At 37.8% G+C, this 64,875-nt stretch overlaps 8 protein-coding genes across 13 annotated transcripts; 4 read left to right on the top strand and 4 right to left on the bottom strand.

The window, feature by feature from the left end:
* Window positions 1-28,342: 28,342 nt before the first annotated feature.
* LOC128860449 (zinc finger protein 678-like) lies at window positions 28,343-31,997 on the bottom strand. Of its 3 annotated transcripts, none has more exons than XM_054097985.1 (3): window positions 31,781-31,987; window positions 31,354-31,723; window positions 28,343-31,287 (listed from the first exon to the last, which is right to left on the bottom strand). In XM_054097985.1, the coding sequence occupies exon 3, from the start codon at window positions 31,261-31,263 to the stop codon at window positions 30,589-30,591; it is 675 nt and encodes a 224-aa protein (XP_053953960.1). In that variant the 5' UTR covers window positions 31,264-31,287; window positions 31,354-31,723; window positions 31,781-31,987; the 3' UTR covers window positions 28,343-30,588. The 3 variants fall into 3 exon arrangements, with proteins under 3 accessions (XP_053953960.1, XP_053953961.1, XP_053953959.1); XM_054097986.1 differs by having other exon boundaries at window positions 31,354-31,597; XM_054097984.1 differs by lacking the exon at window positions 31,354-31,723 and having other exon boundaries at window positions 31,781-31,997.
* A 56-nt stretch (window positions 31,998-32,053) lies between these two features.
* On the top strand, window positions 32,054-33,608 carry LOC128860448 (PR domain zinc finger protein 5-like). The gene is made up of 2 exons (XM_054097983.1): window positions 32,054-32,267; window positions 32,322-33,608. Exons 1-2 carry the CDS (start codon window positions 32,139-32,141, stop codon window positions 33,063-33,065), a joined length of 873 nt encoding a protein of 290 aa, XP_053953958.1. The 5' UTR covers window positions 32,054-32,138; the 3' UTR covers window positions 33,066-33,608.
* Window positions 33,609-38,378: 4,770 nt separating this feature from the next.
* On the top strand, window positions 38,379-40,632 carry LOC128860446 (zinc finger X-chromosomal protein). Its single transcript, XM_054097979.1, has 2 exons — window positions 38,379-38,595; window positions 38,650-40,632. The coding sequence occupies exons 1-2, from the start codon at window positions 38,485-38,487 to the stop codon at window positions 40,294-40,296; spliced, it is 1,758 nt and encodes a 585-aa protein (XP_053953954.1). The 5' UTR covers window positions 38,379-38,484; the 3' UTR covers window positions 40,297-40,632.
* Window positions 40,633-40,758: 126 nt separating this feature from the next.
* LOC128860447 (porphobilinogen deaminase) lies at window positions 40,759-52,769 on the bottom strand. 2 transcript variants are annotated; one of them, XM_054097981.1, is made up of 5 exons: window positions 52,607-52,769; window positions 52,362-52,551; window positions 51,197-51,269; window positions 42,922-43,191; window positions 40,759-42,780 (listed from the first exon to the last, which is right to left on the bottom strand). In XM_054097981.1, exons 2-5 carry the CDS (start codon window positions 52,410-52,412, stop codon window positions 41,420-41,422), a joined length of 1,755 nt encoding a protein of 584 aa, XP_053953956.1. In that variant the 5' UTR covers window positions 52,413-52,551; window positions 52,607-52,769; the 3' UTR covers window positions 40,759-41,419. The 2 variants fall into 2 exon arrangements, with proteins under 2 accessions (XP_053953956.1, XP_053953957.1); XM_054097982.1 differs by having other exon boundaries at window positions 52,362-52,535.
* A 753-nt stretch (window positions 52,770-53,522) lies between these two features.
* On the top strand, window positions 53,523-55,081 carry LOC128862205 (uncharacterized). Its single transcript, XM_054100697.1, has 5 exons — window positions 53,523-53,740; window positions 53,796-54,145; window positions 54,204-54,627; window positions 54,686-54,815; window positions 54,883-55,081. The coding sequence occupies exons 1-5, from the start codon at window positions 53,732-53,734 to the stop codon at window positions 54,969-54,971; spliced, it is 1,002 nt and encodes a 333-aa protein (XP_053956672.1). The 5' UTR covers window positions 53,523-53,731; the 3' UTR covers window positions 54,972-55,081.
* Window positions 55,082-56,652: 1,571 nt separating this feature from the next.
* Window positions 56,653-57,543, top strand: LOC128862203 (augmin complex subunit msd5). Its single transcript, XM_054100695.1, has one exon. It carries the CDS (start codon window positions 56,719-56,721, stop codon window positions 57,469-57,471), a length of 753 nt encoding a protein of 250 aa, XP_053956670.1. The 5' UTR covers window positions 56,653-56,718; the 3' UTR covers window positions 57,472-57,543.
* On the bottom strand, window positions 57,414-58,154 carry LOC128862204 (uncharacterized). The gene is made up of 2 exons (XM_054100696.1): window positions 58,044-58,154; window positions 57,414-57,977 (listed from the first exon to the last, which is right to left on the bottom strand). Exons 1-2 carry the CDS (start codon window positions 58,093-58,095, stop codon window positions 57,550-57,552), a joined length of 480 nt encoding a protein of 159 aa, XP_053956671.1. The 5' UTR covers window positions 58,096-58,154; the 3' UTR covers window positions 57,414-57,549.
* A 1,184-nt stretch (window positions 58,155-59,338) lies between these two features.
* LOC128862202 (acyl carrier protein, mitochondrial) lies at window positions 59,339-60,948 on the bottom strand. 3 transcript variants are annotated; one of them, XM_054100694.1, is made up of 5 exons: window positions 60,863-60,948; window positions 60,595-60,770; window positions 60,073-60,180; window positions 59,864-59,989; window positions 59,339-59,666 (listed from the first exon to the last, which is right to left on the bottom strand). In XM_054100694.1, exons 2-5 carry the CDS (start codon window positions 60,751-60,753, stop codon window positions 59,487-59,489), a joined length of 573 nt encoding a protein of 190 aa, XP_053956669.1. In that variant the 5' UTR covers window positions 60,754-60,770; window positions 60,863-60,948; the 3' UTR covers window positions 59,339-59,486. The 3 variants fall into 3 exon arrangements, with proteins under 3 accessions (XP_053956669.1, XP_053956668.1, XP_053956667.1); XM_054100693.1 differs by lacking the exon at window positions 59,864-59,989 and having other exon boundaries at window positions 60,058-60,180; XM_054100692.1 differs by lacking the exon at window positions 60,073-60,180.
* Window positions 60,949-64,875: the final 3,927 nt, after the last annotated feature.

The raw sequence follows: 64,875 nt of genomic DNA, 5'->3' as shown, positions 1-64,875 counted from the left end.
GGTGTAAAAGAGATAGCAACTAGTGGGTCGAGAAAAACTGGAATTATCGTACGTTGTTTCTTTTTCTCTAATGGTATGAAGTAGGCAACAAACGACTAGTCAACCATCTCTTGCCTCTGCCTCTATGTTTCGAACACTTCTTTTTTCTTTCTACTTCATCTGCCGCACTTTCCAATGACTTGACTGTGGCCGCACTTGCTTACCTAAATCACATTCCGTGCATTAATTGCCGCCCGGGTACTGGTGGTTGAATGCTTCAATGCCTGTAGTGGGCAGTGCCGTGCACTCATGCTCGCGTTATTGAATACCAACAATGCCATCCGTCTATTGTGATCAGCTCTCTCGTTTACGCTACCAGTACTTCGACTTGTACGGTTGGGATGAGCTGTTCTTTCCAGTTAGTCTGTATTTATGGAATTTGTTGGTGTGTTTGGCTGTATATATATTTGTTGAAGCAAAAGTTTTACAATTACCTTACCTCCTCATTCGCGCTTCTTACCCTGCCTTGCTCTTTACCCATCAACGCACACCCATTACATTCCAGCCTTATCTGTTTATTTTTTCCTCCCGTTTTGGTCGTTAATATAATCGCTTGGTTTTGTGAAAATTGGGCGCGCACACAAAGCGTAACTCGCTCATTCGATATGGAAATCGTAGCTCTACTTTCATAAATATTTATCTTTTTTATCATTAAACCGGACCAGCACATACCGCCCTTGAGTGCACCCCCTTTTGGGGTATACAAGGGATAACTAAGTGCATATGTGTATATACATACATATGTACATATACACATATTTTGTGGTTTTTGCTAGTGATAAATGCCTAGTTTGTAAAATAACAACGATTCACAATAACAGTGCAGTAACTTTAACGGAAATACTCGTACTTTTTTATGTGAAAACTTTGAAAGTATAATTTGCACAAAATATGGGATGGAAATACTTAGTTTTTATTATTCTCGATTCAAATAAAATTGTGAGCCAGCTTTGAGTGCAAATTTAAGTGCGGTTTATTTTTAAAGCTTAGTTCAGAAAAGCTTGAGTTTTGCTGGTAAACAAGGTTGAAATTGCCCTTAAATCGAATATTTTTCAATTTTGTCACATCGCTTAGATTTACAATAAAAAAATTATTATATCTTTCAAATCAAAAATCTAATTTTGGTCGGCCATTTAACTTTTTCGAATTTCAAAAATCAGAATATTTTTATGTTCTGGCAAATGTATGGCAATAACCGCACCCGAATGGGTTTGTGCACGAATAGCTTCTGGTAGGGATCGGGTTTAAACCTATGATAGGCTTGAAGCACCAAATGAGAGAACAGTCGTCTAGCATAAGTTCTACAATAAAAAGCAAAGACATGGAAAATTCTCAATTCTTAACCTTAAAAAGTAAGAAATATAATATTTTCAATGAAAGTCCATAAAAAAGTAAAAGTTGTGTCGGCTAGCGTAAGTTTTAGGTACAAATAAATATCAGAAACAAAATTTTTAAATGCACTGGCCACTCGGCAGACAATGTGAAACCCCCGAGGGTATTTCTGCCTTGAAAAAGCTCCTCATAAAAAACCATCTGCCGCTCGGAGGTGAATAAAGCTGTAGGTCTCTCCTTTTGCGGGACAAAATCAAGGCGCACAACGCAAATTGAAGGAAGAGCTCGGCCAGACTCTCAACAGAGAATATTATAAAAAAGTTTCCGAAAAATCGCTATTTGACGCTATAAGTCAACTAATTTGAGTTCTGTTTTTTTTTTGCTAGGTTGCCACATCTGTGATTAACATTTCCTACAAAATTTTGTCGCCATTACTTGACATTTGTAAAAGCTACACCGTCTTGAATAAATCTACCTCTGCTCGTGTTTTCGATTTTGTACTCCTTTAAAAATGCATTTGAAAATGCAACAACGAGTTTATATTAAATTTTGCGTTAAAAAGAGATTCAATGTTGCGAAAACCTTAAAAATGTTGGAAAATTGTTTCAGTAATGATACTCTAAAGAAAACAGCAGCTTACGACTGGCTTGAACTTTTCAGAAGAGATCGTAAACCCATCGAGGGTTGCGAACGTAGTGGCAGGCCGTCGACATCGAAAAGAGATGAAAGCATCAAGAAAGTGAAAGAAAAGTTTATCAATAACCACAAATTAACCATCAGAGATCTGGCAGAGGATTTGAACATAGCTTATGGATCTGTTCAAGACATTTTATTTAATGATTCGGATTTGCGCGGTGTAGATGGGTATTAAGAATGGAAATCAACAAAGAGAAAATTCGGTACATTTCACAGTTTTTCTTTGATAAAGGCGAAAATGCAAGCCGCGCCACTGAAATTTTGAACGTTGTTTATAGTGCCGATACTGTAACAGCTAATTACGTGCAATTTTGGTTACGTCGATTTCGTTCAGACATTTTTGATATTAAAGATTCTCCTCGCCTCGTCGCAATTGTTAATGAAATCTCAGAAATAATCGAAGTTGACCGGCGTATTACTAGTCGTCGCATCGCCCAGGAGGTAAAGATCGGCCATAAAAAGTTTCAAACCAGATACGCAAACATTTTACGCAAAAATAATGGATTTCTTTTTCTCCAAACTATATTATATACTTGGTTTTATTTTATTTACTGACCCATTTGAAATTACTTTTCACTCTCTCGGTCGGTTTAAACTCGAATATGATGTCTATATCTGGGAGCCATATTATAATTTTTGTATTTAAAGAGACAACCGCACCCTGATCTGAGATCTTGTGCTTCTTTGTTGCCCTCTTGTTTTCGTCTTGCGAACGGTTTCGTTTTTTGGCTTCTGTCATTCAGACGGTTTGGAATGCCAGGTATTCGACCACCACCTTTTGACGTCTTGCTTTGTCAGCCTCATCTTTAGGATGAGTTTTACCTTCGGTTTCGTTCTTACGAATCCTGCCAAGGATAGCGAGAGACCTCTGGTAGAGCTCATACCCCATGGCTTAACCGGATGTTGTCGCTTCATTAACAGTTGTTGGCGTTCTGTGACCCACAGCTTTACCCTCAACGGTTTCCTGGCTAGAGGCCAAAAGCTCATCCTCCGAAGAAGACTCGATCCCCAGTTTGTAATGGATGACCGATTGCTTGTCTTGTCGCTTAGTATGTGTGTCCATTTGTCTGTCCTGTGCTGTAAATGCGTTTCGTCTGCCTTTACGTCACTTTGACCGTCTGTTTTTCGCCGCTATCCGAGATGTCTTTTTTGTTTGTTTTCATTATCTGGCTCGTACAATAACCTGCCCCGCCCAGGGAGCTGGCATGTCGGGGCTAAAGAGGAATAAGGGAAAATTATCTGTCGACCATGGCAGCGCATACCATGGCAAGGCCACCATTACAACCTCCTGATTTCAGGGAGGCTCCGTTAGAAGATCGCCTTATTTAGTCCCCGGCTGCCAATACCACCCAATAGGCGCTGGTCGCACCAACATATTTGTTTTACTTCATGCACAAAAGGGAATACAAGTCGAAAATTATTATTCCCACGCCACTCTCCAAATCACCGATGAGTTCTCTTTCGCATAAGGTGGCATTACATTTTGACGTATCTGAACGTACTTGACCGCATCCATATTACCTTCAATGCAAAAAATTGGCTTGACACCGATCCATTAAAAGCAATCGCACACCATTATTGAGCGTCCCCGTGCTTTATGATTGGTGAGAGGAACTTGGGGTCGAATGCTTCACATTTTGGTCGGCGCACGCACTTCCTACCATATGGACCAACTGTATTTATTCTCGTTTCATAGCTGAGTAAAATATAACGCCACTGCTTTCGAGTCCAGGTGTTGTGCGATGCTGTTACCCATGGCTTATTACGTGCCAGTTGACCGTGAAGCCCTGAATTCTGCCAATCAAAGGGCAAATCTTCTTTTCGTTATTAAATTTTCCAGGTGCACAACATTTTTTTTATGGATGTCAGCAGCATTCTTTTTGGGATCCTGTTTTGGCAATCTAATGGATCTTTTTGCGCTTTTTTTTCTGGGAACGTTTTCTGCTGTTTTATACACAGAAAAATATTTCAAAGCATTATCAATCATCGTTTTTGAAACGTTTAGTTTTGGCCCGCGGCCGCCGTAGCCGAGTGGATGAGTGCATGACTACGATTCAGGAGTACATAGGTTCGAACCTCCGTGCATGAACATCAAATAGTAGAAAAAGTTTTTTCTAGTATCGTTCACCCCTCGGCAAGTAATAGCAAACCCACGAGTATATCTCTGCTTTGAAAAAGCTCCTCATAAAAACCATTTGCCGTTCGGAGTCAACTTAAAAGTATAGGTCCCTCCATTTGTGGAACAACAACAAGACGTACCCCACAAATAGGAGGAGAAGCTCGGCCAAACACCTAAGAGAAGAGCTGGGGTGCAATTTCTCCCTTTCGGCGCTACTGAATCGCTTCCGCTAAAGTAATGGGCTAGGGGAATACTCCAGATACTTTATTTTTTCCTACTTACCAGTCACAATATGATACAGAAAACAATTCACAAAATTTTGGACGAAGACTGAATCGTTCTTAGGTAAATTAGGTTAGGTTTGGCAGCCGTATCGCACATAGGAACAGTGATGCCACCTACGCCAAGTAAGGGCTGGGCTACATTTCCCGTGTCAGATTGAACCACCCCGAGCTTTGGACAAAGCGTAAAAGGTTGTTGATACCTAAAGTGTATAGTTCATTCATATTCATTAACAAGTAGGATCTTAAATCTTGGTTACTGCTTCTGGCTAGAGCCGGGCATGTGCAAAAAAGGTGTTGAATTGTTTCCAACTCCTCCTCAGTCCTACAACTATGGCAGAAATCATGCATGTAAACGCCTAATCTCTTTGCGTGATTTCCTATAAGACAATGTCCTGTAGGGGCCCCTACTAAAGTCCTAATTTGATGTCTACTCAATTTTATAACATTCTTGGATAGACGTAAATTTAACCATGTTTGCCTAGCAATTTCACAGGTATTGGCACTAATCCATCTTAGATTTACAGAATTGACTGGTGCGTCCATAACAAGAGGCTTACAAGTTGCGAGCGATACCACCATACAATTATTTATGTTTGGCGTACAGGTATCTTCTCTTGGATGTTGGTCAGCTCTACAGTTCCCTGGTATATCTCTGTGGCCTGGAACCCAGCATAATACGATGCTGTTTAGCCATCTCATTAAGAGATTTGCAACAATGCAAGACACTCCTTAATGTTATTTGGAATATATCCAGAGCCCACAGGGATGATGGAATACAGATATCATTTGATGATATTCTGTTTATCTCCAATCATCTTAAGGATTCATAAACAGCGTTTATTTCCGCTTGAAAAACACTACAGCGGTCCGGTAGTTTGAAGGATTCGACCGCATTGATCTTAACGGGTGTTAATGTATCTTTTTCAAGCCATTCCAGTCTAGAAGGGATATTCACTGGTAAATTCCTTTCAAAGCAGAGAATGGGAGGGTGATAATCACAATCACTGGGTTTATCCGATTCTAAGAGGGTTGAATGTCCATGTGTGAGCGTTTTTCATTGTGAGCTCGCTCTGACCCTTAAAGCGGAACAGGCCACTGAGTATTTGCAGAAAAGATCAAGGGGAGGCAGATCTAAGATGGTGTCCAAAGCCCTCTTAGGTATATAGGTATATTTCTCACAAAAATACCTGTGCTTCCCTTCAAGACAAATAGATAAATAAACGCATTTTAATGAATGCATCACTGCAAATATATTCAAGCGCAAAAAAAACCGTTACGGCGCCGTACTCAACAAAACATGCGCATACTAGAATATGGTTTCCAACGCATCGTTCTTAAAGGATGCCGGAGGTCTAGAATTTTCAAAAAATTGATTTGTTTTTAATATTTCGAAAGTATAGGTTTTTAAGAATATACAGTCAAATTTTTGGAAGGATATTCCCAGTATTTTCGATTCTACAAGCATTTTAGCAGGTAGAGTCAGATTTGTCACGCGGCGGCATCAATGGGCGTATTTAAATGGTCAAAACTTTAAACTCAATTATCTCAAAACTACTTTTTTCGGTCTGGTGTTGTCGAAAACAAAAAAAAACTATTCAACCGAATCGTCTGAAATTTGAATATGTTGTTCACAACATCAATGGTTATCGCCCGTACTAGAATCATATTATAGTTCCAATTATTTCGTATGTTTCTTCGATTAAAAAACTGAAAAACCCCGATTTTTGTGTCAAATTCAAAACCGCACCATTTGATTCATATTTTTTTTGATTTTGTGTTTCAGATAATTAGAAGAGCCAAAATGTGCAACACCGTGCAGATCCAATTTTGCAAGAGGGTCAACTTCAACGCCATTTTTAAAATTATTAAAATTAAAAAAAACCTTTCATTTTTCTGCGTAAAAGAAGTTAAATAAATGGTCTAAAAATTTAAATGTCGGTTTTCATTTTTTTATTGTAAAGGTAAAAGTTCCTAAAAATACTCATAATTTTCGAGCTGAAGACCACCGTGACCCCCTAAGTATTTTTCAGCGGCTGTATATAGAGTAATTTACCCCAAGGCACTAGAATAAAATACTTTGCCTTGGCGACTGAGCAGCGCAAGTCGGGTATTTGCTGGTAATTTTTAAAAGAATCGTGGTTAACTTGCTCGCTAAATTCAAATCAGCAAAATAATATAAAATCCAAAAGTGAACTTTAGAAGCAACTTTGAAAGACGTAAACGAGCCCATTAAACGATTGCTTTCCACTCGTGCATTTAATCGTGCAAATGATTGATGTGCACAGACCGACATTTCGCCGGCACACAAGCACACGCGGATGCATGTGTGTATATATGCATGTACATTTGTGTGCATACAACCGACAATCCTGCATACAAATGCAAATATGTCCGGTTGTCATAGCAGAATAGTTAAGCGAAACAAGAAAACAACAACAACAACAAAAAACAATTACGAAGGCAAAAAATCGGAGAAAAAACGGGTGCAAGTGTAACACTGGTGCTTACACAGAAGCTTAATTTCATCAAGCACTCAAAGGAATTCAGCTATTAATCTGTCAAATACAACTTGGCATACAACAACTGCAACACAAGACGGCTATGCACGCAGCACAGTAAATGGAGGCGAACACGCACAACGACCAACTAAGCTGCTAGTAACAAAAACAAAACGAAATCCAAAGGCAAGAACAAAGTTGCCAGACAACAATCTGTGCTGAGGCCGAACAGAAACCAAAAACAATAACAAAAACAAAAATTCAGTTGCGATCAAGAGAGATGGCTAGTAGGAAAAATGCAAGAGTTACCACAAAAGTTGGGCCAAGCATAATTAATGAGCAACCTAAAAAAGACAAACGCGCATGCATAAACCTCCACACGTACAGGTACATATCCATACGTTACTAATGCCATTGCTGCAACCAACTGCATTGGGTGGCTACATACCATCACGCATAAATCACTCGGACGCTGAGCATCGCTGAAAACAAGGCAAACGCCGCTACTAACAAATTATTCTACGCTCATAGCGACGCATCCCTTTTGTGGTTGGCATTCGAAATATTCACGTCAAAAACTACTAAAAATGGAACAGTAGCTTGGCTTCATATTTTTATACAATTTGTATTTTATTTTTCGTACAGATATAATCTCTCTATAATTGATATGTGTACGTGTGTTCAATGTCCTTAAATGCAATGCAAGAAACTGCACCAGCAGCACGTCATCATCAGTGTCAATCGACCGGCGTGTAAGTGAGCGAGTGCGTGCAGAGAAGTGAAACTGGTCAAGTGTACGCATGCGCAGCATCCTCACATGCCAGTCGCTTGTGTCCATGCCATAGTCAGCCTTGTATGTAAATATAATATGGAGTGGGTATGGAGTTAGCTGGATACAATTACATACAGTAGCCATCGCAAAATTTATTCCGTGCTTAGTGGCAGCAGCAAACAGGATTTAACCGCCGTTGCTCATTATAATTTAATTTACCACAACGACTTTTTAATGAGATTTGATTTTATTTATGTATATATTTCCACAGCACTCACACCTATAAATTTACAATACAAGCACACAAAAACACAAAAAAATTAAGTGTAATTGTATAGTTTGCATATATAATACGAATGTCCGTTAGGGTGGCCCAATTTGTTCGCTATTCTGCTTAGGCAACTGAAGTATTTTACAGGCAATTCTGAGTAAAAAAGTTCACAAAATCATAGCTCTAAAATGAATTTTAAGCCGTCTTTCTTTAATTTTTGCCATTAATCCACAGAAACGACAAATTCATTTATGCTGCTCAAAACCCCCCATTAGCGAGCTTAGTATGGCAAAGATTACTCGGCCTTAACAACCGCGCTGTTAGTTCCGCCTTTTCCAAACTGAATAAATAAGCAAAGGGAATGGATTTGGTGGTGAACGAGAACAAAACGAAGTGCCTGCTGCGTTCAAACAAACAATGGGCGCACTCGCGTATCGGCACCCACGTCACTGTTGACAGTTATGATTTCGAGTTTGTAAAAGACTTCATTTATCTAGGAACCGGCACTAACACCGATAACAATGTCAGCCTAGAAATCCAATGCAGAATCTCTCTTGCCAACAAATGCTACTTTGGACTAAGTAGGCAATTGAGTAGTAAAGTCATCTCTCGACGAGCAAAACCAACACACAAGCTTGGACGATGGAATGTTTGAGACAAATATTCTGAAAAAGATTTTTAGACCTTTCCACGTTGGTGACGGCGAGTATTGGAGGCGGTGAAACAATGAGCTGTATGAGCTTTACGACTCTCGTTGGCTGGTTCTTGTCATCCGAATGGATCCAAACGCTCTGAAAGTAAGCGATGCGGCACTAGCTATTGGTAGCAGAGCAAAAGGAAGGCCTCCTCTGCGTTGGAAAGTTCAGGTGGAGAAGAACTTGGCTTCACTTAGCGCGTCGAACTGATGCCGAGTAGCAAGAGAAAGAAACGACTGGCGCGCTTTGTTAAACTCAGCCAAAATCGCGTAAGCGGCTGGCCAACACTTCGACCTAAAAAATCTTTTGTGTCCTACTACATGTTAACTAGTACTATTACTATTAAATGTACTACATCAGGTTCTATGCAGCTTAGATGCGCCCTGCCTCAGACTGCGAATCGGTTAAAAGCTTCTTTTTCTTTCCTTCATTAGAATGTCTTTCACTAAATTTTCCGCCTTGCGTACAAATTTCAAATACAGTGCACTCGCGGTAACTCGAATAGCCGCTAAGTCGAACGACGTGCTAACTCGAACACATTTTTTTCCCTATTGACTAGTTTGTAACTCGAACAATATTAAAGCGCTATAACTCGAACAAAAAAACAAATTTATTTGTACACACATTCTTTTCAAACATGTACATTTTGTACATACATACATATGTAATAGTATATGTATATAAATTATATGTATACTAGTGTATTGTCCATATGAATATTTCGACGTTAATATCCCGTTAGTTTTCTGGGAACAACATCTTGCATTGACCAAATTGCTTTAAATTTGTCATTTGTAGTGTATCAGTGCACGTGAGTAATGGATCGTAAAAGGTTGAAGTGTTTAACATTAAAAGAGAGGGCTGAAGTCCTTAACAAAATTAAACGTGGACGTAGTGTTACTTCTCTAGCGAGGGAATATGGGGTAGCCAAGTCCACCATAAGTCTTATAAAAAAGAAAGACAAGGCAATTTTAAAAGCAGTAAACAACACGTGTTTGGGTCCTGGGAAGAGGAGAACTTTAAAAGCTTCTGAGTTTCCTAAAATGAAAGCCGCTTTATACAAATGGTTTCTGTCCCAAAGAAAAAAGAATTACCCAATAAGTGGACTCATCTTGAAAGAACATAACATGAAAAACATAATTTACAGGTCGAATTTACGCTTTATGATGTTAACAAATGGAATGATGGTGCCGAATTTACCGACACAGAAGTAATAATTGAAACTAGTGATTCTGAGTCTGAGTTTAACAACACAACTGAGACATGTGAGCGGATATCATCTGAGGAGGCAGTTAGCTCTATCAATAAGGTAATTCAGTGTGCCACAACTGAACAAGTAAGCCCCGCAAAGGTTAACACTCTTCAATTGCTGCGTGAAAAAGTCATATTCAACATTGCTGCAGGCAAGAAAAGACAAACACACATTACAACTTTCTTTTCGGCCTAACTTTTCTGTTAAAGCTGACTTTTTTGTGTAACTGACACAAAGACTGCCAAATATTTGATGAAAAATATTGAAACGAATTAATTATTTTAAACATATTCATGTTCATATCCATATGTAAATAAATAAATAAATTTAATTGAAAAAAATCGATATCGATGACTGTTTTTTTAACATAGCACACTCAATTGATAAGTCGAACAAATTCGATAAATCGAACAGCGCCTGTTTTAATTAGTTCGAGTTATCGCGAGTGCACTGTATCTTCAACAGGAGCATTCTTGGTTGCATTCGGATCCTTTTGATTTCGATGAAAGATGTGCAGTCTTGACTTTGCCAAGGCAATAATGTTACACAAGTAATGCTCTGTGGTTTCATTATCTTCCAGACAGAGTCTAAGTGAATTTTTTTGAGAGATGATAATTTAAGTAATGTTCACCCGTCATAAAATCCGTCTTGGTGTCTACTTTACGCATGTTGTGCAATTCCATATTGTAGGTAAAGGGTCTTATAAGCCTTTTAGCTTGACGGGTATTTCTTTGGTTATTCTCCCAACTATTTACCCTCTATTTAGCTTCTGCTCAATTCTGTGATAGTATGGTTCTGGACCATGAAAATCTGCTGCCTACCCCGCCATAGCGAGCTCATTAGCAATTTCATTACCTTTTATTCCAGAGTGACCTGGAACCCAGTAAAATACAATTTTATTTGTTGGTGGTTAAGATTGCTAAGGCATTTGTACACTATTTCCAGCATTTGTTTTCGAACCTTCTGGCAACCCTTGGAGACTTCTGCAAAATTCAATATTTTCTTTATTTTTGTATTTTTTTAATCCTTGATAAATTACACAGTGCGACAATTTTCAGGTCATCGGCTCGGGCCAAAACCAAACCGATTGCAAATGAAAGTACTCATGTAGAATAGTAAAACCCCAATTGGGTTTTAGTCTACCGGGTGACAATTTTTTTTACAGTGTATTGAAGTTTTGCAATCTTGATCAAATGCCATATTAAATAATATAGTAAATCCAGTCCAAATATTGATTTTTCTTAAATTTCGTCTTAGAAGACTTTTAGTAAAATTCAATGATACATTTTTTTGTAGAACATTTTAACCCGTTGAATCCCTTTTTTTCAAAAATTGTTCAAAAGCCCTCTTAGTTCTTTAGATGTCTTTGTTCAACGTGTGACTTCCAAAGGAGTTTTGGAGAGAAGATTTTGGTAGTAAACATAGACTACCTGCTGAAGGAATATGACAGGATGGCATTACAACATCCTGAAGAATTTCGATAGCATAACTGTCCCAAAAGTTCCTCGAATGACTTTTTGTAGTTGGCATTGCTAGTTGGCGGGGTGGAGCTGCGGACGAAGCAATTGTTGGGGGATCAAAGCTCGAAATAAACACGTGGGAGTCGCCTGCGAGAAGTTGTTGATGCAGTGGCATACACCGAGTTAGGCCACAACCCGCTTATTATCTCTTCCTATTCTGTTTCTTCTTCTGATACCGCATCGAATATTTTCAAAGCCGGAGTGTTTGTATCCGTTCGGACGAGTTGACCCAGCCAACGAAGCCTCTGAATGTTTATTCGTCTATGGTGTCGTAAAGCTCATTGTTCTACCGCCAACGATACTCGCCATCGCCAACCTGCAAAGGTTCAAAAATTGTCCGCAGAATATTTCTCTTAAACACTCCAAGGGACGCCTCATTGGATATTAGCATCGTCCAAACTTCTGCGACATACGTTAGGACAGGTATGATGAGAGCCTTTTGGTTGGTTGGTTAGAGTGGTGATTCATCCAGAATCCAACTAGCGCTTCCGCACCATTTTGTTGCCACATCCTCATTACCAAATTGTTTAACAGTTATTTACAGCAGGACTATATCCAGTATGTGCGGTGTAGGAACCTTATTAGGTTGTTGACGTCTAAGCCAGACAGCTGCTCGAGACTCTCGAACAGCGGTTTGCCCAGGGTTAACATTCTGTCCTTCCATAGAGCAGGGCATTCACAGAGAAAATGGAAGATTGTTTCTTTTTTCTCCGGTTGTTTACAACTATGACAGTATGTGTTGTGAGGGATGCCCATTTTGACAGTTATGACTGCCGTAAGTCTACAGGTGTCCCGTCGTTTCATGTTTATTAATGTCGACGATTGCTTGAGGTTGTAGGTGGGCCATAACGTTCTGCTGATTTTGCATTTCGTCTGGTCTCTCCATCTACAATCTGCAATTCGGAGGTATTTTAGGGAAATTGCATTCTTGACCGCACCTAGTGGAGTGAATACTGGCAGATCCCCCTCTTGCCAGTTCATCAGCTTTTTCGTTACCTTCTATGTTCCGGTGTCCCGGGACCCAAATTAAGGTTACTCTATTGTTTTCACTCAAGTTGGTGAGGCTATTCCTACTTTGCTCCACCACTTTAGAGGTTGTTATAGTCGCGTCCAGCGCCTGGATTGCAGCTTGGCTATCCGAAAGAATAGCGATATTGCCCTTAAAAGAGAAATATGCGATTAGTAACCTACAGGCTTCCCCAATTGCTAGTACTTCCGCTTGGAAGACGCTACTAGTATTAGGGAGACGCACAGATTTTTCAATTCCAAGTCTATGAGAACATATACCAGCTCCAACACCACAATCCATTTTACTGCTATCTGTATAGACTGTGGTATCGAAGTTGTTTAGAGAGAATCCCTTATTCCATTCTTTTTTAGATGGAAAGGGTGTGGCAAAATTCCTATTGAACCATCGGGACGATGTAGTCAGTCCTCACCGAGGTAAACTGAGTTTGTCGCAATGATAGACTAGCGTGAGCATACGTTTTTTCTTTCCAGCGACCCGCTTCATTTAACCTAAATGCACTCATGGTTGCCGTCTTATAGAGAGTGAGTTTTGTTTGTCTAGAAAGGACTTTACTACTCAATTACCTACTTAGTCCAAAGTAAGAAAGATTGTCGAAGGTTTGACGAAGGTTGTAAACGAAACAAGATTAAACGTTCTTTCAGGTAAAAGAAGTCACACGACAGCAAAGCCACCTTGTCTGAAACCTAGTTTGGTATCAAACGACTCGGAGAAGTCCTTACCAATTCTGACGGCACTGCTGGAATTGAGCAACGTCTTTTGCATAGCCGTATTAGTTTTGCGGGGATAAAAAATTCAGGCGTCGTGGCATATATACAACTCCTTTTCGTGCTGCTGAATGTAGCTTTAAAATCAACAAACAGATCACGTGTGTCGATTCTTCTTTCATGGGTATTTTCCAAGATTTGGCGTATGGTGAATATGTGGCCTATTATGGATTATTATCTCCGAGCCAAAATGAGCATAGTAACGCTGCACAGCCGAGATCGGGCACCGACAGACTTCCTATTGTTTTCAAAGATCAAAAGAAACCATCAAAAAACGCAGCATAGGAAGGTAGAGAGTACTTTGAAAAGTTATGAAAAATTGTAAACATGGTTTGAATAAATTCTTAAAGGAACAGTCATTTCGGGTACTTTCGTTTGATTATCACAATTATTGCAAACAATTAATGTCGGTCAAGGCAACTTTCGAAACTGGATTGTCGAAAAAGTATACTAAAAAAGGAAAAAATTTGATTCAGTTGTCCTCAAAGTTTGGAGTTGGTCAGTACTCGAACACAGATATTGGTCTCGAAGCTTGACAGAAATCTGTCATATGTCTGCTCATCTAAGGCAGCATTATTCTCGAGATTGTGGAAAGTTTCAGTAATACTTCCAAGATTTTTTAAAGAATGAGGATTCTGCATAAAAAATAATAAATGAAAATAAGAAGGCGCTATGGTGAAATGGAAAAAATCAGCCAATAGCTGCTAATCTCCCCACAGACGAGAGTAGAAGTAAATGTTCAAAACCTAAACAGACTATCATTGATCAAAATTATATAAAGGGTATTTTAATAGTGACGCCTAGAAGTCAGTAGTAAATAATTCCTAGACGATATCTTTTTTTATGCCATCTTCGACAATTGTCAAGTAGGCATATGCACAATTTTGTACTATAGAACAACTTATTAAAACTATTGAAACTTATCATGAAATTGGTCGACCTTTAAGAGCAACATATAGCAAAAACGTGATTTTCTTGATGGAAATAATCGTCCGAGTGATGGCCAAAGCTTGGTGAAAAAATTTCAAGAAACTGGTTCTGTTCGACTGGCAGACCAAAAACTGAAACTGGACGTACTGTTGGGAATATAGCTGCTGTAACGCAAAATGTTGCTGAACAGCCTGTAAAATCGACAACTCAACATTTAAATTATGTCATTTTTCACATATAATTGTTTTGTATTGTATAAAAATAGTGAAACCTGAGGGAATCTCAATTTTTACGTTTTATTTAAAAAAAAACGAGACGAAAGAAAGACCCTTTATAAATAAATGGAGTAGTCCAGTCTTTACAAAAAATCTGTCTTTGAGGGCGAAAGCAAAACAAGCTCTTTTCATCAGACCTTGAATTTAGTAGAAATAAAGGGTGGTTAAATTTCAAGGGCCGATGTTGAATGTAAACCACACCTAAGCGTCAAGGTTTTTCTGCATTTCATTTGGCATTTTTCAATTTCAAACTAATTCAATTTGAACCATAGAAAGATACACAATCGAAAAACGCGTTAAAGTTATTCAGGCTTATTATGAAAACGGGCGTTCAAATCAAAATGCATATCGCGCACTTCATCTTCAGTGATGAGGCACATTTTCACCTCAGTGGATTCGCCAATAAGCAGAATTGCCGCATTTGGGCGAATGGCAATCCAAGAGTGATTGCCGAAAAACCAATGCACCCACAAAGAGTGACTGTTTGGTGCGGTTTATGGGCCGGCGGCATCATTGGGCCGTATTTTTTCTAAAATGAGGTCGGTCCGGCAGTTACAGAGAATAGTGTTCGCTAACGTGAGATTAGCAGCCAATGTCAATAGGCCGCCAACATCATGTGATTTGACACCGTTGGACTTCTTTCTTTGGGGTTATTTGAAAGAAAAGGTGTACGTCGATAAGCCAGCAACAATTCAAGAGCTAAAGGATGAGATAATTCGGCACATTAACGGCATAGAAAATTTGGACCATCGAATGGAGGTGTGCCATTTGGCCGATATTTTGTTTCATACGTAATTGAGCCATACCAGTATTATCATAATTAAAAGAAATGAGAATAATTTTTTATAAAAATTTTATTTTATTCAAAATCAACACCGGACCTTGAAACCTAACCACCCGTTACAATATTGACCATTAGAGGATTTGCATTTTATTTTTCGGTATTTTAATTGTAAAAGTAGCAGGCTACATAAATAGGGCACACATACACATCCATATACTCTCACACGCTCACATATCGATACATGTTCGCACGAGCGTACGTGAGTCAACTTGGCGCTATACCTCCAGCACAATTTTCCACCTGATAACGACTCACGATGCATTCAATAATTTACTAAACAAACATACTTCAAATGAACCACCACAGGCATAGTCTGAACCATAGCCACAACTAGCACGATCCGCTTCTACTTGAACACCATTAGCGCCTCTCTTATTATGGGCAGACATTATGATAAATAATCGCTGTAACAACAACATGACGAATAAAGCAATCAAAGGCGTCAATGTGCGTAGGCCTATAAGAGCTCAACGAAGTGGAATAAGGATTCATAACAAGTACGGAGAGAGTGGAGCATATTTCGTTGGCAGTCCAGCGTTCCCTGTCGTTCCGTGGAGCACGTGAAGTGATTTCAAGTGGCACTTCAACAATCAAGCATTCGGTTTCGTTTTCATGCAAAGTTATTTATTTACTTAATTCGATTACCGTATTGCTTTTGCTGTCACTTCACTGCCTCACCTTCGCAGGCCACCAGCTTTTACATGCGAGCACTTCATAGCTCGTTACCAACTCATGCTCTTAACTAAGTTTACAATAAAGTAACTGTTTATTATTGATGCTTAATTGTATATGTCTGCGACTACAAGCAATAACCGCCTACGTCGAGAATTGTGCTTTCGAGAAAAATCATTTCATATGCCTTTATACTCGTATGAGACGAAAGTCGAAAGGATATACAATTTCTTGTTAATTATTTTAACACACCGATAGGGAAGTCGGGATTTCAGATAAATATATACTTAGTTTTTTTTAGAGAATATGCTTACATTTATTACCCAATTATTTCTTGATTCGAATTAGGCGGTAATTGCTTGTGGCTATAGATTTGTCTTCTCAATGCAGGCCCTGCAGGGAAAACTTTAACAAATTAAATCTTGTGTACAGAAATTTGTAGTAAATTATTGATGGGATATTGGAGGGAGATGTAAACATCTTTTAAGTACTATTAAAGATCTAGTACTTAAACTGATTTCATTCTCAAATGTGGTATTTCTATGAACAGAAAACAAATTAATTTGTAAAAAGAGTTCCAGTCAACTGTAAAGTAAAATTAGGATGCAGTAATTCTATAACTTTTTTGAGTCTGAAATTCAACACTTCTTGTCGCTCTTAGAAAAGCATATTTTCTGGATAGCTTACTATTGGCCCCTTCCTCGGGCCTGAACCTTGACGTGGTGGTTGGACTTGCGCGCATCTGCGAAGGGCTGGGCTGTGCCAACGGAATACTTAGGTGCTCTAGAAGGGGCCCCCTTGGTTGAGAAGCTAACCTTGAAATACCAGACAAAAATCGGTACAAATAAGTCTGTTTTCTGATCCAAAAAATCCAGAAGCGTCAGTTTCATAGAGAGTCCCTGGTCTGCGTCTATTCCCAATGGGGCGGCAGTGTTCAAACCTGGCAGCAGATATAAAAACCTTCCTTCGATCTTCTAGCTTTTTTGTTTTAGTTTTGGCGATGATGTTGGGTTAAAAATGCCTTCGCACCATATAGTAACCGTCGCTATTACGTGTGTGGTGATGCCTCTACAGATATCCCTACTCTTCTGTTGGATTTTTCCCTCCACCCCGGGACTACTTCCGCATTGCTTCGAGGTAGAGGGCCAAGACGGCGTCCTAAGAAGGACATTTACTTACTCACCCCAGGGTCGCCTGTTTTAAGAAACCTATGCTTAATGCTCTTCAGTATACATAAGTCTCCATTTCAGGCTTCTTTTTTCGGATAATATCCTCCACGACCTAATTTATAAGTAACGACGGCATTCCATTTTTCTTCGTCTATCATCATTTTCTCGATTATCTCTTCAGTTGTAAATACACCAATAGCTCGTTGCAGGGCTGTATATGTTCCACCTCTCGCATTTAAAGAAGGTGTGCTCCACATCATCATACTCAGTATCTCCATATATGCAGTCTGGTAGGCTCTCTTTTCCCATTCCCCACAAATACTTGCGAAAGAACCCATGTCCAGACAAAAACTGTGTGAGGTAATAGTTAACTTTCCCGTGCTTTCTTTCTACCCACTTTTTTAGATCGGGTATTAGACTCGCTGTCGATCTTCCGTATCGTTCCATGATCGAAGCAAATCCTCAAAGACCTGCACGGTAAATTCAGATACGGGATAGTGGTCCTACGCGTAGGAACAGACAAGAGCAGCATGATAACCAATTTGTGCGTTAATCGCTTCAGGCTACTAATGAAATTCAGCAGGTATGTGATCCTTCCCACGACTGACGATTCTACGTTACCGGAATGACCTTCGGTCAAGAACTGTCACTCCAGCAGCATGCTGCTACAACAACAACAACCAGGTGGGTGATATTTGAGCCTGCGATATCCGCAGGTGTGGCAAAAAGTGAGAGCAAGAAGTCTGAATAATAGCCCGACGAGAGCAGGACAGCTGAGGAAAAGGTGCTTAGATGATTTCACCTTTTCCTCCAGACAGCTTCTGCATAGAGGAGTGAAAGCAATGCCAAGTCTCACCGCATGGATACGTAACGAGCAGCGCTCGATAAGGATGACTGCTGCTTTGTTAGAAGTTCCACAAGAATCTCACGACTTGTCTGATTTGCGCATTAGCCCAGCGCTCACTGAGCGAAGCCTATTTTTAAAGGAGCAGATCACAGATTCCCAGGAGCATCTGCTCACAGGTTCACGGGTTCCTCTCCTTTCGCGGAGAAACCATCTCGAGTGATCCGTGTCCAGCTATCTCATCAACCCAGCAGTTTCCCGCTATGCCAATATGACCTGGAATGGAAAATCAGGCATTCCACTACTAATTTCGGACGCACCCACAAAGAATTACGGAAGTAAGCAACCGATTCACTGCTTCTTTGATTGCGACTACCTCCACTTGGAAAACACTTACAGTGGTCCGGTATCCCAGAGTGAACAGGGTACTAGACCTATGTAATTTGTCGAGTGCTTGCGCTAATTCCTCCCTACCCAAAAAGGCAGGCAGAAACAGCACTATTGCCGCCACGCAAGTTAGAGTTTCTAACTCAACAGAAGCGCAAAGTAGATTTCTTAGCAGGAATAATTGTTCCTACGCAGTCTTAGTGCGCAAGTGTGTAGAAGTAAACCAGTACAAGTACCGACTGGGAATCTATGCATGGTCGGTAGTTTTAACCGAATACGGTTCAAAATTCGTAAGCGGTTTTGTTATGTTTATGAATGAAATACGTTGCTTACATTAGATCATCACTCCATACAAACATTCAACCATTCAGATATTCGGTCAATTGTTTGTTCAAAGGCTAAAGCAGTCAAACACACATGTATGTATATATGTATGTATATATGCGTGTATCTTTACAACCTGATGTGCAGTCAATTTTTGAATAAATAGCGCATTATTTATCATATGATTCAGTTTGTTTGGGATTATCCATTAAATTAATCTCAAGTACTTTGAAGAGAGGTTCATTTTATTTGCTCAGGTTAATTTATGCTGATGATTTATCGGCGCGCCATATCATGTTTTGCTAGTAATTTAGTAATAACAAACCAAACTATATTTCACCGTATGTAAAAATTCATATATACGTAAATAAAGGGGCTTTCAAAAGTGACACCTAGATGTCAGTAGTGCATAATTCCTAGACGATGCCTTTTCATGTCATCTTTGGCATTCGTTGAGTAGACAGATGTACAATTTTATTCGACAGAGCAACGCGTAAAATAATTGAAACTGGAATTTAACCCGAACTAAACCTCCTACCGTCAAATTACCGATACCCCCGTTACTACCGTCAACTATTTCGTCGGGAGACGGTTGGAGCATTACACTCAACGTCAGTTACTGTCCTGATCCAGCACCTCAGAAGTTAAATCTGTTACCACACACTGTAAAATCATTTCAGAGAGAGCCACCACTGTCGGATCTGTACGCCCGCTCCCACAATGGCTCTGTGTGCCAACCCTGTGTGAAAGACCCTTTACATGCGTAAGAATGTGCAAGAGTGGGAACGAGACAATGTAAGACAAGGCGAGTCCATCCATGCATACACAGATGGCTCAAAGCTCGAGGGTAAGATGGCCGGAGAATGTATATTCCGAACATCTGGTGATCCTCTTTAGTTTTCGGCCTCCCGACTACTGCAACATGTGACAGACTGAACTGATGGTAATAAAACCGTAGCACTGGTAAATCTGGTACACTGGTGTCTAAGTTTTCACTGATAGCCAGTCGGCGATAAAAGCCCTTACAGTCGACAACTTCTAAATCATGAAATGCCGCACATCTCTTAACGAGATGGCTGAGTCATTTCATCGAAAGCTATTATAGATTCCTGACCATTGTGACATTGAGGGTAACTGTAGGGCGGGACTTGGTACTAAGTTGACTGATGAATACACAGACAATGACATGGGCATACATTTACAGACTTGTAAGCTACTTCTTTGTAAGGAAGTTGTAACTGCAGCGAATGAAAGATGGCGTAATGAAATCATTTGCAGAATCGCCCGACAATTGTGGCGGGTTCTCAATGCAAACGCGAAGAATCTCTGATAACACTCCGATTTCCATTATAACGTGGCACTGCCTAGTAGGCAGGCCATGATGATGTGCGTACAAACACAGAGTTCTATGAAATAAGGAAGAAGAAGAGACGATTTCGCTCCTTCTGTGCCATTGTACCGTTCTATCCATTCGTAGATTCACAATTTTAGGTAGACAATTTGTTAACGAGCTTGAAGATCTCACAACTATGGAAATCAGGGATCTCCTAAAGTTGTTGAAAAGTTCACACTGGTGCTTAGGAGAGATAAGGGCTAGTTCCACATGCGGCATCCAATGGACTATTAGCCTCAGTGTGTCCCACAACCGCTTCAGCCTAACTTTACCTAACCTCACATATCACAAGTAACTGCTGTCTAATATCTGTCTCACCTTTGAATCACCCTATACTATGTGGCATTGACGAGGGAAATTTTTAACCACGACCACTTACATATGAGTGCTTGTGAGAGTGTAAGTATAGCACACGCCAGCCGAAGAAAAGAGAGCTGTGGATAACGACATTGTCATCGCACATGATTCAATTATTAAAGGTTTGCTCACTTGTGACATTAGAATTCTGACACTCCCTTACAAAAGGTCGCATTTAAGTAGGGCGAAGAAAAAGGAAAAATTAAATACCTTTTTCTTCTTAATTGGCGCTATAACCGCTTACGCGATTTTGGCCGAGTTTAGCAAAGCGCGCCAGTCGTTTCTTTCTCGTGCTAACCGGCGCCAGTTGGACACACCAAGTGAAGCCAAGTCCTTCTCCACCTGATCTTTCCAACGCAGAGGAGGCCGCCCCCTTCCTGTGCTACCACCAGCTGGTACCGCATCGAATACTTTCAAAGCCGGAGCGTTTGTATCCATTCGGACGACATGACCCAGCCAACGTAGCCGCTGGATCTTTATTCGCTGCGCTATGTCTATGTCGTCGTAAAGCTCATACAGCTCATCGTTCCATCGTCTGCGATATTCGCCATTGCCATACGTTAGGACGGGCATGATGAGAGTCTTGTAGAGTGTTAGTTTTGTTCGTCGAGAGAGGACTTTACTGCTCAGTTGCCTACTTAGTCCAAAGTAGCACTTGTTGGCAAGAGAGATTCTACGTTGGATTTCAAGGCTGACATTGTTATTGGTGTTAATGCTGGTTCCTAAATAGACGAAGTCTTTTGCAACCTCGAAATTATAACTGTCTACAGTGACGTGGCTGCCGATACGCGAGTGCGCCGACTGTTTGTTTGAAGACAGGAGGTACTTCGTTTTGTCCTCGTTCACCACCAAACCCATTCGCTTTGCCTCTTTGTCCAGTTTGGAGAAGGCAGAACTAACAGCGCGGCTGTTAAGGCCGATGATGTCAATATCATCGGCATACGCCAGCAATTGTACGCTCTTATAAAAAATTGTGCCTGAGCGATTAAGTTCTGCGGCTCGTACGATGCTCTCCAACATCAGGTTAAAGAAGTCACACGACAGCGAGTCACCCTGTCTGAAACCTCGTTTGGTATCAAACGGCTCGGAGAGGTCCTTCCCAATTCTGATGGCGCTGCTGGTGTTGAGCAACGTCATCTTACATAGCCGTATTAGTTTTGCGGGGATACCAAATTCAGACATCGCGGCATACAGGTAACTCCTTTCCGTACTGTCGAATGCAGCTTTGAAGTCGACGAAAAGATGGTGTGTGTCGATTCTCCTTTCATGAGTCTTTTCCAAGATTTGGCGTATTGAGAATATTTGGTCGATGGTAGACCTTCCAGGTCTGAAGCCACACTGATAAGGCCCAATCAGTTGGTTGACGGTGGGCTTCAGCCTTTCACACAATACGCTCGCTAGAACCTTATAGGCGATATTTAGAAGACTAATCCCGCGGTAATTGGCACAAATTGCAGGATCGCCCTTCTTATGGATTGGGCAGAGCACACTTAAATTCCAATCGGCAGGCATGCTTTCATCCGACCATATTTTGCATAGGAGCTGATGCATGCACCTTACCAGCTCCTCGCCGCCATGTTTGAATAGCTCAGCCGGCAGTCCGTCGGCGCCCGCGGCTTTGTTGTTCTTTAGCCGCGTTATCGCTATTCTCACCTCGTCATGATCGGGCAGCGGAACGACAATTCCGTCGTCAACGATTGGGGTATCGGGATCTTCACTTTCTCGGTGACATGCGCAGCTGTCAATGTATAATAAGTTCGAGAAGTGTTCCCTCCATAATTTAAGATTGCTCTGTACGTCAGTCACCAGTTCGCCATCTTTGTTCTTACAGGAAAACGCCCCGGTCTTAAAACCTTCTGTAAGCCGCCGAACTTTCTGGTAGAATTTTCGGGCGTTGTTCCTGTTGGCCAGCATCTCAAGCTCTTCGCACTCACGTATTTCGGCCTCTCGTTTCTTCTTTCGGATAATACGTCTCTCTTCCTTTTTCAGCTCTCTGTAGCGATCCCACATGGCTCGCGTTGCGCCCGATCGCAGCGTGGCTCTATAGGCGGCATCCTTTCTTTCTGCGGCAGCATGACATTCCTCGTCGTACCAATTGTTTTTTCGGGCTCGCCGGAATCCGATTTCTTCTTCGGCGGCGGTACGTAGAGAACGAGAAATGTTGCTCCATTGTTCGTGGATGCCGGTTTGTTGGGCAGTACTCTCTGAGAGCAGGAGTGAGAGTCGGGTGGCGAATCTTCTGGCTGTCTGTTGTGATTGCAGCTTTTCGATGTCGAACATTCTTTGCGTAGGTAGATGCACGTTTTTTGCTGCACAGAGGCGTGTGCGCAGTTTGGCTGCAACAAGGTAGTGATCCGAGTCGATGTTGGGTCCTCGGATCGTACGTACATCTAATACACTAGAAGCGTGTCTTCCATCTATCACAACATGATCGATCTGGTTTCGTGTTTTTCGATCAGGAGACAGCCAGGTGGCTTGGTGAATCTTCTTATGCTGGAATCTGGTGCTGCAGACTACCATGTTTCGGGCCCCGGCGAAGTCGATCAGCCTCTGTCCGTTACCGGATGTTTCGTTGTGCAGGCTGAATTTTCCGACCAAAAATTCCCTCCTTGCCCACCCTGGCGTTGAAGTCGCCAAGCACGATTTTTATGTCGTGGCGGGGGCAGTGCTCATAGGAGCGTTCCAGGCGCTCATAGAAAGAATCTTTGGTAGCATCGTCCTTCTCTTCCGTCGGGGCGTGGGCGCAAATTAGCGATATGTTAAAAAAACGGGCTTTGATGCGGATTGTTGCGAGACGCTCGTCCACCGGAGTGAACGACAGTACTTGGCGACGAAGTCTCTCTCCCACAACAAATCCGACACCGAATTTGCGCTCCTTTACATGGCAGCTGTAGTAGACGTCGCAAGGTCCTATGGTTTTCTTACCTTGCCCCGTCCATCGCATCTCTTGGATGGCAGTGATGTCAGCCTTTACTTTCACGAGGACATCAACCAGCCGGGCAGAGGCACCTTCCCCATTAAGGGACCGGACATTCCAGGTGCATGCCCTCAAATCATATTCCTTATTTCGTTTGCAGGGGTCGTCATCAGTATAGGGAGGTCTCATCCGAGGCTTTTTCAAACTTTTCATTGGGGGGGGATTTTTAAGTGGTGGGTCCCAAACCCAACGCACAACCAGCTATCCTGGAATGTTTCGCCTTCTCACGTTAGCTCACTCCCGAACGGGTGTTCGGAAGCTACCCAGAGGATACGTGGGCTAATCCCGGCCGTTGTGAGCTGCTTGAACCATATGCAGAAGAATCGTCCTGGCCATTCCCAAGTGAATGGCGATCAGTAACTTTCCCCACTTGCGTGGACTTCTACACATGGAACCATCCTCCAATATACCTTTTTGGTAAAAATTATTTTAATTTTAAATAAATATAGTCCCAGAATTACATTTTATGAATTAATTTTTTAGTCAAAACTAACCGCGAAGTTTCGCCAATATGGCGCTATTGTGTTACCTAAGCATTATGACCCTAAGTAATACTTTCATAGAGGAAATGGATTTATCATAAATTTAGTAGACTAAAAACAAACTTTCAAGATACTCATGTCTTATTTTACTATGCTCTGCCCACGTAAGTTTGGTGTCTTGACCGCCAAGTCATGATTATTCTTATATTTTAAGTACTCTTATATTCCTAATCGTTCTTATTCAAATGAATTATTACATCGGCGGTGGTCGCAGTAGCCGAATGGGTTGGTGCGTGACTACCATTCGGAAGTGCACGGGCTCGAAACCCCGGGCACGTAATGCCAAATGATAGAAAACATTGTTAGCGATCGCCCCTCGACAAACAATGGTAAGCCTCCGAGTGTATTTCTGCCATGAAAAAGCTCTTCATAATAAACCATATGCCGTTCAGAGGCTGCGAGTAATTATATATTACAAAATGAATTCTTGTTAATAAGTTATATATTTTTAAAACAATCTAGTGAGTACTTCCGCAACCTATATTTGAAAGGCATCGGGCTCAGATTGTGAAAATTACCATCTTTCACGCTCATTGCCCCATCTATGATATCCTGATATGTCCGGATGTACTCCATATCATGGTCCATATTGGTCCTGGACGTACCGAGCAAGTTCTTGCTCATAAGCACATTCTTCTGAAAGCGAAATTTTTTTCCTACATATTTTACTTTTCCTCCACTTTTACTCTAAATTTCTAGGGTTAGCAACCCAGTGTCTTGCTAAGGGAGCCAATTTGTCAAGAGGAAACGAGAAAGCTGCTTACTGAGCAAACCTTTTATTATTGAATCATGGTCATCGCATACATAATATTTTCATTATGTACCATATAATTAGGCAGAAAAAGTATATTCACTCTCAAATAAGCATATTGAACAGCTCTCGTTTACTAAATTGAGGCTCACTTGGAGCCTCTGAGACGATATCACTTAACTAAAGTGTTGACACGGCAATAATACTTACTTACTATTTTTTCCAGCAAAAGTAATCCTCCATTGAATTTGAAGGTTAGCATTGTTTTCTGGCTTAATGGTGCATTCCAAGCCAAGGCTATAACGGAATGGATGCAATTTCTAATATGCTCTGTCCAATTTTATTTACCCAATTTATGCCAAAGTCAAACTCCAAAAAAAGTCAAACTTATCTGTTCAGATCGGCCAAGATGTCGGTCTAAATAAAGTCGAATAAAATTAAATAAAAACGCATATGAGTAATTCTACTGAATCAGTCAGACATTTTTATGATATGTTTAATAATTAAACAAAAAACTTTGGGGTTAATGACTTTAAAACTTGAATGCCTATGCTAATTTGCTGGAGAACTTAATAATAATACTGGGATTTAAGTTCATTTGTTCGTGGTACTCCAGCAACAGGCTCATCATACAAGTGCGGATGTTAAAAATTATTTTGCGGAAAAAACAAATGCGTATCTCATCCAGGTGAGATAGTAGAGAGATAGATTCTCATTTACTAAATTTCTCTACTCTAATGCAGCAGAAAAAAATGCGGCCTTTTGAACCTTTAAGTAAGCAGTAGAGCATCATAGCTGTTCGTTGACTTTAAGAAGATATTCGACACAATCATACGACACTCAATATGGCGGGAGTTTCTGCCCAGATCATCCGCCGCAACCGAGCCTTTTACGAGAACTCCGAACTGGCAGTGACCCGTTCACCACCATCGCAGGCATAAGGCAAGGTTGTCCCCTGTCGCCCCTTCTCTTCGCCATTGTCCTAGACGACATCAAGAGCCAATTGATATTGCATAAAAGAGGCATCGGATGGAGTTTCACCAGACATCTTGAGGACCTGGACTTCACCGATGACATCTGCCTCCTCTCTCACAAGCTCACTGGCATGCAAGCGAAGGTGGACAGACTAGTCACGCACTGTCGGACTGAAGGCCAACCTCGCCAAGACGAAGGCTATGAGAGTCAACCTCAAAAAAGCAAGGTATATCATAGTTGACGGGTGCGCGGTGGAATTTGTCGAAAGCTTGTGTTATCTCGGCTGCACTATCAAGGGAAACAGCGGAGCAGATGCAGATATCAACTTAACAGGCTAAACAACGCAAGGGCGGCGTTCGGGAGAATGCTTACAGTATGGACGAGCTCGCAAATCGCCAGGCGATTCAAACTGCAAATATTCAGCTCATGTGTGAAGTCAGCATTGTTGTACGAAAGTGAAACATGGAAGGTCTCTAACACCAGCACACAGAGGGTACAATATTTCGTCAACATATGCCTCCGCACATTTCTGAACATTCTGGCCGAATAGCATCAGCAACGATGCGCTGCACAGTGCGGCCGATTCCCAAAAAGCTGGGAAAAAAAAAGTTTCTAGATAGAGTTTTTTTGTCTTTGGGTTGGCTACAGTAATGCCTTGAGTAGTGAAAACCGTTCATAGCAACGTCCTGTACCCTAAGTATCCTCTGTATTTTCAGTCGCAACGTGGCCTTCGTTTGAGCATCGTATTACTGTCGATGAATAGTGAAAGTTGTACACATTTGAAAGATTTTGTAATGGAGTAAATTGAACAAAACCAAATGGAATCATCTTCGGAAGGTTAGTAAAATACGAGAAATCTTTAGTACATATCAATACCTCGACACAAAATTTTTAGCTGCAGCAATACGTAGATACATTTTTTGCAATTTTTTTTATAAAATTTGAGTTTTCAAACTGTATAGTAATACAACGCCGTCATATGCTGCTTTGAAACCTATTAAAGGTTACTCAAAAAAGTAATGGTTACTGAATAAAACAAGATTCAGCTGCTACCACTTGCTACCTTGCGACCCCAAAAACATATAAATTTACATGCATCTTGATTATGTTCTAGAATATACGCTATTTCACGTGAGGGGGTGGCTTTTCGGGAATCGGCCGCACTGTGCGCTGTGGAGATCAACGAAGAGGAACCGATCCTATGGCAAATCAAACGCATAAAGTGACGATGAATTAGAAAATCACCAGATAGCATCACGAGTATGGCACTGGACTGAAGTCCGCAAAGGAGCAGAGGTCGCGGTCGGCCAAAGAATACTTGCAGAAGGTTGATGTTGGACGAGCTAGCAGAGGCCGACCTCACATGGGACGGCGCAAAAACAACAGCTCAGAATTGTGTAAGATGGAAGAGGAGAGGCTTGTCGAGGTAGGGCACCGAGCGGAGTGAGTAAGGAAAAAAAGTTTACAATTTAATTATAAATGGTTTTCCAATAACAGGTGTTATTTTGAATAGCCCGCTATTTCAGTAGATGTCACTTTTGAAGCTGTTATTTTTTCAAATTTGACAAGTAGAGACTACGCATTAATAAAAATGGAACTATACACCCTTAAACAACGCATTGAAATGATTAAAATTCACTATAAAAATGGCGAAAATTTGGAATGGCGAACAGACGGTTCGTAAAACTCGAACATTTTTAGGTCATCGTGAAGCACCTTGTCGGACCGCAATACAGAAATTGGTGAAAAAATTCGAGCTGTTGGGACAAGGTAGTGATGTGAAGAATAAAACCCGTGCACGTCGCTCTAGAACAGCCGAAAATATTGCTGTTGTAGCCGAAAGTGTTGAAGAAATCCCAGATTTGTCCATTCCTCGTCGTTCTTTGGAATTAGGCATTCCACAAACATCATTATACCGTATTTCGCATAAAGATTGGGTCTTAAGGCTTATAAAGTCCAGTTAACACAAGAACTCAAGCCGGCCGATCATTAACAACGTCGTGTCTTTGCTGATTAGGCCATTGCATTCCATAAAAATGATCCGGAATCCCATCGAAAAATCATCTTGAGTGATGAGGCCCACTTCCACCTTGGTGGCTTCGTCAACATGCAAAATTGTCGGATTTGGGGCTCAGAAAATCCAAGAGTTATTGTTGAAAAGCCTCTCTATTCTTAACGTGTGACTGTTTGGTTCGGTTTACGCTCCGGCGGAGTCATTGGACCTTACTTTTTCGAAAATGTACCTGGAGCAACAGTTACGGTGAATGGATGGCGCTATCGGGAGATTATTAACGATTTTTTATGGCCGCAATTGGATGGTATTGATCTGGATAACGTTTATTTTCAACTAAGTGCCACACAAGGCACGAAACCATTGATCTTTATCAAAATAACACCTTTTATTGGAAAACCCTTTATATATAACTTCATTATTCTTTACTTTTAGTAGTCAGTTTGAAATCATGTTTTCTTGACTTCTTGAAATAAATAAACAATCTCGGACATACAAAAGCTTCCTAAAGAAAAAACCGAAAAGATGCTGATTGTATGAGTGTTTATGATTCAAATTGAAATAAAAAGAGAAATTTGAGTCTTATTATTTTATTCTTTAAATAAATACATTGGTGCAGATGCAATAAATAAATTAAATTAAAAGCTAAAATTACTGGAAATGCATATATTTTATTTAAATCTCATTACTAATTTGCTACTTTCCGTAAACGTTCGTTATCTGCTTCACAAAAGTGGCGTACCTCCCTTATCTATACTTCTTCAATTTAATTTTTTGTTTGGAGCATGCAAACTCTATTACCAATACTTACCGAACATTTCTAATTGCATCATGGTAACTACGCAAATAACAACGAAAACTGAGAATATTTTGAGATGTCAGTCGAAACACAATATGACTAAAAGCTTAAAATTAATTGAGCTGTAAAATTGTATTCATTTCATTTTATTTATGCAAAAATATGCACAAGTTTGGAGTTAATTCTTACATGTTAATGTTTAATATAATATTCGTGAAAGATTTATTGTGTATAATTTTTTTATTATTATAGTAATTGTTCCATAAATATAACGGGCTTAACCCAAAATGTTGAAGGACGGTTAAATAAAAGTGTTAAACCTTTTTTATGTAGAACTAGGAATGTATCTTCAAACCCTATGTTACAATTCATTTTTAGCGATTATAAAAATATGTTCAAATCATTTTAAATTGGACGAAATTGCATTTGACTTTTGTATATTTTTACAAAAAATAATGTCCTCACCCTGTTAGCGATTTTTAATTGCTTAAAGCTGTCATAAAAGGCACCATTTCATGTAAATTAAAAATAATATTTATAATATTATCATTTAAAACCAATTGTTCCTTGCTTGAGATTAAAAACGCATATACGTATATGTATACACACAGGTTTGCAGACTCTAACAGTTCACTCTTTAGATCAATAAATCCTGATCTTTCATTGACAAAAATTAATATGTTAATTAAAGTTTCACTAAGATGGAAAACTAAGAGCTCATCAACTCAGCAAATTCAATACTTGGCAGATACGAAGTTTGAGGCGATTTAAAATATCGTATGTATATATGTACATTTGAGCATATACACAGATATGCATAAATAATGCTCATCTGGGCAGTAGTTTTTTTATTTTTCTATATGACCAAAAAGTAGGGGAGGGGGCCCAGTTGTGACGCAGGCCCAGTTGTGACGCAGCTAAATATTTTTGACATGCGGTATGAAAATGACAGTTTGAGCCCTGCCAATCATGTTCGTTTGACGTTCAGCAGTTTTTGTGCAGACACCAACGTTAGTAGTCGCATTATGTATACACGCACCAAACATCGTGTTGAAAATCGTGCGAAAAAGTTATTTTGATTTTTTTCAAAGTACCAAAATTTTGTGAAATTAACAGTGAAAAGGCGAGTGTAATGCATCAAAATATTGTATTTGCCGTATATTTTGTGATTCTATATGGATTTATGTGATTATGTGGTGTCTATAAAAAACTTGCTTGTCATACACAAAATAGCATCGTGACCCGGTTGTGACTCAGCGGGTGGCCCAGTTATGACGCACCTTTTTTTTGCACTACGATCATATAGAACTGCCGAATTCCTACATTTTTGTTGTTGTTTAAAAAAAACCAACTGCCAACTCGATCAATTGCAACGTATGCAAGCGTCCAGTTCATTTGAAGTGCGCCAACATGCAGGCAAGTTATTTCACTTGCAAACACTGCGAAAGTGACGTGGGCGACGACTAGGAATATTTAATCGTTGTCATTTATGGCCATTGAAGGACATTTTCTTTTGTATTTTTCATTATTTTTGCCATTGAAAGCCTTCAAAATAAATAAATCATTAAATCACAACAATTGGTGTGACATTCCTTTCATATTTTCTCATTTCCAGTAAATTTCTTGAGGTGCGTCACAACTGGGCCACTTTTTTTTTGTCCTAAAAAAAGTTATCCTGAAAAAATTTGTTCCAAAATTTGTTGAGTAACTCAAATAAACATACTTTCTTTGGAGAAAAGTTGCGTTTGGTTAATAGTTAAATGTTAAACTTCTTCATTTTTCAATTTGCGGAACTGAGGAAAAAATTTTAATTTTTTTCAAAACCCGCGTCACAACTGGGCCCCCTCCCCTATACTTTTCTGGTTACGTCATGTAAAGATGTTTCGTAATTCACAGTTTCGGATTTCCAAATAGGCGCATTTAGTCGCGTTCGCATCTTAAGTCTTTTATTCATTTGATATTATTGCACTGAATAACTTTGTATTATTAAGTCATCTTTGAGCATTTAACTTTTGTCTTTAGTATTTGATTGCACGATGTCGAAAAATGGATTTACTATTTGACATTTATCGTACTTCCTTCCAGTGCATTCGAATTTTGTGCGCCTTGAGTCCATAAATATGACCAAAAGCTTTTCCACACTCTTCGCATGCATGCGGCTTATTCACATTGTGTGTACCTTCAATGTGACGTGTTAAGCTGGACTGACTTACGAAACGCATCGGACAGTATTCGCACAGAAAAGGTTTCTCATTGGGATTATGCACATATGAATGACGCCTAAGATGTGATTGTTTGGGAAAACCTTTACCGCACTCTGCACAAATGAATTTTGGCCGGCGTGGTATACAATCATGAATATGTTTGACGTGCTCGCGAAGAAAACGCTCCTCTACATACGCCTCTGGGCAGTGCAGACATTTAAAGATGCGTGGTTGTTCATCTTGATGAGCAAGTGACATGTGTTTGCGGAAATACTTTGCATAAACGGTAACAAAACAACATCTATCGCATTGGAATTGAGTATCGTAACGTTTAGGAGGACGGCCTTTGGCTTTTTTCCCGCTTGTAAGTTCGATGGCGCATTTATCTTCTCCTTCATCTACTATATTTTCAAATAAATCCTGAAAACCGGAATCTGGCTCGCTAAAAACTGTATTTCGTTTGTGGTTATAATCCACTGATGTTTTACAGTTAATGCATTTTTTACTTCCGACTGCACAATCGCCGCAGGTTGACATTTTTGATGAGCACGTCGACACTGACTGAAAAAATAAAGTATTTATTTTTATGTAATTTCATGTGTTTTAAGTAATAGATATTTAAGATACCGGTATGCACGCAGATTTTATAGGTGAAGATGATATCTCTAAACGAATATCTTCAAATAAACATTTTTAACACTAACGCAACAAATATACGGATCGCCGATTAATTAAATCACAGCGCAAGTGCATTACATAGAGCGCGTATATGGGTTCACAAAATCGTTTATTCTATTTTTATTTCTCTTTGCTTTAGCGCTGTCTTCTAACTGGCATTTTTGCAGGTGGCATTCAACAGGTGGGTACGCTTCTATGTACAAAATTGGGCGAAATCGACCACTCCCAGTTAAACATATTCACTTGTGATTGCATTGTTTTTGTTTTTTTTTTCTTTTTTGTTTTGTTTTGTGAGTATATTAATGTGAGCATATTTTACCTAAAATAGAGTTGGTTAAAATATGCACTAGCGACTAATTTACAGTAGAAAATTTACCTGTGTACCGCATGTGCCTACAACCATTCCCGCATACTCAGTTCCCAATGGTTCAAGCAGAAAACTGCTGAAACTTTTCTCTTCCAAGCAAATCCGGCACGTTACAAATGTTAAAGTTTTATTCATCTCTTCACTATTGTTTACAAATCTCTATGAATGAAGAGTCTCCGCATATGTTTATAGTGCAAGTGCAGCCAAGTTGCGTTCAAATTTCGCTGCCACTAAAACAAAATCAACGATAAAATCACCAGCGCCAGCATAAAATGATAACAGGCATGTGGCAACTCATAACAACATGCTGTGACAAACATAGATAATGTGACAAATTACCTCTAGCGTCAACATTTCTTGATTATCTATGATTTCTTGCTCTGCGATGGAATCCTGCAATTTGTGTGAACATAAATATGACAAACTATTTAAAACTGGTGAAAAATTGCTTGGCACACAATTGGGCAACGTCATAAAACTTCTATTGGCTGACCATGTAAGTGGCGTGCAATAAGTACAAAATTTATTAACTAACCTTTTTGTTTTGCAGCAAGTTGAAATCCCACCAAAGTTTCTTATCTGCATTGAATGTTCATTGGCGCTTATACAAGCAGAGATAGTTTTAAAACGTCTTTCAAACGCCTTGTCTTGTACACGAACATCTCAGGATAACCAATTGAAGGCTCAGAGCAACGTTGAACCGGAAGGCCAAAAGAGTAAAAATTTATATAAGTCAACAAAGGAAGGACAAAATGAAATTGTCTGCGATTTGGATAAATATTTAATTGATTTGAAGTTTAATTGTACCTACTGTAAATTTACAACAACCAAACCAAAATTATACAAAAAACATTTAAAAACCAAACATGGGGAGGACAATCCACGTATTTACCAGTGCCCTCATTGCACGGTGACATATCAACGTGCGAATGCAATACGAAATCACATTTCTTTCGTACATGACAACAAACCGCGACCGAAACGACAGCGCCGTAAAACTATTGCCGTTGATACGCCGGCATTGCTGAGCAGTACCAGCCTTCACAATGATGTGGATAATGATGCTTCAGAAGCTAACAAGACATGTGATGGTAACCAAGGAAATGGTGGAAATTTGCCTTATGAATTTGATTGCGCCCATTGCAAATATAAAACGGTGCATTCAAAATGGTTCAAGAAACACTTACAAGTCAAGCACCAAGTCGAAGATGCCAGGATATATAAGTGCAAGCAATGCCCTAGTACATACAGTAAGGTGCAAAAATGGAACATAAATAACATAAGTTACGTTTAGTACCATATCTACGCAAACAAGCTTGTTTATTTGATTGCAATTGTACGTGTATTATATAATTAGTGTGTAAGCTTTCAAATGAGCCCATAACGGTTAAAATCTAACAACAACAACTACTCATTGGAAGAGCTGAAAATAAAAACACAAATGTTCCAATTATGCACCGCTTACTTCGTTGTTGTTCAATGCTTAATTTTAACGGTTCTTTTTAAATTTGGCTGTGGTTTCTTTTGTTCTTTTTCTGGAATTGGTGTCATAAAGTGTCAAAGTGTCAAGTCATTAATAAATAAAACTATAAAACCAAGTTTTGAAGAAAATATTGTAAAATCTGTGCGGGACGGGTTGTCTATTCGAAAATGTGCCCAAAAATTCAAAGTTAGTCACACCAAAGTGCAAAGGCTTAAAAAAAACATGATTTATTACAAGTTAAACAAAATCCTGGGCGTCCACAAAAAATGACCGAGCGGGAAAGCCGGCATTTGGCTAAACTAGTTGCAAGCGGTAGCGTAAAAATACCGTCAGAAGGCATTCAGACAATGAATTTCAAAGTCAACAAATGGACAGCGAGACGAAATTTAAACAAATTAGGATTGAAAGCTGCAGAAAAGAAGAAAAAACCGCTGCTTTCAAAAAAAAACATGATAAGCAGAAAAAAGTTTGCTGAAGTACACACCGATTGGACTAGTGCAGATTGGCAGCAGGTACTAAGCAGGAAAGCTTCAATAATTAATATCATTTAATGCATATTTTTGTTTTTTACAGGTGATATGGTCAGATGAAATAAACATCTACCAGTTTGAATCGGATGGCTGTTCATGGTTTTGGTCAAAAGATCCCCAGCAGTTAACAAAATCAAGCGTGAAATAAACAGTGAAGCATGGTGGTGGCAACATAATGGTTTGGGGGTCCTTTGATCAAAATCGAAGGACGAATGAAAAAGGAGCAGTACTTGACGATCTTGCAAGAAAATTTGCCTGCTGCCATCCAAAAAACCGGCCTTGCTGTTGAAAAAGTAATTTTTCAACGAGACAATGACCCTAAACATACGGCAAAAATGGTATCCAGCTGGCTGAAGTCCCAAAAATTTTCGGTTATGCAGTGGCCAGCACAAAGCCCTGACATGAACCCCATTGAGAATTTGTGGCATCTCGTAAAACAAAAGTTCGCACACTATGTGAACCCGCCAAAAGGGATGAATGAGGTCTGGGAGCGAGTCCAGGATGTGTGGTACTCCATTCCGCCACAAACTGTGGCTAAATATACAGAAAGTATGCCAAACCGTATAAAGGCATTAAAAAAATCGAAGGGGCTTTGGACGAAGTATTAAAGTAATTTCTTTTTTGTACTTTTTTCATAAATAACTAAGCGGTGCATAATTGGAACATTTGTGTTTTTATTTTCAGCTCTTCCAATGAGTAGTTCTTGTTGTTAGATTTTAACCGTTATGGGCTCATTTGAAAGCTTACACACTAATTATATAATACACGTACAATTGCAATCAAATAAACAAGCTTGTTTGCGTAGATATGGTACTAAACGTAACCTAAGTTATTTATGTTCCATTTTTGCACCTCACTGTACGTGCGACAATTTGCACTGCAAAACCATATTGCTTATGAACATGAACATAAACCGCGCCCCAAACCTCAGCGACGCAAGTCCATAGCTACAGTTCTTGAACTTAACACCACAATTGATAAAGAATTTTTAATGCCGGATACAGATTTGAAAATAGAACATAATAGTGACGAAGAAACTCATGAGTTTGATAACAATAACCAAATAGGAATTATATCGGCTAATAAAACCGCTGATGAACAGCAAAACAAAGAAGAACTCACATTCCAAGCACCTAATAAAAGGAACCGAAATCAATTAAGTTCAAGTGAAACATCTACGACAGAATGGATTTTCCAGTGCTCGAATTGTAATTTTGAAAGCGGAAAACAGAAGAAATACAAAACACATTTGAGCACTCAGCATGGTATAAACGACAGCAATATTTATAAATGTCCTTACTGTTCTGCATCATACGAGCGCTATATTTTGTTACAGAGTCACGTAAGAAATAAACATACCATTGATTTAACGGCTTTGAATGACATGTCGGGTATAGATTTTAGTCAGGAAAACTTGGAAGTGTGCTCTAAAAAGAAACGGAAAATGCAGGAAACACCAAAGAAATCAAAAGAGTTTACACATGCGGAATGCAGTCAGACACGTAAACGGAAAATCAGTAGAGGGAAGGATTGGTCTAATGAATCTGTGGCAAACAAAAAAAAATCATTAGATAAGTTACAAACTTAGATGGAAGAGTTAAGTTGTTCAGTGAAAAATGTATCAATACAAAACTAGTATACCAGTATCTGGGCTGTAACACACCGTCGAAAATGTGGCTGCATACACATGTGAGAAACCCTATATACTATAGCAATTTGCTCTGGGAAACTATCTAACATCTTCGGCCCGAATGAGCATGTCGGTGTACTTTTTTGGCTTTAGTAAATCATTCATAAAATTGTATGAATATTTAGTAGGTATGTAATAAAAACTTATGTGTCAAAGCAGTTGAAGTTAAGGTTATGTTTGCGACCGACCACAATATATATATTAAATATGAATTTTTATATCATTAGTATTTTAGTTGAACGTTATTATTATATATGCTACTATTGTGTGCCTTAAATAACTATCGCATTACAGCAAATATGACGAGTTATTATACTTTATTTTTATCATTTGATTTAAAAAGAAATTTATGAAAATATGTTTAGTTCATTCTCATATAAAAACCATATAAATCCAATTTTCAAACTTTGTGCAAATTTAAAAAAAAGTCAACAAATTTTGATAAATTTTACTCTTTTTAGTCAGAATGAAAAAAAATCGAGTATGCAGCTTATAACAAATTTAATTTTTACTTTAGCTGACCAAACACAGTCATATTCGATTTAAAAATACTTCGAATGACAAGACCACCAGCTGCTAGTATGCTGTTACAAAAACAACTGCCGGCAAAACAAATTACAAAAATCAGCGCGTATTATTATTGAATTTTGTTTTTTTTTTCAATTTTTTTTCAAAATCCAGAACGTTCGAAATATTATTTTTGTTTTAGTTTTTTATTTTGTATTTTCGTTAACAAGAAGTTATTATTTCAAATTAGTGCACATATTCACCAGACTCATTTGAAAGAGCGAACCTTTCACTATAATAACGAATAAGTAAAATTATTACTTTTACGTAAAGTTCTGTTACAAGATATAAGAAAGGACCCTGATAAAATTTCTGTAATTCAGATATATTTTACAAATAAATCCATATTCTTATGGGAACTTTTTCAATGACAACCTACGTAAATCGTGTTTTTATTTAAGATGTGTAGGAAATATTAAGCTTAAGGCGATGTGAAGCTCAAAACCGTCTGGCATATTGGGCATAATTATTTTTCTCTTTATAATGACTGTGGAAAGTGGTTGTATCTACATATTGTATCTTACATATGAATATAGCAACTGTAAAACTGGGCCAAGGCGTATAAAATGTCATCAGAAGCCCCAAACCATTATACAATATTATATTAATTTGGCGAAAACGAAATCCATTATTTTTGCGAAAAAACTATATTTATTACACTTTTTGTTAACACTAACTCTCCACTGCCATCTGTTACTTTTCTTGTCACCCTCAAGATTGGTATCGTTCTAATTACATATATCCTCGTTATCTCCTATCCTAACATAAGTATCGCAAGAACATCAAGCCTGCACCAATTTTATATACATAATGTACACAATGCTTTAATTATTTTATTTCTTGCCAACCCGTTTTTAAAGTTGATTTTGCTTCATCCGTATGTAATTTTCTTTACATTATTCCTTCTGATTTGAAAAGTATTTTTGCAACGGTAATAGTGCTTATATGTGTTCTCTCACCAGTCTCACTTGCTCTATGTGGTTTCACATATCCGGGATATCCGTTACGCTTCAAATTTTCTTTACCTGTACTTGAAGAGTATGTTTTTGGTTATATTTCATCTTTTTTGAGTTTTCCTTAGAAATACTCCATTTTTTGTTTTGATATTGAGATGTGCAAGGGGTTTGGTAGAACTCAAAATGTTCTGCATCTGGTGACCCTTTTCCTCGTTTTAATTTATATTACCATACTTATTGCTGTTTATTAATAATAAAATGTATCAATTTTTACTGTTGTATTCTCTTTTATAGCATGCATATCATATACTAAGTTTTTTACAAACAACGAATTCAAAATGGAGTAAATTGTTTATAAATTACCAATAATGAAATGTCTCCATATATGCATACCACAAAGTGTTTCATACATAGATGACTAGATGTGAAACTCTTTTTCTCGTGAGAGCGCTGAAAAATGTGCATTTTTTATATATTAACATTTTCCAATATTGCCACACCGGTAGAAACATGAATTGGGTATTTTTGAACCAAAGGTCTGGAATTTTTAGTTTCCACACCACCATTGAGGTTAGTATTTAGTGTGCGGTTGCCCAATAGCCTTATATCACTCGTAAACAGCTACATATACTAAAAATAAGCACAATCCGTATGAAATATGTACATAAATAAGCAAAAAATTTAAAAATTTATATGTAAATGAAATTATTTAAAACTGAAATACAAAAGTAATTTAATAATAATAAAGTAATGAACGCGAAAAAACATAAGTTATAATTTAAAACATGACTTATTGCGATTATTCTCAAACAACGAACAGAATAAGTTAAAGCAGAGTACCTTTAATTTTTGAAAATATCTCAAACACAAATTCAGTTCCCTTACCTACGCTTTTCAACTATAGAATATTTACGTATATACAAATTTACATAAACCAACACACAGTTTTCAATAAAATTAAATTATGTACATAAGACTAATTAAAAGTAAAAGTCGAAAAGGATATAACGAGCTTTGGATTCTACAAACTCACTTAAATTCAAATTATTACATTTCAATTGAATTAATTTTAAGACAAATAATTATAAACATTTCAGCACGTCATTTCTCCATTAAGCAAAAACGAACTGTTTTCGTCTGTTATTTTTGGCGCGTTTCTTCTGGCAGTCTGCCATTTCGCCTATCAGCTGTTCAAAATCCCATAATGTGTGAGTGCTGCCAAGTTTTGAAACGTCCGCATGGGCGCGCTCTCTCTCAAAATGAATAAGTTTCACATCTAGTTATCTATGGTTTCATACTCTTTGCTTTACTATACTACGAGTGCTGCCAAGTTGTATGTAAATTGTATTGCCACCAGCACAAAATGAATGACAACTCTGCAGCGCCATCATAAATAATAGCAAACGTGTGGCAACCGGTGATGTGCTTAGCTTCTTCAAACACGCTACTTTATTAAAGTGAATATTTCGAAAATTTGTATATTTAAGATGAAGTCTTGCAATTTATGTAAACATAAATATGACAAACTATTCAAACCTGATGAAAAACTGCTTGACATAAAATTGGGCAGCGTAATAAATATTATATTTGGTGACCATGTAAGTGCCCTAAAATATGTGCAAAAATTGTTAACCAACCTATTTGTTTTGCAGCAAGTTGAAGTCTCGCCGAACTTTCTTATCTGCACTGAATGTGCATTGGCGCTTATACAAACCGAGATAGTTTTAAAACGTCTTTCAAGCGCCTTGACTAATAACAAAAAAATTCAGAATGTCGGGCTAAATAATTCAAAATGTACCGCGAAGAATAAGAACAGCGATGAAGTGGAAAACCACGATAAAGAAGATTTAGATAAATCAAGTAAAGAAGTACCCGATGCAGATGCACCTAATTTGGATAACACTTTGATTGGCTGGAAATTTTGTTGTATCCACTGTAAATATACAACAGAGAAACCAAAAACATACAAAAAGCATTTAATATCGAAACATGAGGATGATAATCCACGTATTTACCAGTGTCCTCATTGCACGGTGACATATCAACGTGCGAATGCAATACAAAATCACATTAATTCCGCACATGGCAAAAAGCCGGCCCCGAAGCGCCGTAAAACAATTGCTGATGTTACTCCGATATTGTTGAGCAGCACCACTATTCACAGTCAAGTAGATAATGATACTTCAATAGCTAACAAAACATATGATGGTATCCAAGAAAATGGTGAAAATTCGCCTTATGAATTCGAGTGCGGCCAATGCAAATATAAAACAATGCATGCAACATGGTTCAAAAAACACTTACAATCCAAACACCAAGACGAAGATGCCAGGATATATAAGTGCAAGCAATGCCCTAGTACATACATCAGACAATTCGCACTGCAAAACCATATTGCTTATGAACATGAACATAAACCGCGCCCCAAACCTCAGCGACGCAAGTCTTTAGCTACAGTTTTTGAACTTAACGCCACAGGTGATAAAGAATTGTTACTGTCAAATATTAAATTCCAAACAGAAGAACATAATGGTGGCGAAGTAAATGGTGAAATTGATAACATTAATCAAAACGGAGATATATCGGTTAATAAAACTGATGATGAACAGCAAAACAAAGAACACATATTCCAAGCACCTAAAACAAACAGTCGTAACCAAATAAATTCAAATGAAATGCCTAAACCAGAATGGATTTTCCAGTGCTCGTATTGTGAGTTTGAAAGCGGGAAAAGGAAAAAATACAAAACGCATTTAAAAACTCAACATGGCGACATAAGCGATAGCGATATTTATAAATGTCTTTACTGTCCCGCATCATTTGAGCGCTATAGTTTGTTACAGAGTCACGTACCAAATAAGCACAGCATTGATTTAACGGAATTGAGTGATACCCAGGCTCTAGACTCTAGTCAAGACCACTTGCAGGTACGCACTACAAAGAAACGAAAAGTCGAAGAAACTCCAATTAAATCAAACGAGTCTGGGCATACAAAATCCACTCAGGACGAGCGGGCGAGTAAACGGAAAAACATTGAAGAGAAGGATCAGCAAAAAGAATCTTGCATTCTATGTGAGAAAACATTTTCATCAGTCGATAAGTTACGTACTCACGTGGACAAATATCACGATGGTGAGGCACAATTCCGTTCCAAAGAAAAGAAAGAAGCTCACCTAATCGGTGAAAAATCTTTGGACACAAAGTTAGCATGCCCACATCCAAGCTGCTCGAAGCGCTTTCGCAGTCACTCGAAAATGCAGCAACATATGCTCGATAAACATGCTGATTTACTAAGCTGAAACAGTAAGATTGGCTGAAGGTTTTTGTTTTGAAAGGCCGTCTAATATCTTCGTACCGAATACGAGTGCCTGAAGCTGGGTGGACGTTTTTGGCTCTAGTACTTTATTTTTATGTTATTTTAGATCAAACAATCCATTTATAAAATTATTCTATCTTGAAGTTAAAGTGTAATGGTGTTTGCTTTGCAGGTTTTCTGTTTTAGCAAACTATTTAATTTAGACTTCTGACATTTCGAAGAAAGGTGAAACCGTACTGTGTGTGAAACTGTCCATCGATGTCATAGAACATAAAAAAAAATTAAAAGCGCGCTCGGCGAAACAAATGGAATAATCATAGATACATATGTATATGTACATATATACATATTTCGCAAGAAAATAAAACAAGTCAATACGGTAATGCTTAAGAATTTTCTTAAAATAAATTCGTTAATGAACTTAAAAAATTACAAATTTTTCAGAAATTTTAATAAATATATTTTATTAAAAATTCTCCAGATTCATGCATATGTATGCAGTTAAAAGTTCCGCAAGTGACTATATAAAAAATAACAACCACCATGTTTTATAATTTACAAGCTTGATTTGTGTCTGTTTTACACTTAATTGGGTTTGTGCAGATATATTTAGTATAGGCTAACTAAAATTGAAAGAGCCTTTACCCAGTTTGATCGCAATATATTTTATTTTTATTCCGAAGAACTAGTTTTATTTTACGGTAAATGATACTTCAGATATATGTACATTTCCCATCCACATAATAATACAATAATAAATATGTTCAACAAAAAGAATGAATTATAGGTAAAATCGTCTTTACAATGCCTTTTTCTAAGAAGTAATTGGTAATGCCTTTATGTAAAAACAAAAAAAAAATTCAGGCAATTCATATATTGGTACACAACGAAAACTCCACAATGGCAATAAACAGGCCAAATATTTTATTGTAAAATGAAATGATGTGCAAACCTTCCTCAACAAAAAATTATACTTAAGGTTTACAACATCGAAAAAAGTCATGGAAGCGCGAAAAATAACAAACAAAAAAAAAACAACTTTTAGAAGATTGCCAAAAAGTAATCCAGTGTAAACTTTCTTCCGAATTTATATTATTTTCCACTTTTTAAACTTTGTTGTGTATCTCCGCTTGTGCGCACTTCATTACTTCTAAGGCACCCTTTTTAATCAGCTCCTCGGCAAGCTGCTGACCTAAGGCATTACTTCGAATATACAATTCCCGATTGTAACATGCATGCTGGTACAAACCACAGTAGAGATTCTCCACATCTTCGATCAGAACCGGCACCGATTTCGGTTTTGGTTTCTCTTCATCTGCATAATCAAACATCTTAACGGTTTTCTGTAGGAAAGGGCACTTGCCCGCTGCAATATCTGCTGCACTTGCTGAGTACTCGTTTCCGTTTTCGCTGCTGTGCATACTGGCGAACGGACATTTTGAGGTAGATGGCAATATCGCAATGGCAGCTTTGTCAGTTTCATCTTCCCGCTTTTTCGAGAGCTCATTTGTTATGGGACATTTACCCGCAGTAGCTAATGCAACCTTTTCTTCTTTACTCACGAATGGACACTCACCCATGAAGTCTTGACCCACATTCATTTTTAGTGGACAATGTGGGTTGTTTAAATTGGAATCGCCGCCTGCGTGATAATCCACATTTGCGTTACCATTGCTGTTTTCAACATTCTTGATAGTGTCAATCTTATTCAGGTCAGCGCTAATTACTGGACAATGTTGTGCAAGATTTATGTGCTTTTCAATAATTTCACCCATACTATAGGCACCGGAAAGCTTTTCCGCCTCGGCGTCATCGTTAATCACGGGTGGACTGTGTTGCTGTATTGGGCTGTCGTTGCTTCGCCGTCGTTTCGTTCGTGGTTGATCGCCACTACTACTATCGTTGTCTTCCACTAAATTACCATTATTGTCATCGTTCGCCTTCCTTTTAACATTTTCTATGGCAAATGTGCAGGCCTTTTTATCGCGTATTTCGGTGGAGCCATCTAAACTCCAGACGGCGCCCACCAAAGAAAGTGCACTATTGGAGTTATTCTGATTCGTTTCCAATAAATCGCCGTCTAAATTACTCCAAACCGCTACAGGTGCACTGCAACCTCCACCCAACGTTTTGAGGAAGCTACGCTCGGCCAGAATACGGCATGTTGTCGAAAGACACATTAAACTGCGCAACATGGCCAAAACTTCTTCATCCTTGGCACGACATTCAACGGCTAGTGCGCCTTGCCCGACAGCATAAAGCAAATCAGTCGGCTCTAGCACTTGGCTGATGCGGCTCTCCCACCCCATACGCACAAGACCAGCTTGCGCGAGTATTATGCCGGCAAACTTCGAGTTGTTTGCATCCAATTTAGCAAGGCGCGTGTTTAGATTGCCTCGTATATCGCAAACGATCAGTTGGGGATACTGCCGTCGGATTTGAGCTGTACGACGTAAGGAAGAGGTGCCTGTTACAGAAAGCAAATTATTAGATTAAATGAAAATTGTCAGTCTTGGAAAAGAAAAAATGTTTAACCTAACCTTTTTCAAAGCAATTATTTCATATTAATTTTTTCCAGTTTCGGTTTGAAACAGCCATATGTACTTACCTATCACACTACCCTCTGGTAGGGTTTCAATAGTATGACCCTTGTAGTCCTCATGCAGCACCAAAGCATCTCTGGCATCTTCTCGCTCGAGTACGGCACCAATCGCCATGCCTGTGGGCAGTGCGGTAGGCAGGTCTTTTAGTGAGTGTACAACGAAATCAACGCCACCGTTGCGTAGCGCATCTTCGAGATCACGTGTGAAAAGACTTTTCTCCCCGATTTTTGGCAGTGATATGTTGAGTACCCGGTCACCGATAGTCGACATGGTATCTGGATAGAAGTAACATTTTTTTAATTACGAAAAAAAGTTTTTAATTAGTAAAAAAAAGTTGTTAACTGAAAAAAGTTATTCTTAATTGAAACACGCAAAGATTTATCAGTTTCGAAATAATTTATGAAAAGTAAATCAAAAGTCCAAATACGTGGTACACCATATAATTATTTTTTTATATTTATTTATATAATAAGATAACCTTATCTCATTCAAAATTGTGCTTAGTCACTCAACACTTATTAGCGTAAACAGAGTCAAAATTAAAAACAAATTTATTTTTATAAAGCAAAAGGTGGGCAGCAAACGATATTTTTATTCAGAAGCCCACATTTAATGCTGACAAGCTTCTTAAACAGCTGAGACTGCTGTAGTAAACTTCTTCAACAACAACAACAACCAGCGGAGACTGTGTTGTTTGCTGTTACAGCAACAATAGTATGTGTTGTATGTGTCGGGCAAATTTTAATTTAAGGACAATGTGGATTAATAAAAGCCGATCCCAGGATTTCCGAAACCAGAAAAGCACCGGCATACGACTTAGAATCGCACATGAAATTCCCGCAGATAGTCATTTACTAAATGGAGCCTCGAAGTCGCCAGGCTCACACTGCAATATACCCAATTTTTCCATGCAACATCTACCGGACGAATGTCCCGGACTATGCCAGATTCGAAAATCAGTTTTAGGCAACCGCAAACCCTCTGACCATCTGAAATCAGCAAACCCAAACAATATTAACGCATTGGTAAAATTTCAAATCTTAACTAAACTAAATACCTTTCATCCGAACTTACATAGGTATCACTAGTCTAGGAAAAACAGTTACCAGAGGAACCCTACAGGGGAGGTTATCTTGCCGTTGCTGTGGAGCCTAGGCTTGAATGAATTGCTTATTACCATGAGCAAGAAAAGGATGAAGATAGTTGCTTATGAGGACGATGTAGTCATCCTGATGACAGGGAAGTTTCTCTCGACTATCAGCGGACTCATGCAATCAGCATTAAGAGAACTCTGTAAGTGGACCTAAGTAAGTAAGACCTCAAACGGTCTAATGGTTAATCAAGCCAAGAGCGAACTAGTTCTGTTCACTAGAAGATATAAGAACGAGGTCAATTATCTTGGCATAATTCTGGACACAAAGTTTTCTTGGAAAAGGAAAACAATGGAAAGAATGAAGAAAGCTTGTAATGCCTCTTTATCTGTAAGTGGACATTTGGCAAAAAATGGGGTCTGAAACCGTATATAAACCACTAGGTGTATAATACGATCATCAGACCCATTTTGACTTGTGGAGCTTTCTTTTGATGGGAGGCGGTGCAGACACAATCCTACATAAAGAATTTCATAAAAGTCCAACGATTTAGCTTGTGTCGGAATAACAGGTGCAGACACAATCCTAACTAAAGAATCTCATAAAAGTCCAACGATTAGCTTGTGTAGGAATAACAGGTGCGCTCCGATCGACGCCTCAGGCGGTACTGGAAGTGATCCTACATATTCCACCCATTGATATATGTGATAAAGGGATAGCTGCCAAATCTGGGTGACTAAAAGAAAGCACTCACGGTCATGCGTCAGTTCTACTGTCTGTGGAACACTTGCAAGACGCATAGAAAACAGACTATCAGGTTCCCAAGATAGATCTGAGCAAAGACTATAAAATACGAATACCTGACAGAAAGGGTTGGCAGACCAGAGTCAAATCAGATGAAAGTAGTCACCATATTTATACTGACGACTCAAAGATGGACAATGGCACTGGATCGGTAGTGTACTCGGAAGATTTTCCTTAAATTGCTGCTTTAGACTCCCAAACCGGTGTAGCGTCTTCCAACCTGAGATCTACACTATAGACAATGCAGCAAAAACGATAAGACTACTGGACTGGAACAGCGGCCGCCGTAGCCCAATGGTAGTCACGTGCCAGTGTACACTCGTCAGGTATTTTTGCCATGAAAAAGCTCCTCATAAAAAAATATCTGCCGTTCGGAGTCGGCTTGAAACTGTAGGTCCCTCCATTTGTGAAACAACATCAAGACGGACACCACAAATAGGCGGAGAAGCTCGACCAAACACCCAAAAGGGATGTACGCGCCAATTATATATATATAATAGACTTACCTCCGGCAAACCTTACCATTTTTGTCGATATTTAAGTAGCGATCAAGGCACTGGCCTCAACGGGCATTTACTCAAATGTGTTAAAGAATGCAGGAGGTCGCTCTCGCTTATCGAACAACTTAACACCTCACTTTGTTGGGTCCCCCGGCCACTCAGGAGTGGAGGAAAATAAAAGAGCCGATGAGGGTGCAAGGAAAGGCTCTGAGCTTGACCTTTAGCGAGTGGTAGAGGATATAAGTACTCATCTAAATGAACTGTACACTGCGATTGATTTGAGCGTAATCGCGGAAACCAATAGAAGGTGGTCTCCGACTATTAACTGCGCGATCTCCAAAGCGCTCTGGCCAAAATTGAATCGTAAAAGTACGAAATGTCTGTTTGGATCACTGATCAGCATCCTAGCCAGTAGAAGGCGCGTACCTCACAATAACTTCTGCAGAAGCTGTGCAGAAGAAGAAGAAATTGAGTCGGTACAACACCTCCTCTGTGAACGTCCCTCAGTTCAAAGAAGCCGTGCCAAATTTCTTGACATTTATTTCTTTGCAATACCTGGGAAATTTGCAAAATTTCTCACCTTCTTAAAAAGATCTAAGTGGTTTAAGCAACTTAGTTAGAGCATGGAAATCAAATGCAGGTATAACAATAGGCCTTAGAGCCACCGAGTATCTTAATATTAGACAAGCAACCTGGCTAACCTGACTTTACTTCATCTTAATGTAAATTAATGTAAATTATCTCTAAAACAGCCTTACAAATATAAATCTCGAGCCGAAGGCCTTAGTAACCAGTGCTCTTATTAATTTTTAATGTATTGGTTATTTTATAATTATTACACTTACAAATAAATAAAAAATAAATGAAAAGCAAAAATAATTAAATAAAAAAAAAATATAAATAAATAAATAAATAATTTGCTTAGCTTTACGTTTCAGAAAGAAAGGTAAGAATATTTCTCAATCAAATGTTTCTCAAACCCTTTTTTTATAGCCATATTGTAATACCTTTTTCAATTTTGTCCGAAAATATATTTTTTAGGTTCTCCCGAACCATATTTTGACCGTTAGTAATGTCAAAATGAAGTATAGCTCTAACCATTCCTCGCTTAGCAGAAAATGGTGTTTCCAAATATGAAAAATCGGTCAAGTAGATTTAAGTAAGTAGGTTAATTTTTATTTGTAATTGTTTAATTAGAATTTACTTTTTTAATCAATTAACAAGTTGATGGAAAAGCTTACTGATGAATGCCCAGCACTTATGTATAGATTTAACATACATACATAAATACATAAATTAGTATATCGTCATATGAATTCAAAAAAGCCCTAAGTTACAAAAAATTGAAAATCGACTTTTTAGTTGATTATCATGTACCGTATCATAATACATGTTCCTTGTAAATTTTATAATCCAACAACCAATAATGACGTTGGTATAAACAAAATTCGAAAATCCCTAAGTGCAAGCGTAACAAATTTGCCAACCAAAACTGTAACTTACGCCTTTAGAGAAATAATAAACAACAAACACAGGAAGGCATAGCATGCCATGCCATTGTGTGTGTTCTTATTTATCAGTTACTGACGAAAAGTATTGACGATAAGGTTTTTTGCATCTCTGTATTAACAGTTAGTTTTTCTGTTGTATGTTTCTAAGAGGCCAAACATTTTCATGACTCCCAACTTGCTCCATTACATACCAAAAGATTAAACATTTCTAAAAAAAAGTGGGAACATCTTAATGATCTGAAGTCCTTTATACCAGCAGATTGTCATGATTTGTATACTAATTTGCCCTATGAAAATGAATAGCAAGATTTATGTAAAGTTTTCATCTTTTTACGAATTTAATTTCTTTTTGTTTAACTTTCTTTTTGAGAATTATTTTTTGTTTTGCTGGTTTGTTATCAAAATAAAAAATATATAATAATAAATTGGATAATATCCATTATAATATATTATTATATTATAATCAATTTAATGCAAGAAATAAGCAAAATATTTTGAGAAAATTACCAAAAAACAAACCTTCTATTTGAGTTACGCCCTTTTCGATTTCAGAAGAAACTAATTGTAGAAGGCGTAAGTTTCATATATCTGTAGTAATACGAAAAGTAATATTTTTTCTTCAAATACTGATTCTTTTATGAAAAATAATCTTAACTTGAGAAAATATTGAAAAATTTTGCCTTATTTTTCATTTTAAAAGGTTTTTTGCTTCTCCTGTAAAATTTTTAAAATGTAACTTAGGGCTTTTTTGATTTCATGTGACGATATGTAAGTACAATCAGAGCGCTTTTTCAGCACGTGCGGTTTATTTTCAACACTCAAATTAAGAAAGCCGAATACCGGAAATAATTTAGTGCATGAATTTAAACACAGATATCCATGGTATTTAATACCTAATTGATAAGTAACGGCAAATAAAATAATAAGAACGAAATCTGTAGTATAGTGAGTTAAGTTAAATATAATAGAGAAATATTTTTACGAGCTTGGCAGTCATACATTTAATTCTAAATAATAAAATAATAATGATGAAAAAATTATAATTATAATTAAACTAAATAATAATAAATCAGTAATAAATATATATATATTATATGTAAATATTAAATTCTAAATAATATACACAAAAGTTTCTCACTTATCACCGCAAATAAGCAAGTGTAAACAAGTAAGGAAGGCAAAATTAGGGTCGGGCTGAACTTTATATGCCCTCACACATTTAAGTAAAATTTTATTTGTACTGGCTCTTTATTTTTGGAATGAAACAAACTTATAGGCAATGATAGTTATAGCTTGTAACAGGAAAGGGACGAACGGAAATTTTGTCAAAGAATATAACAAGTGGACATGGTTTTTCCCCCGATTTCAATAACATCTATGTTGGATCTAAATGAAAATTTTATATTAATGCCCCAATGATTTGTAACAATGAAACAAATAATTTGTAACAACAGTGAGAGGGGCAAAATGATATTTAATTTTCTGGGGAAGTTGAAAGTTTTTACTAGATTGCAAAGTAAAAATAACACCGACATTTTTTAGTTGATAATAGTTTTTGGCGGCCGCCGTAGCCGAATGGGTTGGTGCGTGATTACCATTCGGAATTCACAGAGAGGTCGTTGGTTCGAATCTGGGTGCAAGCAAAATTAATAAAAACATTTTTCTAATAGCGGTCGCCCCTCGGCAGGCAATGGCAACCCTCCGAGTGTATTTCTGCCATGAAAAAGCTCCTCATAAAAATATCTGCCGTTCGGAATCGGCTTGAAACTGTAGGTCCCTCCATTTGTGGAACAACATCAAGACGCACAACACAAATAGGAGGAGGAGCTCGGCCAAACACCTTACAGAAGTGTACGCGCCAATTATTTATTTTTTTTTTTTTGAAGTAAAAATAAACACGAATCAAAATTTGCGAATTGAGTCAAAGTTCTAAATTTAAATAAAAACGGTAATTAAAGAAATGTAGAATGTAAGTAAATATTTTTGAGATAAAATTTACAAAGTTTATTGGAGTCATATATTAAATAGGAATTGGTCAATGATATAGAGGTATGTACTTGTGAACTACAGTATCCAGTCACATTTGCTGCAGTTTCCGAAATACAAATCGAAAGCATTGATTTGTACTTCTTGGTTATTTACTAATTTGGCAATATATTATATGTATGTATGTAAATATATACATACATGCATAGACGAAGGAAAACGTAAAGAAAGCTGTGATTGCTACAAAACAATTGCCAATGGAATGTTCTTCATCTGACAGCGAGACTGTACACGAAATAAAATCATGTGATACTACGCGTACCTATTTCGCATTTTATTTCCTTTGTTTTTAATTCAATATGAGAATTGAAAAAAAAATTCTAATATTTGTAATTTTTTCCGCCAACCATTTAATCAGCTGTTCGTAAAACTTGAAAATTGTTACTTGTTTTGCGTTCATGTACTTTTTTTGATATTTTTCTCTCGGAAAATAAGTTACTGGATAATTTTTACACGAACAGTCCTATATAAACACTGTAAACCCCTATTATCTCACCTTCATTATAAAATTACGCCACACTAAAATATTTAAACCCTTTTTTTGAGTGTACTGCTGGCCCGATTTCAATAAAATATGCACCGATTTGTAGAGAATCACTTTTTAGTGCAGAAATGTTAACCCTTATATAGGGGGCAAAACCTGGTACGAATGCATAAATTGCACATCCCATACTTATGGTGAAAAGTGATAGGTATTGGAGAATGGGGTGTGGCACCTCCTATATAAACTGAATTTTCCAAATCGCTTTTCTACGGAACTACAAAAGATAAGATAATGAAATTTTTACTTAATTTTTAATTTTTTTACTTAAATTCCCAATTCCTGTCTTATGGCGAAAAGTCGTAGCTATTGGAAAAGGAGGCATACATAGCACTTCCCATTCAAACTGAAAAATTCATATATTTAAATTGTATAGTTCAATTGAAATTGGATAAAACCTAACTATTTAGCTTAAGATACTTATGAAAGCTTTAGATTTACTGATCATAGTACCTCATCCAGACCCAGTCCCCTTATTAACCTTAAGACAGAGCTGGGTTCGACTGAGCGAATGTGCCTTTCTTCCGGCTGCACGGGCAATAATAGTTGTTATCAAACTTCTAACAAAAAAGAACGCAGCACGTAAATTATTTTCCTATATGGTTTTGTTCTAAATCGGATTAAATTTGTTTCATTTGCGTTCTAGCAGCGCTCTATTTGAGTCATGCTTTTCAGCTATTGCTAATTCGGCTGGCGCGTTAGGAGTTTTGCAATTTATAAGTACAATTTAAATTGTTGATTTGTCGAGCACACAAACATAAGGTATTTGAAATGTGTGGGTATGCTAAAACATTTAATAATAATAATAAAAAAATAATGATAAAAAAAAGATGTTTGATAAGTGCACTTAAATCAGAACTTGGTGAAGATAGAGCGCAAATTTTAAGAACAAACAACTTAAAAACTATTATATATATATAATTGGCGCGTACACCCTTTATGGGTGTTTGGCCGAGCTCCTCCTCGTATTTGTGGTGTGCGTCTTGAAGTTGTTCCACAAATGGAGGGACCTACAGTTTCAAACCGACTCCGAACGGTACATATTTTTTATGAGGAGCTTTTTCATTCCAGAAATACACTCGGAGGTTTGCCTTTGCCTGCCGAGGGACGACCGCTATTAGAAATATGTTTTCCTTAATTGTGGTGTTTTCACCGAGATTCGAACCGACGTTCTCTCTGTGAATTCCGAATGGTAGTCGCGCACCAACCCATTCGGCTACGGCGGCCGCCAAAAACTATTATCAACTAAAAAATGTCGGTGTTAATAGTTGTGTTCGATCAAAAAAATTACCCATCACGAGTCATCAACCCAAAAACCGGTAGAAGAAAAATCAGCTGAGGTGGTTTAAAAAAATTTTGTTGCCCAAAAAAATACCATAAGTCCATTTAATAATCCATAAATTAGATGCTCACGCTTAAGACTCTTGTCTCGAGTTATTTCCGACTAAGAGCTACCACCTTATTTTATTTTGATTATTTTTTTTTTTTTTTGTTTAGTCAGAATGTATGTTTTTTACGTAATGTTTTATATTTTTGGAAAAACGTTTTTAATTAGTAATGTCAAAATTTTATTTAAGGATGTGAACCTACTTTTGTAATCGCTTGAATTTTTCCAAAAATTCAGTTATAATTCACTTATAATTCAATAATAAAAGTTTTCTCTTTCGAATGTAAAGCTGCTTTTTGTATTTTTATACTTATTTACGTATTTGCCGATAACGATTTTTATGGAAGACTCGTAAATTTTTAGAATTTATACAAATCATAAATAAATAGGAATGACTTACGGATCTCGAATTTCTTTTTGGGATAGAGTTTTTGCAAGCGTGCAATGACATGCTTCGTCTGAATGAGTGCTAACTGAAATTATAAAGGAACAGAAATTCGTAAATCAATACAATTGTTTAATTTTATGAAAACTTAAATTTTCACTACAGCTTAAAATGATTTAGAAAAATGACAGCGTTTGTTGATCTTACGCGGAAAATTATGTATGTTTGTAACTACAAGAAACGGTAAATAATACACTGTTTCCACCTAAACCACCTTACAATGGGAAATGATTGAGTGGATCCATATATAGTTTTTAACGAATAACTCGTGTTTTAGAATAATGGCATTTCATTTAAATTGCCGATGGCAAATGGAAAACTTATCAGTCAGAACTATTTGAAATTCTGATTTTATATTCATTATTCAGTCAATCGGACAGTTTTGACATCACAAGTTATATACACCGAAGTCTATTAAGGCATTATGGACAGATATATCTACATATGTACATATATATTTTTATACATAGGTTTTGTACTAGAGCTTAAACGATCCCCAACATTCATACAAGCAATACGCTGAATAGCATTATTGTCTTAACGACTTCAACTTCCAAAAATGTATAACAAATACAATTGCAATGCAAACTTTATGTGTGTAAAGCAGAAATTGTAAAGATGAAATCTTAACACAAAGTTTTCGTTTGATTCCACTGCAACAGTTCCGCTTAGGCAGCACATACATATATGCATGTATGTATGTACGTCGCGTTGCGGCGAGTACTTACAAGCACATTGGTGAATTTTGGTGTGCGTGACTGTGCTCTTTTTTGAGTTGCGAGCTATGCGATTGTATAACTTAACCAAAAATTAAGCACCACAATCAACAATCGTGACACACTCGCACGCTCCGTCCGCAACCAAGCCACAAATGACTATGCCCCTCATTTTATCCGTTGCCTCTCCACCATGCAAGTCAGAAATTTTGTCTTTAAACTTCATAAAAAATTATACCTGCACGAGTGTATTGATTGAAATCACCGTGTTAATGGTGGGTGAGAATGAAAGGTACATATGTATTCAACTTCATACATATGTATGTATATGCTTTTACAACCTTCAACTCCCAACTGGTAAAGTGTTTTCGCACTGCATTTGTGTAATGGTATTTTATACTTACTTCACTTTTTCTGGAGCCTACACGTATAGTCTTTTCTTTATCGTTTGTCATCCTTCTATACTTTTGTGTAATTTTTTATGAATTCGGACCTTCAACACCTTTTTTCTTTGTTAATGTAAGTGAAAATGCAGGTACTTATTTATTTGCCCAATGACCTTTCACAGTTGTGTCCAACTTAACGTAAGAAATCCTTAATGGAATTTTATGCATACAATTTAATGTTCAATGAACTTTAACACACGAACCTATCCGCGAAGTAAACTTGAATGCCACAATAACACAACTTAATTAACTTGGCGCAAAAGTCCTCCAGCACATTAGCTCCAATCGACGAATCAAAGCAACTCACACCGCATCACCCAGCCGATCTTAACGAAGTAGAGTTGGCGTATGAGTTGATGAAAGAGGAAATTGTTGATAAAGAAAAAAAATGTTATCAGGTGTTTGACAAAAGTTGTGAGGAATGTTGGCAAGGCGGATGTTGGGGGCAGATAGCTCCAATGTGAATGGTTGCATTTTGGGAAGTGTTGCCAGCCACGCGACTGATACGGTTTAGTGCTATGTTCGTGATTCGCGCAGTATTCGTTCCCCCATTCGTAATTCACTTCTTAATTAACTTCGAATTAAGTAATTCTGCATAACAATTTTTTAGAGCGAATTATATGTTTTGTAAGTAATTCAGTTTCAATTGCCTTTCGGATTTCGAACAAATCTTGGTCCCGCATAATTTTTTATCGGAAATTTATCGAAATCAATTGTCAAACCAAAACGTAAATGAAAACAAAAACAATGGAATAAAAGAATTGGAGTACTGCACTTCGCCCTACTATGCTCCCACGGCACGTAATTTGTGAATTACCTTGTTTCCACGGTAACAACTTCGAAAATTTCTTTGCAACTCTCCTTCTACTTATTGTTCTTGCTGTTTGCTTGTTATTATTGCATGTAAAAGATACACACGAGATTGGCAAATCAAATTAGTCATATAAGTATTTATAAACACCTTTTACTATGACAAAATAACAGTTTAAAACAATTAAAGAGGTTCATACAAATATGGGTGATATGCTCAAAATTGGCTATATAATTTTATTATAATAATCGTTATTTATCGAGTTCGCTTCAGAAGTGCTACCTTTATTAGTATATGTTATCAGCTGTTTGTTTATTGCTATTTTGCATGGAAGATTTTCCAATAGATTGTAATGCACGATTCAATTATTTTAAATTTATTGTTGAATCATGCTTGCAATGCTAATATTTTATCGAAGATAATAATTAGTGAATATGTGTAAACAAAACTTGTATGGAATGCTTGTATAAGATTTTTGGGAATTCTCATAATTGTGCCATTTTCAGCTACATACGTAATGTTTTTGGTATGTTTTTTTTCGATTTAAATGGTTGTGAATTGATCTAAAAACATTTCATCAGTTCTGGAACCGGTCATCTTCTCGAAATGTCAATCCTGCTGCACAACGTACACGCGAAGCTCTTGGTGAAGATTTTGTGAGGAAACTAGACGCATTGCATGACGATGCTTTGCGCACGGGTCTAGTAACTACTTTGGATTTACAGGAGGCGTTTAGGAAATCTCGCGACGCCGACCATAATCCGAATAGAATTAATTTATGGTATGTTTTGGGAATTCTGGCCTTCATAATGATCGTGACGCCTATATTTTATGAGTTAATTACATTCCTATTGGGAGTGCGTTGCTTTCTGCCCAATAACTATATTGTGTGGGAGGCAACGCGGCCCATAAGTGATTGCGGGTTCTGCAGGTAATTCTGATAAAAAATTTATTCTGAATGAAAAAATGTTCATTAAAAAAGTATGCAGAGATGTTTCAGGACCAAAGATTTTACAAAATCTGACACGTGAAGAGTTCGCACCTTTTGCCTATTCATCGCAACCAATTATAATAAAAAATGCAGTTGCACATTGGACAGCAAAGAAAATATTAAATTTTGAGTTTCTTAAAGATTTATATGAACGTATCCCCGGCGCCATCGATGAAGAATGTCCTTTTCTGCATTTTCGCTCGGACCTTAAATCCGTACGTGATGTGCTTGCGATGTCTAGTGCACGTTCCAATCTAACTGCGGGGCAAACACCATGGTACGTTGGCTGGAGCAATTGCCATCCAATAGTTTTAGAAGAACTACGTAAACTTTATCCCCGTCCCCATTTTTTGCCCGTCGACGCAGAGATGCCTAACACTGACTATATTTTTATCGGTTATGAGCAAGGCGATTTTATGCATGTAAGTTGGTGATTTCTTTTAACTTTATTGGTATGACTACAATTGAATTACTTTTTAGTTGGATTATATTCCGCGACTTATGTGGCAAGCTCAGCTTCAAGGTAACAAAAGCTGGATTGTGGCACCCACACCGGAATGTGATCACGTATGCCAATCGTTTTCCTTTTATGTGGAACCCGGGGATGCAGGTGTTTCTTTTTACAATTCCAATTCGTATCGATGATGGTGTAAACGTTTTGTATTTTTATTTTTTAGTGTTGGTCGACACAAGAATTTGGTATCACGGAAGTTCTATACCCAATAAGGGGCAATTTGCGCTCACTATCCAGTCGGAGTATGGTTGATAAGTAAATAATTCATAATCAACATTTATATTTTTAGAGTCGAATGAATTTAATATAACAAAATAAGAATACACAATTCAATATGAAATATATTTTATCAAAACAGTAAAGCTATTTATGTAATTCTGTGTGAATTTGCAACAGCGTGCGAGAACTTTTATACATGCATACATTTATTTGATTTAACAGATGCTTAAAGAAAGTTATTGTTGTTGTTTTAACAGCATAGTTAGCCCTGTCAGTGTAAGTATATCATCGGTCGTCTTCGTCTAGCTCATCTAAGAGTAGGCCCAGGAAACATGCTGTTTCGACAGGTTGGGTCCAGAGGGAGAGGGGGGTTAGATGAGTCGGTTTGAGGGGCATGTGAAGAGGTGGTTAGTGTCGTGCGGGGTACCTTCGCAAAGAAAGTTATTATTCAGATATGCTTCATATTTCAGCTTGCAAAGGAATTAAAAAAAGCTTTAAATATTATAAGAATACAGTTATAATAATATGTTGACATAGGCTATATTAATTTAAAAGATATTCAAAATTTACTAAATGATAGAAAAGGTGTTTTGTAATCGAGGCAGGCAATAATAAACTTCCGAGTGTACTGCTGCTTGCGGCATAAAACTTTTTATCTCTCCATTTGAGCCACAAGCTGAAGATGCGCAAGGCAAAGTGTGAGACGAGCTCGGGCAAACAGCCAACAAAGGATGTAGACTCCAATTATATGTACAGTTGTGTTCACAATAAATGCAGCATGCCTTGAAAGTTTTACTTCTGTTATGTGTACTACGCTACACGCACTTATTTTTTGTTGACGGTGTTTTATATTCCATTCCATATAACGAAGACCCGAAATTTTTGCACTTTAACTTTAATATAGCAAAATACAGTTGAATATAAAATTGCATTCTATAAATTATGATAAAAAGGTTTGAAGTTTTGAAGAAATTTGGTTGAATTTTATGGGATTTTATACAGAGGTAATTTTCCTAGGGGAGATATAAGATGGCGCCATCCCAGGACCATGATAGCAGTTCAGAAAATAAAAAAGCGAAAAGAAGAGTTACTTAATACTGAGGCTTATATGCGGCGATTAGTACCACCATAAAATTTTTTTTCATTTTCATTTGAAATTTTATCTATTTGCACTACGAAGTAGATAATTACCATAAATGTCTGTAATAGACACCAAAAAGGATATAAGTTTGGTATACATATTTTTAATAAGACCTTGAAATATTATTATTTTATTTTATTTATCGAATATGATTAAAAATATTTAATCACACTCAATGATAAGATAGGAGGAGTTTCGAAATAATTTTGGGAACTAATTCAATCTATGTATAAAGTTGCATTCAGAGTCGAATGCCAATCCCTTGCGTACCGATCTATTTGATGAAATATTTGCATGTGGAACGGATTTAATTTTTGGTAGAAGAACTCATTTATTTCTAAAATATTATTGACATATGTATTATTTAGATGACTTCTGGTAATAAGAATTGCAAAAATAATTTTATAAAAATAAAACACGCCATCGTGTCTCAGACGTCGAATGTACCTAAACGGTTTAATTTTCCATAATTTCTTATATGTAAATAGAGTATAACATAAGAAATGTTTTTGTAATAGAGTTAAGGTAGGGTAAAAGTGGTACTTCTGAATTAAATCCCATTATTTTTATTTTAAAAACCATTGTGAATGGAAACGAAAGGAATAAAAATTATTTGAAATTATAAATTAAAATACAAAAATGTCAGAATTTACTGATTTCGAAGAATTTTCCAAAAACATACATAAAAACTATAAAGAACATGAGAGAAATATTAAAGAGAATAGACTTAAAACTTCAATAATTAGTCTCTCCGATTTTTATGACGGTTATCAGCGAGAAATCAAGGAAATAAATTCGGAGATTACACCTTCGAGAGACAATCCTAAAGTGACTGACTTTGCAGATATATTTAAAACATTTGAGGAATACCCATCTAACTTGCAGAAGCCAAAGCGGCAGCCTACCAGAGAACAACTGCAGCGTATGAATAGTACTACGGCACGGGATATGACCATAATGATAAGTTCGAGTGAACAATCACCTTGCAGCACGTCACTGCAGAATTTAATACGTAGCACAGCAGAGCTGCCTTCAGCATCTGAAATCTATACCGACTTTAGAAAGTTTCAGCAGAAACTCGCACAATTTTTAGCCGAAGTAGAGCAACATGAATGTGCAAAGTCATATGAAAGTAAATTAGACCAATTGTGTGCATTTGGTAAACAATTGGAAAAACTACGCCCAACTACGAATAATTCCGGCCCAGCATTCACGGAGCAAGAGGAAATAAAGCTTCAAGCTATACTTACCCATCTAGAACAGCTTAATTACATACGTGAAAACCAAGAAATATTCTCGAATGGTACTCTTACAGTGAATGGACAGTCAGCGCGTAGTGAGAGCTTCATGAATTTAATAACATATTTATTTAATACTGTTTCTAATATGTAATTATGTTTATAGTTGCGTAGTTATACTCGCAAATTGTTGAAACAAATAAAGTGTGATCACTGCTTTTCTACACAAAAATTATTCACTCCAGTGTGAGTCGTCATTTTCAGAGATATCAGCGTCTGATTCCTCTTGTAAGACAGATTTAATTTGGGTGATGGTATCGCCAATAACAAGCAGTTTGCGCACGGAACTACTAAGATATTCGGCACGTTGACGACTCTGCTCTAAGTACTGTTCGAAATGATCACTGTTTTGACTCAGTCCGGCTGCGAGTGTTTGCATATTAGCACTGAACAGCTGAGGAGAGTTTTCGATGATTTTAGCCACCGTCTGCACAGTTTCCTTTTTGCAAGAATATATTCTGTTTGTTGTATTAGATGAATTAGTGTTAGAGTTATTTGTGTTGCCGCGAGTGGTCTCAATTTGTAGTAGTATGTTGTTCGACTTGTCGATAATATCCGAAATTGTGTTAGACTGCTGAGCCATCGATTGCCGGCTGATTGCTTTACAAAATACATTTTCTAAATAATGTTGTATTCAATGGTAAGGTATACAATGTATTTAGTTACCTAAATCCGTTAGCATGTCATCGATTAAGCTAGATTTCCAGTTAATACTCATTTTGGGCTCCTTAAACCTACGTAAATTTGAAATAATTCAACTGCATTCTTCTTCGTATTGTTGTTTTGTTCACAATAATCTACACTGCGTATCAATGTGACAGTCACATAATACATTCTCATATAGGTAGATTATCTATTATTTCGGGCTTAACTCCCAATCCGTAATTAAAAACCGAGATTACCCATACTAAATTTCTCTCCCGAAATCTGAGATTATAATAATCTTAGATTATTACCATACTTTTTTACATACAACCCTGTGATTTCTGTGTTATTGATAATAAATTTTACGAATGTATATAATAAGGAACGTCAAAGTAAAACCTAAATAAAATGGATGCCGGCAAAGAAAACAAGTTTGTTGATAACCTCAGAAAACCTCATTTACGGATTTCCTCCAACTGTCTATTATTGGCAGTCAATTGCGCAATTAAATTAGCTATTCCTTCTTCGTGCCTTTTTTGTCACATCGTTAATAATAATTAAACAAACCAGAAACTCCAAAATATTCCACAAAACCAATTTCTATGAAGAAAAACCTTTCAAAGCAGTATTGACAGGTGATTGTCAATTTTGAAGGTTATCTGCTATATGTGAACGGGCAGATTAATTTTGTGGATTTATTTCTAATTACTGAATATATGATCGTACTTATACCTATATTAATGATTTTCTGTTTCTGTATCCGTGTACTAAACCCTGCGTAGTAAGTCCCTGCTGTCCATCCCTGAAGCAATCGATTGGCGTCGTCAGTTTTAACTAACGGTAGACCCAAGAAATATGCCGTTTTGTGGTAAGCGGCTGGACGTTTTTTCCACAAATGGAATTACCTAGTTTTAAATCGTCTCCGAAGCGCAGATGGGTCTTGAGAGCTTCTTCTTGATAAAATTACAATTGTAGAAGGGAGCGCTTTATTTACAATACTTTTTCTATATTTCGTGTATCATGCTCGTGGTTTTGAATCTGGGTCGTGCTGAAAGATAGTCACGCACCAACACATTCGGCCTATAGCGGCCACCACAAATTTTATAGCCGATGCATTTTGTGTAGTCCTTCGACGCTTAGGCCGCTAATTCAGCGGCGGTTGTTAAGGAAAATAAGGGTAACTTGGTGTTAATTTTTTGCCAAGACTTCTGTAATACTTTCATTCTTGGAGTACATCAGTAAATTTCGACTTATATATATATTTTATAATCGCGACTAGCTTCCGCTGCAATCAACAACTTATCTACTCTGGCCTATTTAATGCTAATGAATACATACATTTTATTCTTTTAGTTTGTATTTGGTTTAACAGTAAAAGTAAATTACACGTATTTCGTGTGGCCAATCAAATTACATTTCACTTGTGTGTATTACTATCCTTTACAGGTCTAATATTTTAACTGCTTAATCGTATATGTCTTCCTTGTCGGCAACATATTTTATGATGTCGGCAGGCTTAAGCAACTTTTCGGCATCTGAATCGGGAATTTCGAAACCAAATTCGTCTTCCATCGCCATAATCACCTCAACATGGTCCAGTGAGTCGAGACCAAGATCATTAATGAAATGCGAGTCCACGCTGAGCTGTTTAATGAATAAAGGTGAATAAAAGTTATAAACAACTTGTTTTCGGCTCAATCAAATAATGCTGGCAATAACAGTGCTTATTTTTACATAGATTAATTAAAGTGATTTTTATAAATAATCGCACAGATTAGTTTTAAAATTGTGTTATATTCGTGGAAGCTTTTTACTTTCCCACTTGAGAAATACCGATTTACCTTGCTAGGATCAACCTTGTCATAGAGTTTCAGTACGAGTAAGACACGTTCGCTGATCAATTTAAGTGTAAGTGGCGGCTTTGCAGAATAGTTTCGCACCGATTGTGATTGCCAGGCAGATTTGTTCTAATGAACCGAAAACAAGAACGAGACCAAACAAGAACGTTAGTTTTTTCTTTGAACGTTTCTATTACCTTATCAGCGGTCACTTTATCATAGCTTGCAACTACTTTCAAAACACGATCTTGAATTTCCTCCAAACTACGTTTAGCTGATGCATAGTTGCGAATCTCGTATGACTTTGTTTTGTATGTATGCTGAATGTAGAACATAATTTATGAGTGAAAATTAACAACTGTAAACTACAAAACTTTAAATACACCATTTATATATATTATTTCCAGAACTTCCAACAAATATCAAATTAAATTTTTTCCCGGTTGCTTTACTACTCAAACTCTAATGCAGCAATTTATAAGTAATTTGTCTGCTTACAGCAATTCTATGCTTTAATTTAAATGTTTATATTACATAGGTATTCATATATATAACTATTATGACTACGTAACGCCAATATGTTCTACATATTGAGCTTCATATTATTAACACTTTTCATATTTATATTACTTTTTGTTGCAGTTTGAGGTTAAGACTGAGAATCGATTTGCACGCATTTACCCGTGAATTGTCAAAACTCTTTATTGTATTTCTAGATTTCTTCAGTTACTTACTTGCTGCAGCAAAATGCTCATGGCAGGTGTGTTGACGTTAATCCTGTGCATCATACGCAATTGTGGCTGGACAGTGGATGAAACTGCGGCAGTCACACGCAGTGTGTTTGCTGTAGCAGCAAATCGGCTGCAACTACGTACAACTTGTGTTAGTGACATCGTTTGTAGCTTCCGGCCTAATAAAACGATAATAGTGCTTTATTATTAAATTGTAAAGGTACCACACAGTTAAATTAAATTAATATTTTCGATGAAATCCAGGACTGACCCTTTAGGAAGAATATTATGTAAAAATGTCAGGAGCTGTGTCAAACTACGGTAAAAAAGTGGTTCACAGTTGAACTGTCAAAAAATAGGGGGGAAATAGTAAAAGCAAGGCGTTAAGTTATTTATATGCGGCGGATCAAGAATGATAAGAGAGAAGAGTGCGCACTTTACCCCATATCTGCACCTTCCATAGATTATGTTAAAAAAGGCATTGTTAAAACGGAAATGTCAGGTGTGAATACGAATACGTTAAAACATATCTGCCTAAGGAATTTCTTGCATCACTATCTTAACATCAGTTGTCATTTCGTAGTTTGATAAATCAGATTTTATTTTATCGCGTCATTTGCATAGCCAAGTACAGCGATTTGAATGGCTTGATATCATTTTAAAAATGAAATTGAAATATAGTAAGTTGCCCGCATTAGAAAATGGGTCAAAGTCAAAGCAGAAATTTGAAGACTAAGATACATTTTTTTTTTGTTTTTGGTGGGTGAGGTAGTGTTCAAAATGCCTTCGCACTTACAGCGCGCGCCGTCTACTGCTTCGTGTGTTGTGGCCACTAAAACGATCCCTCCTCTCCTTCTGGGGAGACACCCTTCCCGGAACTGCTTTCTATATTACTTCGGGAGGCCCAGAACGACATCCATAAAATACTAATTCTATTCACTCACGTCTGGGTCCACCATATTTGTAGCCAGCTTTCATGTCATTGGCTCGTCTTCTTGTGTCTCTATCTGAGTGGCCTCGCTTTGTTGCATTGTATCTAGGTCAATATTATTTTTTCGTAGTACGTTCTCGATGTATTTTTTTACCGCGTTCCAGTTGTTCTAGCGTTCGAGCATTTTGCTGATTATGTTGCTCGGTACGATGTCCAAAATCTGTTCGCTCAGAGCATTTCTTTCCGCGAGCCATCTGTTACAACTAAAAAACGTTTGTTCAGCGTCATCGCTTCGCAGTATATGCACTTGGAATCGTTACCTTGCCCCTGCGGTATAGGTATCTCCGGAAGTATCCGTGGCCCAAGAATAACTGTGTTAAGAAGTAGTTCACTGCCCCGAAGTTCCTTTGGACCCATTTGTCAATTGATGGAATAAGTTTCGCCGTTCATCTGCCACTCGGTTCAGTGTCCCATCGGATTTGCTACCGCAGCATGGTTTGGCATCTCCGTTCTGAGAAGCTAGTGATGACGTGTTTCTTCTTGGAGTTCCACGAATCCATTCGTTCCCGGACCATGAGGTCGACTTTGAGTGCCGCTGTTCGTTGCACGGCCTCCAGTGCTTTGCGCTTGACTTTGAGATTAAGATATATTAGAAGGTATACATAGATATAGGGTTAGCGTCATACGGGAACGAATCAGATACATGGGTAAATGTGAGGTGATATCGAAAGTGATCGAAAACTGAAGTGGATTCACGGTACATGTAAAAATATGCAAATATGCGAAGATTGTTTTAAAACAAGTAAAATTATGGAATGATAGAACCAATTAATATTTAATGAGAAGCCATATTTTTTTTTAAATTAAAGTATCATACCGAACGTGGGAAACTCTCACCACTTTCCTAAACTCTCGACCCCCGAATGCCGTTATCGGAGTCGAACCACCACCCATTTCAGACGAAGAGTTTCAGCTGTTTCGTGAGACCCGCGTACCTTTGGCTCAATTACGGTCTGGTTATTGTTTCAGGTTAAGCTGCTACTTATCCAAAATCGACCCCGACATTCCGACATCTGAAGGTACACTACACGATACTAACCACCTATTCACATGCCCTCTTAAACCCTCTCCCCCCTTAAACATCCATCTCCGTCGGGACCCTACCCGTCGAAACAGCACGTTTCCTGGGCCTGCCGTTAGATGAGTTAGATGTCGACGACCTGTAACTGCACAACACGGGCAAAGCCTAGTGAACTGCTACAACAACAACAACCGGGTGCACCAACGAGTTTTTCAGAGAAGAGATAGTTACTGTCGAATAGTTCGTCGAATTTCTTGTCCAATTCGAGCTTTGTGTCCCACAAATGAATGATCCTACAGTTTTATACTCGATGGTTGACCATTGCATGCAAAGGAGCCGTGGATATTTTTGTCAGTAATAGACAAACAAACACGGGTATTAGCTGCCCTGATACTAAAAAATAATTATATATTTAAAAAAAATTTAATTACAATTTTGAAACTGCTCAAATCAATTAATGTAGTTTCGAACATGTTTGTGCAAACTGACATGATCGGAACAAATGGTAATCCGAAGGTGCAAAGTGTGGGGAATACGGCGGCTGGGGCAAGATTTCCCAGATCAGTCCCTCTAAATATTTCTGGACCGATTTAAAGACGTGTGGCCTGGCGTTGTCATGCAGCAAAATCAGTTTGTCATGTCTACCGTCCTGGGCCATTCCCATCGCGTGCAAACGTTTACCGACGGTTGATCTGTCAACCCACAACTCAACTCGTCAAGGGTTCGATATGCGTCTTCATCCAATACTAATTGTGGTAGTTGAGTATCTTCGAATTTTTTCGGTGCCTCTTCGCGATCTTATACTAACGTCGAAATTACGACTTTGGAAGCGGAAGCGTCGAAACCACTCTTTACAAGTTATATTTGATGGAGGGTAATCACGTAAATATTGATCAATATACGACACGTTTCAGCTGCACTTTTCTTGAAAAGGTAATAATGAAGCATGACTTCCCGCAAATCCCGTTTTTTCGGGACGAACGTAAACATTTTTGATCAGATAAAAAAGGATCTTTACGCTTCAAACGAATATCAACTACTGCTATTAACATCTCACATATACACCTTCAAATCACCAATATATTACTAGAGCGAACACACATATAGTATCAGCAGCGACACCTCTTTTACGAGGGTGGGAACTTATTCCCATAGAAAATAAAAATGCAAAATAATACAAGGTGAAGTCCAAAACAAACAAGACTGAGCTAAAATAGAAGCGACAGGAGCTTTGTTCTGATAACTTCGAGTTTATTTATTCAAAATAGTCCCCTCTGTCGCGATCTAAAAGCTTTTTGAAAAAGTGTTTCAGGTCATTGACCGGAATGTCCTTCAGGAGGTCGGTACAAGCCATTTGGATGGCCTTATGGATGCAAAACGTTTTCCTTTCATGACCAAATGCAATTTTCCGAATATGTAGAAGTCACAGGGAGCCATATCAGGCGAATACCGTCAACGATTGATGGTTAAAATGCGATTTCTAGTCAAAAAATCAGTCACAAGAGTGGATTGATGAGATGGTGCATTATCATGCAATAAGCGCCAGCTTCCTCCTTTGCGGTATTCAGGGCGAATGCGGTGAAACAAACGCTTCAAAACGCCAAGATAGAAAATTGCATTGACGGTTTGATCCGTTGGCACGAACTTCTTGTCGGCAATTCCCTTGGAATCGTAAAAACGAATGAGTATCGTCTTGATTTTTGACTTCTCCAGTTGCAAAATTTGATATTAGCTCTTTGTTCGAAACTCACTTTTGTATCGATGACACAAACATACTGACACTTTAGACGCAATAACTTCGCTTCCACTAAACCGAATGCCACCAAGCTTTCACTGAAAGTGTTTTTACTTATGGATCTGTACACTGATCTTGTCTTTCTTGTTCTTCTTTTCAAAAGTTTGATTATTTTTCATTCGCAATATATATTAAGGGGTTATATACAGTTAGAATTTTCAAAAAATATATATTTTTTTCTTAATGTATATTATATATATTTAAGAATACACACAGAAAATTTAATATCGTTCCGATGAATTTTTCGAAGTTACACGCAAATTTGAAAAGGCGTTTCAGAGTGTTGAAAGAACAGGGCAAACTTTAAACGCATTACTCGAAAACGGCTAAACCGGTTGGACTCAAATTTTAACACAAGCTTCTCAAATATATTTTTTTAGTAATTAATCGAAGATTTTTTCTCACCGATAAATACTCTTTTGTTATAAACAATTTAAGGCCGAAATTTTGGTCAAAAACCGATTTTTTTGTTGAAAA

The sequence above is a fragment of the Anastrepha ludens genome, chromosome 4 (genome assembly GCF_028408465.1).
Source record: "Anastrepha ludens isolate Willacy chromosome 4, idAnaLude1.1, whole genome shotgun sequence".
NCBI classification, from domain to species: Eukaryota; Metazoa; Arthropoda; class Insecta; order Diptera; family Tephritidae; genus Anastrepha; species Anastrepha ludens.
This window is presented reverse-complemented; position numbering and strand designations above follow the sequence as displayed.

What these genes read in the sequence shown, in the direction of transcription:
- LOC128860449 (XM_054097984.1), bottom strand. Translation starts at nt 31,906, where the DNA reads ATGAATAAAACTTTAACATTTGTAACGTGCCGGATTTGCTTGGAAGAG. An exon ending in TAGGCACATGCGGTACACAG is followed by an intron (nt 31,288 to 31,780) that starts GTAAATTTTCTA and finishes TTATTTTTTCAG; the next exon opens with TCAGTGTCGACGTGCTCATC.
- LOC128860448 (XM_054097983.1), top strand. Translation starts at nt 32,139, where the DNA reads ATGATTTCTTGCTCTGCGATGGAATCCTGCAATTTGTGTGAACATAAA. An exon ending in AACTTCTATTGGCTGACCAT is followed by an intron (nt 32,268 to 32,321) that starts GTAAGTGGCGTG and finishes TTTGTTTTGCAG; the next exon opens with CAAGTTGAAATCCCACCAAA.
- LOC128860446 (XM_054097979.1), top strand. Translation starts at nt 38,485, where the DNA reads ATGAAGTCTTGCAATTTATGTAAACATAAATATGACAAACTATTCAAA. An exon ending in ATATTATATTTGGTGACCAT is followed by an intron (nt 38,596 to 38,649) that starts GTAAGTGCCCTA and finishes TTTGTTTTGCAG; the next exon opens with CAAGTTGAAGTCTCGCCGAA.
- LOC128860447 (XM_054097981.1), bottom strand. Translation starts at nt 52,412, where the DNA reads ATGACAAACGATAAAGAAAAGACTATACGTGTAGGCTCCAGAAAAAGT. An exon ending in CAAAAAGAAATTCGAGATCC is followed by an intron (nt 43,192 to 51,196) that starts GTAAGTCATTCC and finishes ACTTCTATCCAG; the next exon opens with ATACCATGTCGACTATCGGT. An exon ending in ACCAGAGGGTAGTGTGATAG is followed by an intron (nt 42,781 to 42,921) that starts GTAAGTACATAT and finishes TTTCTGTAACAG; the next exon opens with GCACCTCTTCCTTACGTCGT.
- LOC128862205 (XM_054100697.1), top strand. An exon ending in AGTGATTGCGGGTTCTGCAG is followed by an intron (nt 54,146 to 54,203) that starts GTAATTCTGATA and finishes AAAAGTATGCAG; the next exon opens with AGATGTTTCAGGACCAAAGA. An exon ending in AGCAAGGCGATTTTATGCAT is followed by an intron (nt 54,628 to 54,685) that starts GTAAGTTGGTGA and finishes ATTACTTTTTAG; the next exon opens with TTGGATTATATTCCGCGACT.
- LOC128862203 (XM_054100695.1), top strand. Translation starts at nt 56,719, where the DNA reads ATGTCAGAATTTACTGATTTCGAAGAATTTTCCAAAAACATACATAAA.
- LOC128862204 (XM_054100696.1), bottom strand. Translation starts at nt 58,095, where the DNA reads ATGAGTATTAACTGGAAATCTAGCTTAATCGATGACATGCTAACGGAT. An exon ending in TGACATGCTAACGGATTTAG is followed by an intron (nt 57,978 to 58,043) that starts GTAACTAAATAC and finishes TATTTTGTAAAG; the next exon opens with CAATCAGCCGGCAATCGATG.
- LOC128862202 (XM_054100694.1), bottom strand. Translation starts at nt 60,753, where the DNA reads ATGTCACTAACACAAGTTGTACGTAGTTGCAGCCGATTTGCTGCTACA. An exon ending in TGAGCATTTTGCTGCAGCAA is followed by an intron (nt 60,181 to 60,594) that starts GTAAGTAACTGA and finishes TTCTACATTCAG; the next exon opens with CATACATACAAAACAAAGTC. An exon ending in ACAAGGTTGATCCTAGCAAG is followed by an intron (nt 59,667 to 59,863) that starts GTAAATCGGTAT and finishes TTCATTAAACAG; the next exon opens with CTCAGCGTGGACTCGCATTT.